The sequence below is a fragment of the Malurus melanocephalus genome, unplaced genomic scaffold (assembly GCF_030028575.1).
Source record: "Malurus melanocephalus ecotype Western Australia unplaced genomic scaffold, MMel_1.1 scaffold_460, whole genome shotgun sequence".
NCBI classification, from domain to species: domain Eukaryota; kingdom Metazoa; phylum Chordata; class Aves; order Passeriformes; family Maluridae; genus Malurus; species Malurus melanocephalus.
The window spans coordinates 214792-286403 of record NW_026623692.1 but is presented as its reverse complement, the minus strand read 5'-3'; the positions used below and the strand labels follow the sequence as shown (position 1 = coordinate 286403).

Genomic DNA, 71612 nt, shown 5'->3' with positions numbered 1-71612 from the left:
ATGTTGCTCAAAAAGAAATAAATAGCAAAGTCATTCAAGTGCCTTTGTCATGAGGATAAAAAGCAAATCCGTTTTGATTTTCAGGTTGGTTGAGAGATGCAGAACCTCACTGTGTTCTTAGTCCAATGTTGATTTATTATAGCTGAGTGTATCATGACAAGGACATAGTACCTGATACAAATAGCTGAAATAGATAGCAGTTATTGTAGTGAATGGGAATAAGACTTGAATAATAATAACTGTTCAACCATCTAATCTCCAAGCCATGTTCCAAACAGCCACATTTTTASCAGCTGGATTATAACAAAAATTTAAGATACCATATTCCTGTAAAATCTTTTGTTGCTCTGTGTTAAGTCTGAACACAAGTATGTGAAAATTATCTTGAAATATTTTTAATGTATGTGTTTGGGACTGCTGGTTTTTTGCCTGTCTCAGTCTTATTTTAATTTCACTGTCTGTACTATGATGTAGTAGCATAATTAATTTTTTTCCTCAAAACTTACCATGTCTCCCTTATAAAATTGGGAGTAAAATTTGGCACTTTTTTTCTCAGTTTTTCCATGAGGGACTTAATAACAGATGCTTGAGAACGGGGTTGTATCAATTTCTTCCTGCTACGGGTGAAGCTTGTTTTACACAAATGGRTTAAATATTTAGTAAAATGTGCATACATTATTGGATGGGAGACTGTGCTTCAGTACATGTTTCCCTCATAGTCAGTATGGAAATTTGGAAGTGCTGTGGGGTTTCTTTGGCTGTGAAAATCTTTAAGTATTCTTTTGAGATGGGCCATTTCAGAGAGCTGTCCTGAATGTGAAGCCCTACTTGGTAAGGCTTTCTCCTTGAGGAGAAGGGACAGGATTTGAGCCTCTGTTTTCCACTCTTCCCATGTTCAGTGTTTACAGCATTCAATCAATTTAAAGGAAGGAAGAAAAAAATGCATCATCCATGTTTTGGTAAGAGTTGGATCGAGTAAACCAACCTTGCCAGTTAAATCAAGTTCTCACAAGCAAGACTGTATTGCATGACCAGTATAATCTCCATACAGAAGTTCTGTTTCAGGATATCTCTGGTATAACCAGCATGATCATTATTAAATTCTTAGTATTCTGAAATAATAGTTTCAGGTTGTCTTCTTTCTTTTTCTTTGTGCTGCCCCAACCCAACTGCCACCATTCTGAAACAGTTATCTTATTTAACAGTAAATTTCATTTTCCRTGTGTACAGCAGCTGTTAATGTTTGTAGCTTGAAAACACAGGTTATATAATTKAAAGCATTGAAAGACCTGGAGAAAACCTTTAGCAATTATCTCAGCATTTGGGAATGGCTGGTATGTATTTATAAATAAAATCCTGAAAGTTTTGAAAGCTAAGTAGAGGCTTGATGTGAAAAACATCCACTACTCTGCCAAGTACAATGAGACCTGATRTCTCAGGATTGAATGCCATTCAAACACATTAAGGATAATGGAGCTGGATCTTTTGTGTGTTGATGCCAGAATTCCATTGAAGTTGATGGCTCTTCAGTTGGCCCTGACATTCTAAACAGTGAATTTCTTTCCCTTCTTTTTTACCAAGTAAATCTGTTTTRAACACTTCTGTGAAAGAGTCTTCTCGAAGTCTACCACTTCTTTGCATAACAGTCACTTAACACTGATGATAGTTTGAATTTCAAGCACTAGAGGGTCTCAGGATTTCAGAAAATAGGAAGCATTTGTGTAGTGAGTGACAATTCAGGGCAAACACAAGAGCCCTGAAGGCATATGGAGCTGTTAATAAAAGTTATGCCCAGTGAGCCCGTGCTTGGTAGCATCAGAAGCTTCAGGGAGGCTGAAATACAGTTCTGTTTTTGCTATTGATACATAGAGGCTTTTTGAGTAGATTTGAGCTTCTATTAATGGTGTTTCTTGGTTATAAAAAAAACCTTGTGGGTGTTTTGCTGTGGCCTCCAAGTCCCCAAAATGTGTGCCRTGTGCCTCAGAGCAGGTGTTTCTATTTCAGCCAACTGTGTCTAATGGCAAACATCCTTTTGCTTCCCATCTCTGGAAGTGCTAATGTCACTCCTTGTCCAGTTCAGTAGGATCAATCTGCATTAAGTTGTTTTTTTCCTTTTACTATCTTTTCAACAGCTACTTTTATAGCTTAAGTGTTCCTTTTTTATGTGTTTTTCTTCAAAGACAAATAGGGGGTTTGTTACTTGAGTAATAGGGTGATACTTSCTTGCTTCCTAAGCATACCCTGGAATGCTGAGACTTCAGTGGAGGAATAGTGCATTGCAGGGAAATTCCTATAAAGCAGTATAGTTCAAATGGACTTAAATAAAGTCTGGCCTTATTCAAACTGTAAGAAATAACCCATGGTGAAAGTTTGGAGGTTTTTTTTTTTTTCAGTTTTGTTTTGTGTTTGCTTGTTATTGGTTTTGCCCCAGCTTCAGCCCTCAGACTTGAACTCATTTCTTTAGTGAAACAGGRACTTAAACATTTCATTAAAAATTTTGCTTTTCTCTTTGTTATTTGTATCAGGAGTTCCTTCTAACTTAGTGAAGCAAAAATTTGAAACCAACTCTTTGGTTACATTCACCATTTGCCATATGCAGAGAAGGTAGGATTTGAGCTTGCTATTTGTTTTATCTCACAACAGGGTGAAGGACTCCAAATTGACAGAGTGAGTCTGGTGCCTGCACATTCTGCACCACGTTCTGTACTGGTTGTAGTGACAAACTGAGGAAGTTACTAAGATATTTATTGKCTGTGTTTCACAAGAGGTTTACTTTGAGCTTACTGAAGCCAAAGTGGAAGCAGGGGGAATTTTGTTTTATAAATTGCAGTTGATAAAACTTGTGAGGATTCTTGTCTTGTTCTTCCTGATGCCATGGAAAAATACATACCAGGTGAAAAACAGACATGCAGCCCAGTGCATCATTATCCCTTAAGTTCCTATTGTCCATTTTAAGATTTCATTCAAGTAACTTGAAACTGGGTTGCGTGGTATATGTTTATTCTGTTTAAGCCAGATTTGCATGCATTTTCGTCATGTTGCTGGTGCTGAATATGTGCTTGAAAGGTTCTTGATTTCCACCCTTCGCYGCTTGTTGTSTCCTTCCCTTTGTGGAGCCACAGRAAAAGTGATTTTTGGGCAACTAGARTTGWTAAGRTCWGKAGCAAATCARTTCCTTCTTGTAAGCTGAAGTGACTTTTAGCCAGGCAAAGTTTCCCTGTTCCTTATTCCCTTCAYGGTGGGTAGGATTAACTTTTCAGAGCTTCCTGTTTGTTTCCTTTCTGTCTTCTATGCTGCTTCAAGTGCCTGTACCATCTTAAAGCTTGACTGAAAATTGGATCAGATACTTCTTATGCTAATTTGAGTTTATGKATTATAGCTGAAGAAGGTATAAATAATGTTCAAGTAAGGAAAATAACCCTGGCTGTTGATGAAATGGCTGCAGAGCTGKTATTGAACTGTACTGAACTGRGTGTGAGGGAACTGTGGGAWTAYGKACAGAGAAAATTATCTTGGGGTCARAAAACAAGCAAATGAGAAGTAGATTGGGAAGGGCATTAAGGTAAGATTTTTTCCAGAATAATTTATACCACTTTCTAAGATGGTTGGGACTTAAGGATGAGTAATGGAGAATGACTAATATGTTAAGAATTGAATATGGGCTTTGGGAAGCTGTGAACAGCAATGAAACCTGATGTTGCGTAAATACAATAAAAATCTGTGCAACTTAGAAAATGCGGGCTGGAAATTGCATTTGGTTTGGACAGTGACACTAACATAATTTGTTAATCAGCAGCAAGGGAGACTTGGAGAAGGGAAGGATGATGAAGATGTTGAATTTTTCCTCTTATGCCTTTTCKGGGACTTGTCTATGTATCTCACTTGACAGGATGATGCATTAAGTGCCAAAGTTACAAATAGAGCAATATCTAAATGAGCTTAAGGAATGAATTTGCAACAGTAGAAAAGGTCAACTTTTAAATAGGTAACACACTCAGACCTTCATAAAACTGGAGAGTAATCTGTCAAAATGAAAAAATAACAAATGTCTCTGTAACTTAGCATGTTTGAAAACAGGTGATGAAAGACTTGGTCAAACRTGAAATAGGAGTAAGTGTCAGATTGACAGCAGAGCAAGTGAACATGTCCTTAGAAATCTTGGGTTTGCAGGTACAGACAACAAAGAATGGCTGTGAAATGCTGCATTTGACAAGTGGGTTAAATAGGCAACTTAACAGTTTAGATGTTACAATAAATCCAAGAATCTGTCCAAGTCTATTATTTTTTAATAATGGAGTCTAGTATTAATAGACTTCCTTATTATTGCAGGTGCCTTCACTTGCAAGATGGTGCCGTTTGTTCAGTCCACTGCTATTGTAACTGAAATCCTTACAATGACCTGCATTGCTGTGGAAAGACACCAGGGAATTGTGCATCCACTAAAAATGAAGTGGCAGTACACCAATAAAAGAGCTTTCACGATGCTTGGTAAGATTTTTAGCATCTCCAGTAATGGTGTATRTAAAGGAATAATTTTCAGTGAGGTTGGTATGACAGATCAGAAGGCATTTTTATGACCATGATTCAGAGGCAGGGTTAATTGACCTTTCTAAAAGAGCTCAAGGGCAGTGTCTGTAAGTAGAGTATATTTAGTAGCCAGAACTCTCAAAAGGGACTTAGCATCTAAAGCAAAAATGTACTTAACCAAGATCAACCTTTAGCAGCCRTTTCATCTTTTGTTTTTATTTTTAACAAAGGTTCAGAATGTACAAGTGCTGCTGAAGCAATGTCACAGTGAAATAGTCCTTCCACGGTTACAAAAGAGATGTACTTAATGCTCCTTAATGCAGATTAAGTGGCTTTTCCAGTGGAATATCAATAATTGGAGGTAGTTTGGGAGACAGAAAGCTGATGTCAAAAGAGTATGCTGTTATTGATGTGAGTGTTGACGTATGCCTCATAGAAAACTTAGTTCTTTATTACGATTTTCTGCCTTGCCTGACTTTTCAAAGCTGTTAAACTGTTCATACCAAAACCTGCTTGTTGGATTAAAGTATTAAAAGTATTAAAAAATGTATTTATTTACAGGCATAGTCTGGTTGCTGGCTCTTATTGTTGGGTCACCCATGTGGTACGTGCAACGGCTTGAGGTAGGTTAGGTGAAATGGGGATTTGCATCTTAAACTCAGTCCTTGCTGATGTTTCTGAACCTTTAGCAATCAAATTGAATCAACTCCTATGAAATTGGAGTGAGATAAGAGAGGTGAAGCTTTGATTCTGTGTGCTAGCCTGAGAAAGGCTAAGGATTAGAGCTTCCATGCAGTGGRGGAAGGAATACCAACAGGGACTAGTCCTGTCTACTCTCCCTAATTATGTCAAATAATTATATAATGATATATAATTATTATATAATTAAATTATTATATTTAATTATTAAATAATTATATTATGAGCAATAATTATATATGCGACCTCCACTGTAGCTTGATTTTGGTTTATAGGTGCTGYGGCACACAGCAATAGAGAACTTACTGATTTTTCAGTGTTCCCCAAGATCTACAAGAATTGTTTAGTTTAAAATTAATTAGCTGCTCATTATAGTTGATGAGTTGCCACATACGTTTGGAGGTTAAGAGGCTTGGCAGAATCTGCTTCTTTTGAGTCTGAATGTTAATAGTTTTTTTTTTAAGTGGCTAACGTGAAGCTTCTGTATATCCATCTTTACTTGCAAAATGTGTTGCCAAGGTCTGCTTTAAAGTGCAAATCAGAGCATTTCCTGACCTCTGTCAATTTGGATCGAACCCAGCACTTGATGGGGAAAAGTGCTTGAAAGTATTTTGTCACTTTGAAAAGTCTGATGTCTTTTGGTTGTTCCATTAAGAGCAAGGAATATCTGAATGTGCTTGGCTTTTACACTGGGGATAAATAGCCGAGTGCCTCATCTTCTTTGTATTTGTTGTTACAGGTTAAATATGACTTTCTGTATGAAAAAGTGTATGTCTCTTGCTTGGAAGAATGGRCCAGTCCAATTTATCAGAAGATCTATACGACCTTTATTCTTGTTATWCTCTTCCTTCTTCCCCTGATACTGATGCTTTTATTGTACACTAAAATTGGCTATGAACTCTGGATTAAGAAACGAGTGGGAGACGCTTCAGTTCTTCAAACCATTCATGGGAGCGAAATGTCTAAAATATCAAGGTTTGTAAGCAAAATATGCTTGAAACTTTGGCTTCTAGAAAGCTTTTTTCCCTGACTTTTTTATTCCTCTTGAATAGAGTTTAAATTGCCTTGCAAGACATGCTGATGTCATGGCTTCCTGCAGCYGTACAGTGCACTGCTGTCCCAAAAGAGAAATGAAAGATGTTAATTGATGGGCTAGATTTATATGAGGTTGCATTTTTTGTTTCCAAGGGAATTGTGTACTTCTGAGCRTTCCTTGAGGGTTTTATTTGCATCWGCAAGCATCAGAACASAGTCACAGATCTAATTTGAAGAGACATGAATCTGCCAGTCAGTTCCCAGTGATTCAGTGTGGAATGTCTTGGTGCAATTTCAGGAAGAAGAAGCGAGCAATTGTTATGATGGTGACAGTGGTGTTTCTCTTTGCAGTCTGTTGGGCCCCTTTCCACGTGATTCACATGATGATGGAATACAGTGAGTACCTGCCATATCTCATAGAATAAAATCTTTGGGTTTGGGTTTTGTTTTTTTTTTGTAATGGAGCTCCAGGTTGTGACAAGCTAATGCTGCTGCAGCATTCAGCTCTAGAATACATTCTGCTAGCAAAGATTAATGCTCTATTTATAAGAAAGACTTAAGAAAAAACAGGAATATTAGGGTGATGAGTGCATCTCTGTAGAGCCTTTTTCTTTGTCTGTTATGCTACCCTCATTTGCTGAAAGGTCAGAAGAACCTGGCTGGAAGCTAAAAGTTATTTCTGACCATAAAACCTCTTGAAGTTGTTAATTTAAGTGTAACTGTTTTGAGTTAAACTTATTATGAAACATTTATCCCTTTACTTCCCTGGGTTTTATTTCAGTGGGCATATTGGAAATATAAATACTGGACATCACAGTGATAATACCACACAGTGAAAGCAGCTGGAGTTTTTCATTGCTCTTTACTGCAAATTGGGTTGGAAATGCCCTCAATGCTTATTGTGTTGGCTCTTTGCTATTTGCCTTATTTTCTGGGGTCTTCCACTATGCATCTCCTACCCTCTCCATGCGTACTGGAGGAGACTGTGTATCAACAAGAGGAAGTTTTCCATAGTTGTACTCTACTTGCTAAAGGCAGGACCTGTTTCTTTGTCTCACAAGTAAGRTTGTAGCAGATAAATCAGTAGTTCACCCAGTCCGTTGTTTTGGCTCATGAATTGCCTCCTTCACCTGATTCTGTTACTACGTACATACAAAGTATGATTATGTGATAGAGCTTGATTTTATCTCGGTGATGAAACTATCGCTAATGTTAAGAGCTTCAATTATGGGTTTTTTGGTTGATTTTCTTCTAATGCCAAAGTGGATATTAATAGGCTACGTAGTAAGAATTTATGGCATTCTGTGCTTACAGCATATTTCTCTTCTCCTTTCCAGGTAATTTTGAGAAGGAGTATGATGATGTGACGATCAAAATGATTTTTGCAATTGTGCAGATCATAGGATTCTTCAATTCTATTTGCAAYCCTATCGTGTATGCTTTCATGAATGAGAACTTCAAGAAGAATTTTCTGTCTGCCCTCTGCTTCTGCATCATGAAAGACAACACATCCCCAACCAGGCACCTTGGGAACTCAGGAATTACCATGAGGAGGCAAAAGCCAAGCTCTTCTCAGAGAGATCCCATGGATTCAGACGAAGGAAGGAGGGAGGCTTTCAGTGATGGCAACATCGAGGTCAAGTTCTGTGATCAGCCAGCTTCCAAAAGGAATTTGAAAAGGCACCTGGTCCTGTTCAGCTCTGAGCTTACTGTGCACTCTGCAGTAGGAAATGGACAGTAACATCACAAGGGGGTTTGACAATGGAGAAATCATTCTCKTTAGGATAACTTTCAGTAAGCCATTAAAAGAGTTTTCTGCTTTGCATTCAGAAATGAGGAGAGAAAATGTTCTGTGGACTATAATAATGTTGGGATAGTGATTGAGAAAATGTATTATTTATTTTATAACGACGAGGAGTAAAACTTGGGAAAAGAACATTACCAACCATATGATTTCCAGGAGAAAAAAAGTGATTTCTTCCTAAGTTAATTTAGGGCTTGTTTGCCCTTGGCTTTAGGTAAACCARACAACTGCTGCTTGCTCCATTTATTCTGTCTGGACTGTACACAGTTGACTGCTAGAACACAGGAAGGAGGGAATGTGCACCTTTTTGGGACAACTTGAAAATCGAACATGAGCCTGACATTGCAAGATCTGCTCTCTGCAGATTTGGGTACAGAGTAGCTTTAAATCTGAGTTCAGGAAAGATGGAGACTGAGATGCAATTCTGTTTTAGAAAAAAAAAAGGAAATATGGAGGAGTCATCCAGAATATAACTCTGAAGAGATTAAGATTTAAACATTGCATGCATGTTGAGATTTTGTTAACTGGAAACATCTAAGTAATTAACAATGCATGCGTAATTACTGTGCTGTTTTTATAGGTTAATTCTCGGGTACCAATTCAAATGCCATTGTAGTGCCCTGTAAACTGCCTTGTTCTGCTGGAAAATGGAGAAGTTGAAAAAATGCTGTACAAGAGTGTGCACATGCAGAAGGTGTGGTCTGCAGAGTAAACACCAGGTTGAATTTCCAATCATGCTTGGGCATGTGGCTCTCAGGTTGCAAGTGTGGTGTTGCTGTTTTCTTTAGGGTTATAAGGGCATGATCCAGAGCCTRTTGGGACTTCACAGAAGACTTCCAATGGGATATCATGGTCTCTTGATCAGACACTTCTCTGAAGATGTACTCATATTTTTTGTCTGTCCATCATCTTCAAAGGGGATTAACTGCTGTCTGAGAACCAGGCCAGTGTTGTGGTTTTTTAGGCTTTACAGTAAATTGTGAGGTTGATATCCGTATAAATTCTAAATGCTTTTGCTTTCAGTGGGCCAAACAGCAAAATTACAAAGGTATGCTTGCAAGGGTGGGGCTGGGGGAGTAAGTGTGACCTAGGTTGGTACACTGGGATCTGATCCCGTAAATGAGGCCTTGAAATACAGAATTTGCCACTCTTGCTGAGGTTAGATCAGATCATTTAACAGCCCATGAAATGCCAGTGCTCTCTTCTGTCATCCCTTGCCTCACCTATGGCACCTTAGTGCTGCCTTGGCAGGCAATTTAAGATTCTTTTACATTGCTACTTTACACTTCATTGTAAATGAAAACTTAGGATAGAATATCTGTGTATAAATTGCAAATGATTTGATCCTTCTCCAACATCTACAGATTTCCATTGGTTTCTGACACACTTTATTTGCATATATATTTTTAATATTATATATAATATACTCCTGGGCAATGACACAAGGTTCCTGACTTGTCCTGAGGGCCAGGAATTAAGAACTYAATGGGATATTATCATAGTTTTCCTCAGCAGATGTAAAGCTTAATTGCCTGGTRGTTAGAGCTATGTGTTTGGATAGAGTCTGTGACTGATAACTAATTTATTTCAAGCCATTTATTTATTTGCTGCTAATTTCAGTGACAGATTTTAACAAGCATTTAGTCAAAACTTCCAAATATCTTATATTTTTGTTTTGTGTTACCTCCTTCTTCTGTTGTCTCATAAAATGTTATGTCAGTGAATTAACTGATGTAGTATTAATTTTATTTTCATTAAAGTTCTGTTTTGGGTTTGTTGSTGGTGGTATTTTGCACTAGGGGGTGATTGCTGTAAACTTCCCTCTGAGTTTCTCTTTGTTTAAAGGTTCATGTGAGCTCATGTGTGCTTCTTTAGTAATTAAATTCCAGTCCTGTTACAGGTRCCYRMTGTTACTGTAATCCYGAGSCTTGTGATTTACAGGACTTTACAGRATAAGGTGAGAAAGGGTAAAAAAAACTTCCAATCTCTGGGTAGGGTGATAAGTGTTTCAGCACAGATATATGTGGCTATGGTTAGATTAAATATAAACCCAAATGCAAGAGGCAGTTCTCATACTACTTTTAATGGTAATTGTATTATTTGTCCTTTTTTTTGACAGAGTAGTTTTCTGAAAGCCAGGTAATCTTGTCCTAGCTTCAGGGAACAAAAGATCCATTATTGACTTGAGAACAACCAGGATTTTGCCCATTTCTGCCAGAGTTTAAAAAAATCTGTCAGAGCTTCGGCTTTGATTTGGCCAACAAAACCAGTTGTTCTGCCCAAGTGGGTCAATGACTTGTACCCTGTTTGTGGCTGTAGCTGTGTGCTTCAAACCAAGAAAAGCCCTGCTGTCCCTCAAGCTGCCTGTGCTTATTTCCATCTTCCAATAACAGAATTGCACAGTCCAGCTGATCACAGAAAATTCCTGGCTAATGAATTTACCAGAGAATAGAAAAATTAACCATGCTCATTTCCCTAAAGTGAGAATGTTTATCAAAGCTGTTGTGTTCTTTGAGGAAAAATGTTTCCTCAAAGTTTTTTTGTTGTCTTAGCTATAAATAACCTACCATTACTCTGATAAAATTAAGAAGAAACTTCTTTCATTCTCAGCTGTAAGGGGCTAAGCCTTTCAGTTGCAGTGAGATGATGCCAGGAACTGACATGCTGATGAAGACAGGAGCCTGAAAGGACACGTTCCACTGAAAAGACTCTGGAAATTTGAATGGACAAAAAAAAAGTGTCAGATGTGTGAGCTTGTTCAACTGATACCAGAGAGTATTAACTAGGAAAACAGTGAGCAGAAGGAAGTGAACCCTCTCAGTTACTGTAACAGTAGCAATTAAAATATGCCCAATATCGATGYGTTCCAAGGAACACCAATTGCCAAYSATTGCCAAGCCAGCAGAGATGTGTKATGTGCCTCCATCCAGAGTAAGTACATGGATTGTCATCCTGGAGATGTGTTAGCCCTGCCTGTGTGCTGATTACAGGGTCAGCTGATGTTCAGTGGTTGTGTGTGCTGCTGGCAGAGCCTGAGAATGGCAGAAGCTGCTGAAAGAAGTGATSCAGCATRGGGGAAGGGACAYCTGAGAGATCAGACAAATGTACAAAGAGCAATGCAGAGGAGGACTAAATTATTACTCCCAGGAAAAAAAAAGAGGAGGAATAAGTGGGTGAAAGGATGTAGTAGAGCTGTTGTCTTGGGGGGATGGGATAGGGAAAAAAATGGTGGCGAGTTATGTTTTTATATGGATTAGGGATGATCTGAGTTACAAATTTGGGAAAGTTTAGGAACTGTGTTCCGAAAGTTTAATGAGCAGAACAGCATCTCAATGCACAGGGTAAAAGGCTGGGAAGAGTGATAAGTGCACTTTTGGTGCCTCTGCAGCTGGGAGCAGTGGAAGGAGCTGGAGCTTCACCAGCTTGAGGAGACAGGTAAATGTGGATTTAATGCGCATTGAAGAGATTCAATTGTGTGTATTCCTTCAGAACCCCATAACAATCCCTCTGTTTCTGTCTATACTTAAAGTTGTGCTTTGACACCTCAAAACTGTTTTCCGCAAGTATTGCTGGACATTGAAGCCATGAGTAGCTTCTGCTGTTGAAGCTCCTGTCAAASTGATGGATTATGAAGTTACTTTAAAGGCTCTGATGTGATTTGAGATGAAGGGTCACATTCTGGTTTAGTATGAGATTTTAATCCCACCTGGCTACAGCTACATCAGTACACCAAAACACGGTCAGTTAAAAGAGCAAAACCTGTTTCCTTTCATTGAAAAAAATACAGACTAACAGCTCTACAAGTTAGGCTCCACACAAGATTCGTGTTGCTGGGAAAGTGCTGTCCTATAAGCCAGGGTTCTTTTGGAGAAGGTCTAAGGGTATTTGCGTTCATAAAAGAAGAATTTTTGTAGAGATACAAACAAACTTGTACAAATTACATCCGTGCCCTGTAGGGTGCTTAAAATCCCAACCAWGACTTGAAAAGATGTCTCGCTGCCTGAAAAAGGTTGAAGTTTGTTTTTCGGCCTCCTGTGGAGTAATACAAAGCTTTCTATGAAAAGCTCTTATTTCCTTGTATTTTCCCTTTTTTTCACAAAGCAGAAACTTCTGGTTGTTTCCTATTCTTTGGAGAAATAATCATGAAACCTTTGCCCCAAACATATTGTGGAATATGGTCAGTTTATGAAAGGGACTTCATCCTAAATGACATAATAATGTGCTTGCATTGAAAAGCCTTTTTTACATTAGCGCTTCAGAGAGAAAAAAAGTCTTTTTGTTTCGTTGGTTTGTTTTTTTTAACATTTTGGGTTGAAATCTCTTTATGGCCTTCTAGTTTTTATTTGCTCTTTTCACTCCAATCACTCTTTTTCTAAATAATTTGCACCAAGGTTTCTCAGGATGGACTCACATGGGTTTACTGTTCCCTTGGACATGGTCCTTTCCCTCTCTATCTCTAACATTTTCTATGCTTTATTGAATTATGTAGTCTTACACCATCTTCTCCCATGCCCCTSAGCAAAGCCTTATTTAAATGATTTAAAATTTAAGGCAAGGTCTCCATAAATCTCCTGTGTCATGGAAATACATGAGAAAGCTTTCAGGCTTTTTCAGTGCTTTTGTGTCACCCATCCTAAATAGGCATCCTTTCTCCTTATGTTCATCCACCTTGATAAATACTGTAACAGATGGACGTATAACTGTTGTAGGATCAGRCATAGTTTTACTGTAGAATCACAGGTGCAATCTTTTAATTTGATTTTCTGCTTCATCCATTTGCTCAAGCAAAAATTACTCAGGGTTGAACTGTATTTTCCCATGTTGACAAATGAATGCTTGGCTGACTAAATAAAGCCGAAGTATATCGCCTTACAGATCCATCACACTGGAGGAGAAAAAGTTGTCAATTATTTTAGGAAAAAAAAAAATTCCTAAATAAAATTTCTACTTGTGAAAGAAGAAGGTTAGCATGTTTTAGGGTGTTTTAAAGTTTTCTTTTTAGTTACCTTTGTAGGTGTCTTTCCCTAGTGCCGMGATTGTGCTGTGCAGGGTGAGAAAGCTGCAATTCCCTCAGTGAAGAGGGTTCAGTTCTTATCAGGGCTGCTCTCTGTGCTTTGCTGGTTTCAGGGACATCCCTGGGAACCTTTTGTTTTCATAGTGTCACTGAACTCTTTGCTTAASATGCCTCTTTCCTAACAACAAACTTTGTTTACTGGGAAGTCAACCTTTGACTTCTGCTTTTACCTTGCTTCTTTTCTTTTTCTCCTCAGTTTTACTTTTGTAAAGTACAAAAGTACTTTACTTTTGTTTTACTTTTTCACTTAGTCTCTGTCCCTTTTTTTTTTCTCTTATTGCTTTCCCTGAAGCAACTCCTTGAGCTCCCTGTGACCTTATCTCTTTTATACAGATTAGAATAACCAAGCAATGTATTTTGATAATGAAGTGAAGCAGCTCTCTGGTTCAGAAAATTTATTCCATCAAGGCTGACTATCAGATTATGAACTGCATTTCCAGTCTTTATTTCAGGTGCCCTTGGAAAGACCTTGCCCATTCTAGTGGTTACAGTAGGCTTGCATGTGTAGATATTGTTTCTGAATTGACTTTATATATTAACATTTTATTTCTCATGCTGCTTACTGCCATATTTCTGTTTAGGTTTTTTTCTTTGACTTTACAAATTTCTAATTCTTAGGACGTGAGGCTTCTCAGTAATGTGGCAGCTGCACTGCAAGAGTTGATTTTTCTTGCTTCAAGTAACAAATGGAGATGTCAGTCTTTATTGTTCAGATGATGGCTMAACTATGGCTTATAAAAAGGTCCAGTAGCTTCCTTCTGGGAGTCTGTAAATTACACTGCGTAGTGTCTTCTGTGTGTGTGACAACAGAAATGTAATGTTCTTCTGCTTTTTGCCTCTAACATATGGTTTCCACAGATAYATCTGTTAAACACCCAATTGAGCTATTAGTGAGTTCAGTCCATAGCTGAAGAAGCTTCAAGACCGTGCAATCTGAGAATAAACTATTAGAAGCTATTTAGTGTCTCCATGGGTAAAGTATAAATAGCACATTAAATGTCATATTAAAATTTGTACTCCGGTAGACAAATTTTGGAAGAGCAGATGTGTGGCAAAAACACATCTGAAGAATCTCTTTGGCTCCAGCAGCCAAGGTTGTTGTGGGCTCGCTCGGGCTGTAGATGGCATCGTTGCTGCATGTGAAAAGCCGTTCGTTTCCAATCCCTCCGAAGGGAATTGTTATTCTACAGGCGTTTGGAAGCACGAATTTGATTGGTAGGATTTGGTAAGGGTTTGATAGAATCCTTCTTTCCCTAGGATTAGAGAGAAACATGGAGAGTGGTGTTGGTTTATTTTTTTTTTTCCTTTGTGAAATTGTGCGTAGGAAAGCAGTTGGACTTCGTGTGACCAATGGTATAAGCAACCCAGTCAAAATTGGTTTTATTGTTTTGTTTTTTTAAATTTAATTCATATCTTAGACGTTTAAKTTTTTATCTAGAAATCATCCCTTTTGCTGTGGAAAATTTGTTTTCTGAAACAAGCAAATAGCACTCTTAGGTCTGTCTTGTTTTTGAAGCTGAGCATTTGAAATACAAATCAGTGAATGAATCTGTGAAAAAATAATAGAGATCAAGGCTCTCAGAAGTCCTTCAGAAGGCATTTCCAGACTCCCCAGAGTGTACTAAAAAGCCTTTGGTTGTGGGCATCCCCCTTCCCAAATCTTGATATAGTAGAGRGAAGTCAAAGGGGAAGTGGAAAGGGGAGAGAATCAAGTGTTATTTATTAGCAATCAGGACAAATCTTAGTTCCTAAATGGTGAACTTAAAAATTTAAAGGGTCTCAAAAAGTAATCTGTTTTTGTTACAGTCTTCAGATACTCATTTAAAGATTTTATGCACACACACAAAAAAGCCTTTAAATTCTCAAAGGGAGTTAAAGAACTTTACTATTAAAGGTTTAAAAAAGCAAAAAATGCCCTTGTGCAAGGAAACAAATTTAGCAGCTTGTCAAGATCAGCTGTAAAATACAAGTCTTGCTTTAGTGATTTAAGCTAAGGCTCCACAAATACTAGGGCAAAGGAAGAAATTATTATTCGAACTTGTTACAAGTGTAAATGGAGGATAAGAATCYTGGCTAGCCAAGGTAATACAAACTATGAGAAAAAGTGGAAAGTCTCTGTCATAATTTGTTCATGAAATGGCAATATTTTTTCAATGCATTACTGATGCTAGTTCATAAAGTCTGAAGTAGAAATAAACCCACTTTACTAATTAGGGGGGAGAAGTACAGAAGGAAGTAGATGCAGAAGTGGTTAGTTTGTTTGCCAAGTACCTGAATAAGCAAAGGGACTTTCTGAAGTTACAGTAATCAGCTATTTTGAATGGAAATATTTGATAATCCTGTGAAAAACAAGGCAAACATTTTTTTTTTAAGGAACATATTAATGTTAGTTTTCTTAGCCTGTGGTATTTTCCTCTCCAAAGTAAACTTATAGAGTAGCCATGTTATTCCTTCCTGATGTTTTGATGTTTTGAATATATTTTAGAGATGCCAAATGCTCCTGGAACTTTGTTCCTAGAAGCTGCAGCTGTATGTCTGCCAGGCAACAGGAGAAGTAACTCCTTACACCTGGTGTAYGTGAGTGGTGTTGGAGCAGGTGAGTGCTGGGTCAGTGATGTGCCTCTGTTCACCTGTGAGTAATTATGGCATCTTCTAAGGCTGCAAATCCTTTAGAAATTAAGAGAAATTAGACACTGGAGTGTAATTTCTGCTTGAGAGGTGTGTCAAAGATGGTTTTGTAATGTTAAACAACCATTCTCTCAAGAGAGATCTGTTTTTTTTTATTCCAAGAAAGGAAAATAGATGAGGCAGTAGAAGGGGGGATATAGGGAATTCTTTATTTTTAAATCCAGCACAGTGGTTTTGAATTCATGCTGTGTTCAATAGAAAGGGCCTTAGCTATAAATGAGGATACAAGCACATCATTTTATCTGATAGCAGATATTTGCAAGACAGCTGTGGAGCTTTTGGGGACAGGTGTGAAAGATGGGCATGAAACTGTGAACTATAAAACCAAAATGAGACAAAACATCTCTTCTGGCACTAGTGTGGAACTGAGGCAGAGCTGATGATTGATTTTGTTTCTTTTTCTGTGTTAGGGTCAATTTTTGGAGGTGGTTCATGAACAGCTGATGCCTGAAGTTGTTCACATTTCCCATTGATCTGTGTGCACTCGGCTCATTTACTGTTTAAATCATTGCCTTGCTGCTTACAGAGCATGGCTCAAAGGCCTGYGCTGCACCAGGACGCTCCTGCTCAGGCGTTAACGCTTTCTGATCCTGTTCCAAAGCTGGCTGGAGCATTTTTCCTAGGAAGGCAAATCATGGATAGGAAAGGGCGTTTGAGGAGTATTTTGGCTGATGCATCTCTAGTGACACCTTGTGGGATGTTTCACAGAATCACCTACAACTTTTTKGGGGAAAGATATAAACTGAAAGGCTTGGTGTGCAAAACAAGTTGCCCAAATTCTCCACATGGGATACACTTAAACCTCTGCGTTCACCTATAATTAAAAATAAACTAGAGAAATTAACTTTAAGTTTTAAGAAATAAAGATATTCATATTCACTTTAGGGTAAAACATTCAGAAATGAGAACGTTGTGAATCAATTGCAGCTGGCATGATTTAAATGGACTCAGGACATAGCTCATTGTTCTGCCTGGTAAAGATTTGATGTTCTGAGGAAAAACTGGTCAAGTTTCAAACTCTTTCAAAATACTGTTGAAAAATGAGTATTTAGAGAACTTGAATCATTATCTCATTGTCCAATGATTAATTCTGAGAACCTTCTGGTGATTTTCACCTAATTGTAGGGATCTTTTCTCCTATTAAGTGATACTGGAGTAACTATTTTGGCTAGATGTGTTGGAAGATTTGTTTTGTGTTGCTTGCTCATTTTGTGGAAATGACCAAGTCTGGGAGTAACCAAAATCCCCTAAAGGGCACGTGAAAATCGATCTCTTTTATGTCCTTAAAGTTCTATGCTGGTTGCAGCTTCACCTGTCTGGCATCTCAGCCTCATGCTTTGCCCTGGACAGCAGATGAATACCATCTAACCCTGAGGGAACAGAGCAGTTTTTTTTCAATCAGACCAGTTTTTCAGAATTTTTTTTATCCAGTTGTGTTGCTGGGCCTATGGGTAGGGAGATTATAATGGGGGAGGAGATGTAACAAGATATATTGCCACATAAAGACTATTTGGAACAGAGGCCTGAACAGAGATTTGGAAGAGATTTACTGGGTTTTGTTGCTCAGAAGAATATTCTGCCTATGCATGAGTGCAAATTTAGCTTGATCCTTTATTGGCTGAGAAGGAGGAATTGGAGACTTCAAGGAAATGCTGTGGATTGTCCTGCAGCATAGCCCAACTCTATTGATTTTAATTTTTTGTCTAAACACACAGCCTTTCCTTCCCTTCCATGTCTTGTGCCTCTGATTTTCCACCCCTAACTTAGCCATTGCAGGCTTCTGTGGAGTTGTGGGATTAATCCTTTAATTGATACCCTTGATTTTATTGATAGTATTCATTGTTTCCATCTCTTTTCCCTACACGCAAGCACTGGGCCAGCTGAGGCTGAGAGAAGTAAAAAGGGTCCCTAATAACTGAATCTTGAAGTCAGATTATTAAAATATTRTATGTTCTATTAAAATATATCGGGTTTATTAGAAGAATTTCTACAAAGCTCAGCTGTGAAAGAATAATACTTTTACAAAGGGGTGAGTTTGATTTCTAATTTATGTAGTCATCAATAATACACAAACAAATTGGTTAAGTGTTGCCCAGGTTGTCTTCTATAGCTCCTGTGGAGAAATGAAGCTGTTTTACAGCCTTTGTATTGCTTTCCTTTTAATTCACATATATTGCTACTGCCTGCTTAGGTCTTGCTTTCTATGCCTGGCCTTTGCAAGTGATATTTGAATTGTTGCTTGTTTTGTGATTTTGTTTTAGTGTTGATAGCACAGATAAAGGGCAGAGGCAGAACATAGACTGACTTGCTGGTTTTGCCTCCTGTTCCCATCTCTGCAGTGAAGAATTAGAACTTCTGTAGGCAAACTCAGTGCAAAAGTGATACCTAAAGCAGCTTGATCAGCAGTGCTTGGGGGCTGAGTGCAGGAGAGCTGTGAAGATGTGTAGTTTTCATTCTCCCCTGGACAGAAGCAGACAAATTGTGATTTGGTGAGGTAGCACTGTGCTTCAGTGGCAGAACAACTCTTAGGTTCAGGCTCTGCCTGCTGATCTGTCCCCAAAAATGTGATGCTGCTGCAAACTTAACTGGTGTGCCCATGCTCTGAGAGCCTCACCCACGGAGTAAACACCCAGTTACTAAAAATCCTAATTGCTGGCATTTGTATTCAAGGCAGGAGGTGGGCCCTTCCTGTGTACTACCTACGTGTGAAACARCCCACGTAGTTTGCAGCCACCCTCCTGCCTTCACTGTGCGGAGGAGTTTATCTTTACTAGAAACAGTAACTAGAAAGGTGAACTTTCTACTTACCAAAAGCAGCAGACGCTTGGCTCTGACTCATGGAAGGAGCCCAGGTATCAGGGAATGGCTGTTCCACATTTCCCTCTACTGCCTTATTCAGCAGCTGAGCCAAAGCCTAGTTTTGTTCAGGTACCACATTGGAGAGGATGTGTACAGTGGTTCTGTCCCTGCCAGAATCCAGAAGGAATCCAAAACTCCAAACCTGCTGCTGGCTGCTGTGTCGGCCCAGCTCTGAAATGTCACTCTGCGTTTCAGAGTGAAGCCTCACACTTTGGTGTGTGTGTGTAGTTTCAGTTTTAGAGTAACAAATTCAGTTTGGATCATGAGCCTCCAGCTGAAATAAAAGCCATTACTTTTTTTTTTTGTGGTTGTATCACCTCCCTAAGGAATCCTTGGTTTCCCTCTTTACTGTGATCTTCACTGATTTTTGCCTTCTGTGATGTTCATTGGTGCTTTACTTCAGTAGGAAATCCCCTTTTTTGAAATGCCTTGTGATGAGTCACTGCTGCTGTTTGCTTCGAACTGAAGGGGATTCCAACCATGAAATTGTATTATTGCTAAAATAGAATCCTGTTCCATTGCGTAGGTTGCAGTTGAAAGCAGAGAAAGGTCTGGGGGAGTTGTAGGGTAAGCAAGCAGTGTTGCTGCTAGTTTATTTACCGGGAGGTTAATAGCAGTTCCAGTAACAATTAAGCAGCTTAGAAATTTAGTAAACCCAAACCCATCTCTAGCTSAAAAGCAGTTCTGTATATGTGAAACTGTCCTTAAAGAACCAAAATCATCCCCAAACCGTAATAGTTTGTGTGTTTCCAGCAGTGAATAKTAAGATCAGTTCAGCAAGAAGCATAGTTTGGTTTGGGCTTTTTTTGTGTGTGTCTGTATATTCATTATGAACTCAAAATTGAATTGCTTTAAAAATTTTTTTTTTTAGACATGGAAGATTGCTTTCAATTTTCTTCTTTCATTATACATTTGACTATCCACATATCTCTATTACTTTTGGTTTAGCTCTTGTGCTTCAAGCTGCAATCTTCTGAAACCATCGTCTATCACCTTCTTCTGCAGTAACTGCTGCAATTTCTCTGTTGTGCTGGAGTTTTGACTGATTTCCAAATCCAYGTGTGTCCATACAGAAGTTGGAAATCACAATTTGAAGTAGCCTTTGGTCATGCCTTCTCATGTCTGCAGGGGAATGCAGGCAATCCAGATCTATCCGGATCTGTCCTCTGAACACTGTCCTTGCACCCTTTTTCAACTCTGGATCTCCTTCCTCATTTTCAGAGTTTACCTGAGAGCTTCTACAGGCTACAGTGAAACAAACCACAAAACGTACCATTTAAAGGCATTTTGTATCAATATGTTCAGTATTAACATCTTGAAGGTTATCTATTGAGATGTGGTGGTTATTGAGCATTGAAAAGAACCACGAGTCTGCTGAAAGCACCACAGTAACACTCGAGTTAAAAAAGAACCTCATAACTGGTTTTACGGTATATTGCTGTAAAGGAAATAAATTAATAAAAACCACAAAGATAGGCCATTTCCCATAGCCTTTGACTGGTGCTGTAAAAAAAAGAGCAGTTAAAAAAAACACTCTTAGCTGAAGGTGGGGGGATTTCCTTAGGAAGAATGCTTGGAAAGGGCCTTGYTCTGAGCCAGGTTGGGACACAGTCGCTTCCTAACTTCCTGACAGGAGTGCCTGTGCTGAATGCCCCAAAATACCTGATTTTCTGAGCTACAATCCTCTCAGGTAACAGGACCAAAGGAGCTAGGCTGACCTGCAAACACTCTCACTCTCATTGGTGTCTGTGGTCTGGTTTGGATTTAACYCTGGGTTAAATGTGGCTGCTGGGAGCTGACTGGCTGAGTGCATTCTTGACAATTCCATAGAGTATTTAKGTACACAGCGTGCAGTCTGGCTGGTTTGGAAAATTTGGATCTGAATGCCTTTCTTATTTCTGAAAAGGGAAAAGATTCCATGCATCCCATAGAAACTTGGAAAATAGTACAGCATTTCTCTTCTTCTCCTCTTCTTCTTCTTCTCTTCTTCTCCTGAGGTAGAGTCTCATCCAAATAATCCTCTCATATGTATTGAGTTGCTTTGCAATGTCCATCTTCACATTCCAGATGCTGAATATCCTGTTTTAGGAGTTTAGGTTGAACTAAACTTGAATGCTTGCAAACACTTGCAAGATTTACAGGGAGTAATTTATCAGACTCACTGGCATTCTGCTGTGGTTTAAAGCTCCCTTCAAAGTAGGATGCACAGAGAACTATGGCAGAAGCTTCGAGTAAGGTAATGATTAAGAGGTGGATAAGTATCCCTGCATGATAAAATAATCTTCAGTGTTTAATATTTTTTCTAGGATGTAATTGCTGGAGAAGTACATAAGGGAAGTAAAATTTTGCTACAACATTCAAGTGCTCCAAGAACTTGTCTTTTTTCTTTTGTTTCTTTTAAACTGAAAAAAAGAAAAAAGGAGCTTATCTCCACTACAGCAAATGGGTTTTCCTTACATCGCTTATAAAAATGATTTTAACAACTTTTTTCTTCACTGTTCAAAGAAGTTTTACATTTTTCTTGATTGTTCCCCAATGCCTATACACTGCCTCTGTCTATGTTTTATGAGTCAAATCTAAATAACACAAGGGTACAGTTTCCATAAAATTAAGGTCATACGAGGTGGAAATAGCAGCCTAAGATCAGGAGTTCCTTTATTTTTATAGTCCTTTCTTTTGGTAACAGGAAACAGCTCTAAGGCAGTTTGCTTGTAGGATATATAAGAGTGTTTGCCTTTATAGATRTGTGTGTGTGTGTCTGCATGCTTATGTGATGGAGAGCTGCCTTAGGAATATTTGGATCTGGCTTCTAACAGCCAGAGAGCTCTCTCTAGTGCAGTTATTAGCTTTACCACACACTTGGACAACAATATTGCAGAGTTGTAAGCAGATATTGTTCTTGATTTCATAAAAAGGGAAAATTAGTTTCATATGCTTTGTGGGGAAGGTGGAGTAAGCAACTTCTCCTTCAGTGTTGTGGTGATTGCTGGTGGTTGTGGAAAGGTCATCAGATCCTCCAGAGGAGCTGGGAAACACTACAATTCTCATCAGAAATGTAGTGGATGTGTCACTTCTCACCACCTTCCTCTCCTCCAAAGCACCTTTCCTCCTGTCTACCAACAGCCAGGATACCTCCTGTGAGATAACCTCACTTCCCTTTGCCTGTGGTCAGCTGCAAACCCAGTGGAGGCATCTTCCTCTGTTCAGCCTCCTGTACTGATGGCAAACAGCACCTCTCACTGGATACATCCGAATTCCTTCCTTTCTTCCTTTTTTTTACATTGCTTCCATTTCCTTTCACTTTTAACCCAGGCTCATATAGTTGTTGTTTATCACCTTAATCCATTCCTAGCCCTTTCTGTAGACTCTGTGTCTGATTTTATTTTTGCAGCCCAGCCAAGAAATAGCAAAAGGCAGGGGAGTGTCTGCAACTTGCAGGTCTTGGCAGTCCCTGAATCTGGGTGAAAATGCTTTGCTTCCTGCAAAAATACCATGTCTCCATGAGGTAAAGGTCACTTTTCTGCCAAACCACTAAATGATGCTTTAAAATTTCATTGACGTAGAGAGTAGTAAATTTAGTACAGMTTCAGGGTTGACTATTCTCTCTTGTTAACTGGCAAGCAGGTGAAAGTGTGTATGGATAGGAAAGAAATTTCTCTGAAGTGGGTGCAGAAAGAGAAAATATGTTCTTGGAGGATTTAGACCCTGCTTAAAATTAAACTTAATTCCAGTTTGGACCAGAATTTAAACACTGTGGTAACTCAGTAAATAATGTAGTGGTAGAGAGCAGTGGGTGGGCAACCAGTAGGAGATCAAGGTGGCCTTATTGCCAAGAAAATTWGTAATCAAACTTTCCTGACGCTAAGAAGTGTACATAAAGTTTGTGGGATTGACAAATGTGATGGAAAGGGTATTCTATTGGAGCCTGCTACTGGCCTGATGTAAAACCTGTTTTCATACTTGCTGTTAGATGAATTTCATGAACATCTTCTGGAAAGTCCAGTGAAATAGAATAATATATTAGAGTAAAAGTAAAGAATTCATAGAATCACCATCTAAGACCTCATAAATGAGCTGTGGCATTCAAATTTTTTCATAAGGAAGGGAGAATTTGTTGTGGGTGGTCTGTTCACAGCTAAGCAGTAAAGCCACACAGGGAGCAGGAACAAAATGGGTGGCAAGTCCCTTGATTTTTACTGCATCTCAGGCAAAACCTGCTTTAGTCAAAGTAGTTCACTAAAGTTTAGGGTAGAGTTGGGCAGCAGCATCTCCTTCCCTCAGAAACACTTTTGTGAGCACAAAAATATATTTTTATGGTGTATGAAGTGGGGATAAGAGGTAATCTCACCTTTAAGTGTTAGTTTACCTGAAAAACCTGACATCTGTGTCTCACTGCTCCTTCTTGATCTGGGGCATGTGAACCTGTTTAAGAGGTGTATWACTAAAAGAGGGCAAGTCAACCTACTTGTGAGTGAAGCAGAAATATTTTAGCTTGAGAAAACCCTGAGGGCGTGGGAACAGTTCTCATTCAGAGAGAAGAGGAGGACAGCTGTGGACAGCTAGGGAGTAAGACTTGTGTGGAGAGCAGCAGGCTCKCTCCTTTCAGCAGAACAAATTCCTAATGCCCTAAGTGTGGTATCAAAGTGTCAACTTAAAAAACACAATCTCCGAAAATTCCTGGACTGCAGATCTAGCTTCATCTTCCTCTCCAGAATGCTGGAGTCCCAAACTGCTTTGAGAACTTTTGGAATTGTTTTTCCCCCCCAGTCTTCTTTCTTCCTTATAGTGGTCTTTTCTCTCCTGAATTATACTTACATGGCAATTAAGCCCTTTACAAGTCACCAAGGATCTGGTACTTGAAGTTGTTGTCTTTGCATTATATTAAATTTTCTCTAACTCATTTCCTTATTTTTCCCCTGTGGAAAGACCCTAAACAAGCAGTTCTTCAGTGGATAATGAAATAATTTGAATGGCAGCCATCCAACCTGGCCTTTTTCTAGATAAGTGGCTTGGGTATGCTTAAGGAGCAATGAAATTTTTATTATTCAGTTATGTGTAGTGTAGCCAAAGGGATTTTCTTCTGAATGGGGGCAGTGGGAAAGTCAGGTAAAAAGGTGATTTCTGCTGTACCTTCACAATTTTCCACTGGAGGTTAAAACAAAGGGTTCCCYCTTCAGTTTTTCCATTGAATGCTTTTCTCTGCCTCCACAAAACACTTTGTTGTGCCTGCTTTGGTGTGCTGAAAATGTCAGTGCTTTCATATCATCAATGTTGACAAGAGGTCAAAAAGAAAACCCTTTAATTGAGTCACAAGGGCTGTGAAGCKGCTGTTAACAGGAAAGGAAGGACCCACGTGTTCATGTCCCCTTCTCGGGAAGCAGGAACGATGCTGTTCCTTGTTGACCTCTGCTGCACAGACAAAGCATCATATCCCTGCCTGTGCCCACCTTGGGCATGGCTGATGCTTGGAGTGGCCCAGCAGAACAGGAAATGTCCAGGCTCAGAAGAACTCCACTTAAAATATTTGAAGGTGTTTTGCATTTTATWTGGGGAATACTTCCCAGAATCACTTGTTGTCTTTGATCACTTCTCTTAACCCATGGGAAGGCATAAGAAGGTGCCTGACCTTAAAGGCTGACGCGTCCTGGCTTTGCCTTGTTCTTCGTGAGGAGAAAACTGGCTTTTCCTGGCCTTCCTGACAGAAACCACAGCAGTTCCAGTGGATGGGTGGTGGATAATAAACCCTGGAGCTGCACACAGGCAAAGTTTTAGTGAAGCCCCATCATTGCTGAGCTGACAGATGATGACACAATGACAACAACCACCCCCTGAGCTATCTCCAGTGCCATAGCAGTTGAGCATGTTGGTCAGTCCAAAGCTGAAAGCTGTGTTTGAGTGCAGTGAAAGCCAAAACTGTACAAGGCTAAATTSACTGTGTTCTGTGTGAATGCATTGCTCAGTTGTATTTAATGCTATTCTCATTCAGTCATCCAGTGGGAAAAGCATTTCCCCTCAGAGGATTATCTCTTGGCTTTGATTTCTTGTGCTGCTCCAAAGGATTTGTGTGTCACTCACGTCCCAAGACATTGCTCCAGAACTTTGCTACTGAGCCTTTGCTGGTGAGTTGCTTTCAAATGTCCCCTGATGAGGCTGTGCAGCTTTTTATAAATGTTTATATAAAATTAAACAAGGGATCAGGGTAAGAAAAAGTGACCGATGTGGAACTGAGTGAACAGGATGCTATTCTGAGGAGTGGAAGATGTCAGTGCTGTTGCAATTAAAAAAAAATTATTTTAAGCAGGCAGCCAGTAAATCTGAACTCTYGTTGGTAAATGTGCAAACCATCAAACAGAAGTCATTAACATATTGTCTGAATGACAGTAAATTGTTCATCTTTAGTGGAACACTATTATTGCAAAAGATTGGAGAAAACACCCTGCATCTCCAGCAGTTCAGACATTTATCCAGGAGGTACAAACACAGTTAAACTCCCTTCAGGGAAAGGAACGGGAAAGAGCTGCACCTTGGTCTCCCACACCTTGACCCTGGCCTGTTGTTTCCTCTGTTATAATTGCAAATGCCTCCAGAGGAGTTGTGTTTGAACAAACCTGCAGTGAATTGAATATGAATTTGAAATGATTGCTCTCAGTGTGGATGTGAGAAGCTGAGTGTAAGTGCTTTGACACAAAAAGCTCCATCCTGCTCTCCTGAGCAGCTGTGATATATCTGCTAGGAAGATGGGAGTGYTCTCAGGGCAGTTAGATCATGAATGTTATAAAAGCAATCTCCTAAAATCTCAGCATGGTTTTTAGTTCTCAATGCAAAACAGCCCAGCTTTTGTTGTTATCAAAACCGAAACTGATACAAGAACCAGACTTAGAGATGAATGTTTTCCTGAACTTACCTGTCATGAATCTTTCACTTTTAGGAGACAGCATGATAATGTTAATTTTTATCATTTGTGAAACCTGATTAATCAAATCCTGTGTGCAGTGGGCTATAGCCTGAAATGATTAGTTTATTCTTGAAAATGCTGTATCACTTCTTGTCTGCTGAAGGGGAGACATTTCTGCAGCTGTCATCTCTATGTGCTCTCTTCCTCAGAATGGAAATCAGATATGATGGGGTGTTGTTTCTGGTCAGGGGCAGAGCTGAATGTCACTGCTGCTGGTCAAACTGAGCGCTGATTCTGTAAGGAAAAACCTTTAGAATAAATTCTAACTAAAAATGTATTCCTAGAAATGGCTTCCTGACCTATTTGTCCCTTACAGTAAATTATTCTGCTTCTAGATTGATATTTGTGTTCTGTTCACTTGGAGTTGATGCAGCTTTTCCACCATGCTAGGCCACCACTTTTCCCACAGTGCAGCTCTCRCTGCTGCGTGGGCGAAGGTTTGTGTCACTGTTCCATGCTAATCTGAAGAACGAGAGGGAATCCTCTGTGGTCTCTTAGTGCTTTCAAGTAGATCTGTGTGGGCTGTGTTTGTTTGAGAGAGATGAATATGCTCTCAATGGTAGAATGACTTGAAGAAAGGGGTTTCCCTAAGCCGGGGTGTAGGTTAAACCTTGAGATATATATACACAGATACACTTTTGCGTCCAAACCACTTACTTCTCATTTGATTCAGAGAGCCTTTATGTGAGGCTGGTATGCCCTAACCTGGCAGTAGGGAGACAGACACCTTCCCTAAATATGGTGAGTAACATCTGCATTTCTTTGAAATTTGTACTGGTGGATCTCTTCCTAGTCTCAGAACAAAGTCATGTGTCTCTTTTCCCTTCTCATSTTCTAAAAAGATCTCAAATTCCAAACCTGATACTGTATGGTTTGTTTATTCCCCTATTAAATTTCTTCATACTGTTTATATGGAATAACTATTGGAATGCTTTTTTATTTATTTTTCGTGCATAAAGTAGAACAATGAAGGGTAGAGCAGTAGTTAAGGATTATTGCTATATAGAGTATTGTAATTATTATTTTGGGGTAAACCTAGTGATACAAAGTTTCTGTGCACCTGTGCTGAGTTTGACCAAAATCCCTCTTTTTGGATAATGTTTCTGCTGACAGCTTTGGAAGTTTTATCTGTTCTGTGGAGTTTGGGATGTTCCCTGTGTTACTGACTCTGCTCGGAACAGGCACAGGATTCCCTTAGCCGGTTCTGTCATTCGGATCTCTGCAACAAATGGTTTTCTATAATCCTTCTAGTATGTGAGGGTGGGCTAGGTGACACTTTCCTTGCTTTGTGACTGTAGACTGCCATTAAAGCTGCATCTTGGAAGAAGTTTTGATGCATTCTAACCTTGAATCAGGAATACTTGGAACTGCAGCATTCCAACCTCATTTTTTGAGGGCTGGTGTTGTTTCCTGCTGGAGGGCACATGCCCATAGTCCTGGGGCAGCTGTAGTAGTTCTAGACTGCTCTACCTCTTTCCCAAATGAAGCAAAAATTGTCAGCTTCCCGTGGCTTTCTTCTGGATCCTTAGGACACCATGATATGCTGCTGGCAGAATCCTGATTCCTGGCAGCAGCAGTGCCATGTTTCCAGAGGTGTGTGAGTGCTGGAATGTGTGGCAAGCAGCTTTTCTGAGATCTTTAGGATGGTGTTCCTGTCAGCCAAGCACTGCCAATGTTTTTTTTACAACTGGCTGGTTGGATTGTTTCTGTCTTTCTATGAGCTGCTTTTCTTTTTTTCTCTTGTCCTGGGATTTCAAAGCTTGTTTGGAGGGCAAGAATCTTAAATAGAACAGAGCTTCATTCCTCTTCTAAATCAACCCTTCTTATCTTCTTGCTGTTAAACGTCACTTATTTTGGGTGCCCAACTTTTTGTAGTAAGGTTTGCCTATGCCCTTTTTCACGGCCACGTGGCCCCTGTACTTGGAGCAGTCTTCTTCTTAAAACTCATATTCTACCTCTTTATACTGCAGAAACAATTCCAAAATCATGGATTTGATACATCCTACCTTCTAGCTCTTGGTTTGGATTGTACAAGAAAGTTTTGTCCTTTCCTGTCACAACATCACAGTTTCACTGCAGTGACATCTCCGTTAAAAATGGTTTAACAAAAAMCAAAACAATTTGGGCACTACCAATGAATATCATAGTTGTTAATCTTGCTTTTATCCTGCAGCATTTTTCCTTTTGTATTTTATCTTTTGGAAAGCTTCCTATCCCTTTTTTGGCAGTRAATAATATTGAAGAATTTTTTTWTTTTTTTKTTACTGCATAATTTAGAGTTGACATTTAACAAATAACTAAGTACTTCTTTCCCATCTTGCCCACCTCCAAATAATTTGTTGAGCTAATTAAAATTGGACAGATAATGAGGAAATAAAATTGAAAAGATAGGAATTCTTGAGAGCTTTGTTTTATCAACATATTTCATACTTCTAAAAAAAATAATTTGTATTCTATGAACAATTTGCTTCCACAGAAATGGTGTACAATAAGCATGCTCAAAACATCRTGGGCTTTGCACCCAGACCTGGGTGCACTAATTGGCTTTAGATGAACTGAACACGTGCCCATGAAGAAAAGATTTCTTCTAAATGTATTAAAAATGAGGAGTCTCCTTTTTTTGACAAGAGAAGTACTGAGGGTGTTTTGAGGTAGGCTGTGTGTGACTTTGATGGCTTGGTGAGATGATATTTGCAACTTCCTCTGGTCACTTCTTATGTGACTCTTTTGCATGTTGGAAGTGTGGTCGTGATATTTTTGGCACTGAGTTCGTGTTTCATGGCCTTTCAAATGAGTTTGTGTGCTTTAAACTCCCTTGTGCAGATGCCTGTGTAGAGTGGCTGACATGGTAAGCCCAAATGTAAAATATGTGGCAAGCAAGCCTGAGCATGACTGTGGTGGCTTTTTGGTGACATTTAGGCCACTGATTTCTGCTTGAAGAAGGGATTTATACTCTTTGGGGAATAATTTTCTCACTTTTAGGTGTTCTTGATATCTTCAATCCAAAATGTTGAGAAATTTGCAGATTAGCAAGGAGAAATATGCTTGTAAATTGGTTTTGTCTCAGTTCAATTCAAGAAAAAAGTATTGTATTGCTTTTGAATGAAGTCCTGTCGTTGAAAGCAGGGTTTTGTACTCACCACTGACACTCATTTGTGTGTGTGAGCAGGAGTATTTTCACACACCCAGTATGGGGGAGCAGCACTCACAGACCAGACTGTTTATTGGGGTGTGGATATCACAGCTCTGTGGGAGGGCATCTGGGAATTTTAAGTTCTTTGTGGTCTCTGCTGCTCAAAATCTAGTGTTACCCCAGCCAAGAGGAATTTTACTTAATATTGAGATTAATTTAAAGTATTCAGCATTAAATCTTCCTGCATCACACRGGGCAGGTACCAGTTTCATTTTATYCAAACCAAAYTAGGCAAGACAGATCTGCAGAACCTAACTAACTCTTTATTTTTGGCAAAAATCAAGCCTCAGATTAAAAATTTTGGTTAGAAACTGTCTTACATTGAAGTTTCAGCACTTCATCAGGAAATAACAGGGGGAGGAGACAACAGACAGATCTTGCTGTGCTTGTGGCTTTTTCTRGGCAGCRTTTGTGTGTCTGGAGCTGCATTTTYAGCAAAGGGCAGACAGACATGCAGTGTAATAATTGGTTCCAAGTGCTACTCTGAGAACCAAAACTGGCAATATCTAGGTAGGGGGACATGGCAGAAATGTTGTATGTTCATTTTCTTTGGACCAAGAAAGTCTTGAAGGCTTTATTCCTGTTTTAGTTTAGTTTCAGTGAGTGTTGCTCAGTCTCTCTTCCATCAATTGCTCTAATTTCTCCAGTTGTTCTTCCATTTTGATCACATTTACTGTAATAATGCATTTCTCCCTCCCACTCCTCCTACACAACAGCCACACACAAATAATGTGTAACTGGCTGGCTTGTTTATCAAGAGCATTGATGATGGTGTTTGTTCCACTTTGTTTTGGAGCTATTTTGCAACATGGGTAATACTTGAATGAGGTAAATCTACTCAGCCTGACTGTGACAGGCCCTGCATCTTTCAGAATAGAAACATGAGTATTACTGGAAAGGTAACTTCTGAATGGATTTATTCCTTAGGTGTAATTTGCTAGCATGTACTTTATTTATCATACACACTATCTGTTTCCTGTTCTCTCCACTGGGACAATATGTCAGCTTATGGTGGTGCTCTGTAAAATCGAATCATTGAGTTGATGTGGGCAGGAGAATCAAAGCAGACCAAAAACCTCCTTTTCCCTTTTCTGCATCTTTTAGTCTGGCTCATTTCTGGCATTTATTTTGGGCTGCATTTCCACAAAACATTGCCTTGGTGCAAATGAAATACAAGTGAATTACTGAGCAGGTCTGGGGAAAATGAGCAATGGTTTAGAAACATCAGACACTCTTGAAGTAGAACTAGACTTGGAGAAAGAAAAAGAGAATGGGGCAAGAGCAGTGCAGGGTTTAACAATATTTACAATAGGGATGTTTGTGAAATGCATTTTGGAAAACATTTTGAAACATCAGTGTGACGAGTGCCTCTCTGGTTATGATCAATTTTACAGTTAAGATTTCATTAAAATTAGTGAGTCTCATTGTCTTTCCTGAACAATGTATTTTTTTTTCTTTCCAATTGTGTTTTTTCTAAGTGGAAAACTTGTTTTTAATGAAAATTAATACTCCAGCCAAAAGAAAAAATGGGTTTTTTTGACCTAGTTTGGATGAATCTAGGAAATACTTAGGGCTTGGAGCCCTGATAAATTTTGTGGGTGAGCACCAAGGAAACTACACGATTTTTAACAAACATTTCCAATTATTGCAAAACCCTATAAATCTGTGAGCAAATCTGTTTTACTTCAGGGTGTTCCTGCTCTTAAAAGCCTTGACAGAAAGCAGAAAATTTATGCAATTCTGAGCAATCCTTTACATGACCATTACAATCCTCTCTTTTAATTCTTTGAAGTAGCTGAATTTTATCCATCTTGGCTTCAGTTTGCCAGACCTAATAAAAACCTGCAGCATTACATTGCATATTATAGCTGTAAAAACTTACGATTGTTCTAATAACAAACACTTGCACGAGGCACAACAACTGGGTCGCATCTCTTTCGTTCGGGTTCACAAGTGGAGATTTGGATTTTTCGCTGCAAAATCTGCATATGACTAAGAGTCAGGAGACGTGCACAWGGTCCCCCACCCCAGCAGTGTGAGCAGCAGGGCTTCTGGAGAACTGTGTGTTTACACTGCCCCGTGTGCACCTGGGCCCTGCAGGGCTTTGTCAGCCTGAGCAGCAACTTTCTGTGCCTTTCCCTGGCCTGCCASAGCAGGGACATGGAAAATTTTTAGCACTCGCTCTGCAGCCCAGAGAGCTCCCCAGCAGYGAGCAGATATTCCATCCTGTGAGGTGAATTGGAGCTGGAGTAGCAGTCTGATTTAATTCTATGGTGTTCTGGGTTGGGTTTGATTTTTTTTTTTTAAATTCTGATTTCCTTTAGAAAAGGAAATCTTTCCTTTTCCAATTTTTTTTTTGTTGTTGCTTCAGTGGCAGTAGACAGTGTTCATTCCAAGTCAATATTTTCCAAATTTCTTGTTTTTAAGTCAGACACCTGCAGGCCAAGTTTAGGCACTGTAATATAAGGTTTAATCCTCATTAGTCCCTAGTGTCTGCAGCCCCCACTGAAATCAATTGAATACAGCTTTCCATACTTCAATGTGTTGTGTTATGATTAAACAGACACTCATAAAACTCAGACAAGCTGGAATCAAGTTTCACATGAATYGACTTTTTTTCTTAATAGGATCCTTGTAATTAGTGATTACCAGMTGCACTTAGAATGTGTGAATGCCTGCAGGAATTGGAATTAAGAAGGGGGAGGGATGCCAAACACCTCAGATCTTCTGCTGGCAACCTTTCATTTTAAATTTCTGCCCTGCACATAGATGAAGCAGCATGGTTTCTATAAAGTGTTCASCTGTGGTTTCGCATTAAGTTGATACTCTTTTGACTTGTAATTGAAAACTTATTTGCTTATAAATAGCAGGTTTAGCTCTTCATGGCTCCCCACTTTATTTCAGTGGTCACCTTGCTGTCCTTCAGATGGGTCTTATGAAACCTGTCAGTTTTCAGTTCTAGCAACTATCGTAATGATATTGTTTTATCTGAAGAGAAGAATAAGGCTTCTGGGCTCCTTTTCYGGTAAACTGGAGGTGTCTGAGGAGCATAACCCGGGGTTGTCATCAGCAGCACAGGAGCACAATGACTCCTGTGGATGAGGTGGTGTTGGCACACTCTTCTTTATGTGGACTGCTTACTGTTCCCTTTTCTCTGGGAGGGTGGTTTGGTTCTTTTAATTTCTCTCCCTTCTCTTTAGAGATGCAGTGCTCGACAGTAAGTGGTTTGACCATAAGAAGCTTGTTAGGAGCTTGTAGAGTCCTTGAACAATACACTTGTCCTCAATAACTTACACAGGACTCCTTTTCTTTCCAAGTGATTTAGATCAGAGTCATAACTCAAATGCTCTTAATTTTGGAGCAGCACTTTTACTCCACACTTCCATGAAGCACATGAACTTTTCACACAGTGAGGAAGTGCTTGAATTCTAGACTGAGGAAGATAATTGATTCTTTCAGGACGAATACTAAAAGGCCGTTTTGCAACACTTGTAACGTTCCTGTGACTGCTGACAGCTTTGTTCCTTGGGCAGATTTTTGTCACTGCAGCCAGAGGTTGTTGTTGCTCCTGCCTCTGTAAAACTGTTCGTGACACAATGGTGGACTTGAGGGTGGTGCTCGGAATGAGGAGTTAGATTCCTGGCTTGCTTGTTAACCATTTATAGTTTATGAAGAATAAAATAGGAATACAGACAAGACACTGTTATCTCATTGTAATTGGATACTTAACTTGCTCTTAGATTGTTCATCTTATTTCCCCTTAAATTCTCCTTTTTCTTATCCTTGTTCCTAATAGATTCACTGTGAGGAGCTCAAAATRAAGAAGAAAGATGCAGAGGACTGCATGGACCCTTACCCTCTTCAGTGTGTTGAGATGGAAAGGTACTGACTGTCTTAATGTTACATGGAAACACTTTTTTTAAAATTTTAACTTTTTTGGCACCTGCTGTTTCACAGGCCAGTATTAGTTCTGCTGATAATACTGAGAGTATGTATTAAGTAAAGTGCAGTGAGTGTCCTCTCAGCCTTTCAGCTGWGGCTGCCTGGCAGCTGCCACAGGCAAGGAGTTGGCCTGACTTCAGACACCTGGTTGTCCCCTGTCAGCTACTGTGTGTTACATTTCCTGGCTGCATTTCCAAATGGTTTTCATCTGTCTGTTCTGCTTGTTGCTGTTGGTAGATCACTGAAAATACCTCAGCTCTGTGTGGGAGACAGGGATTCAAATGAATCATGGCCTTGTTTTTCTCCAAAGGTTCAGCCCAGCTGTGAGCCCAGGTCAGCAAGGCATTGGTGAAGCATCCCTATCCTRGCTCGGGCTGAAGTAGGAGGCACAATGGGATGTTTGTGGTGATGCCTGATTCAGAAAGAAAGACTAGTGGTGTCAAGGATCAGTTAAAMATGTCAGCTGTGCAGTTGTATTGTGTCAGAGTCACAGCATTCTAGAGGAGCAAACACGTGTAAGATGGGAACAGRCTCGTGGGGCTCCAGCTGTGTCTGYAGGGCAAGSAGCCAGTCCAGAAAGGRCTGTRGGRGGAGCWYCTTTCCAAAAAGGCACATACTGAGGCCAGGAAAGTGCCCTGAAAGGGGYACCAGCTTTTCTAGACGTTGATCTTCACAGAGAAAGAGCAAGCACTTGCAAACATCTACATTTGTTTCCTTTCTTGTCTTTTTAACTCTTAGCTTTCAGTTCTTTGAACACTTTGCTGCCACCTCCCCACGGTTTTCTGCGTGTGTGCGTTCAGTGGGGGAATTCATCCACCCAGAAAGCACATGCTGCTCCGTGGCTCTGCTTGGCCAAGCTTTCCAGCTGATAGATTTTCATGGCAAAATCCAATTCCCTTTCCCCTGGTGATCCACAGGCAGCTGTGTGAGGCCTGGGGGATGAGTCTGGGTGACAGTGCCCCGTTTGCTCCCTTTCCAGAGAGACAGTTGTCTGCAACTCACTCAYGGCTCATTTGAAGCCTGAGAGACTTGGTGGAAATAATTTAATTGGCTTTCCTGAGGTTTGAACTCAGCCCAAATTCTGTCCATCAGGAAGACATTCAATGTCTTGGTAGTATAATTAGGCAGAAGATCCAAGTGACAGGGAAATGATGCTCTTTTCRTGATGTACAAGCTGTATAGGGTGCAGGAGTGAGGCAGCAGCATGGAAACCCAGTCCCGAAGGACAGGAACATCCAGGCACAGAGGGGAGCAGCACTGTGTGATAAATGACATGGCATTTAATGCAAACCACCTAGTCATGGTCTTCTTGCATGTTGCAAATTTCCTGAGGGGAGTAGTCAGGCATTGAGAGACACTGGATGCCTGCACATCAGTACCTTTCCTTCTCCTCCCTGGGCTGGGATGGATTATAGGTGCAGCTTCACTTAATCACTGGGACCTTTTTTTTTTTTTTTCTGGTTTATTTTCAGAGAAACCAGATGTGTTTCCATTAAGAACACGCACCTCTTTTGTTGTCATTTGTGTAATTCTTAGAATTAGGCAAAAGTATTAAAGAATAATTGTTTCTGCTCACATTAACAGCACACAGCTTCTCCAGATGTGGCATTTGACAGCCCAACAGCTGCTGGCTATTAAATGTGCCTTAAAAGCTCCATTCCTTTGTCGTAAAGGGAACAGAAGTGTAGGGACGTTTATGGGRTGAGAGGCAGATGTTTTGGCTACATCAGATTTGAGGGAAAGTTTAAGTGGTTTCTCTTCTATGCTCACAGTGCATGTTTTAACCCCTATGGTACACCTTAGGGAGCTCTCTTTTCGGGACTGGGATGAGATTATTCCTAATCCCACACTGACCTGTGGCACATCTCTCTCTGAAGACAGTGCAGTTCTGCCAGTTGCTGCTTAGCTAGTTTTCCAGCTATGCCCTTGAAATGCTGGGTGAATTTTTTTGGGTGAAACTTAGGTTAAAATAATTAAGTTRCAAATAATTTGAAATAATGTGTTGCTTTCTTTTTCCCCTAAACTTTCTCTTTAAGTATCTACTCATAATCATCAAAGGCAGGTGTTCTTTTTGTGTTTGTACCAGCACAGTATGCTTTATGCCCAATAAACTATTTTTTATGGTGGTACACGCGAGGTGGAACGTGGAACCAGTGGAGCTCAATTTCAAGAGTTCTGGCTCAAATTCCCAAGCCTCAATTTGAGTGGTGTGCTGAGTACTGAAATTACACCACTGGTCCTCAGGGAGCTGCACCACCTTGTAACTCTTCTCTATCAGCTCAGAGTCTGCTAAACTTGTAAGGGCTTAGGAGGCTGTGAAAATTTTTTCTGTAACCGAAGTCTTTTTGTCATCTTAGCAAAAATTGATTCTTCCTATTATTGGACTGGAAATTCTTTGTTACTATTTAATTTTAACTCGATAAGATTTTAATATAAAAATCCCAATGTATCTGCATAAAGAAAAAGATAAAAATTCTACAAAACTAAATTAAAAGAGAGAAAAAATCCTGTAAAATCACATGGAACTTAAGAGAATGGGCTCGCTCTACAGATAAGATGTCATTTTTAAGAATTATATCCCTAATTTTATTCCTATTTGAAGTCTATTTCTAGTACAAGTGAGATTAAATATTCTATAGTTCAATCTGTTTCTCTCCCTTTTTTTTGCAGACCTTTTTCTGAAATGAATTCTTTTACCACAAATAGCGGAAATATTAGCTGAAACAATTTGTCCTGAAATTTGCTACATTTTTAATTTATCTGACCAGTTCATCCTCCATAATTGAAATGCAGAAATTTCTTTCTTTCCATTAATCTGTACCTTAGTCTTAGCCAAGCAAGAATCCTACATCCMAAATGCCCACCCAAGGGGATGAAGCATGTGTTTTGCCATTAAACTCTGGAATTCATTTCCCATCAAAATATGACTCCATGGTGCTGGCGTCTGGCTGTAAATCCTTGCTTAAACCCTTTTTTCACCATTGTTTATGGTGTGTATTTGTGCTTTCAGCAATCACAAGGCAATGACCCTGGCACACCAGCCTTGAAATTAATATTTCCAATAGAATTAAATGGCTTTGGTGTTCATATTGTGCAATAAATGCCTTGGGACATGATGTAGGTATGTCCATTGTTGCCATGAGTAAGGAATAATACCAGTTACCAGTGAAAACCAGGGAGAGCCAAAAGATGCAAAACTGGGACTCTTATGGGACATGTACCTGCTTATTTGAGAAACTTCTCTTTCTCAGCCTTCAGTCTATGCTCCTCAGCCCTGAAATACGTGGCTCATCATGCTCTGGCTCTCAGCTTAAAAATGGAATTGCTGTAAAAATATGCAACTGTTTATAAACAATAATCATTATTTAGAGCATTATACATATTACAGTATTATAAATAATATCAATACTTAAAAATAGATAGGCCAGTTGAGCCTAGAAATTGAAGTGGTGCAAAGATGTACCACGGAACAAAAAGGAAAACCATTTTAAGGCAGCTACTTGAATATGTGAGAGAAGTGAAAACACCTTTATTGGGGTGCACAGTGAAGTTTGGCATGGGTGTGACAACTTGCAAAGGGAACAGGGCTAATTTCTTATTCTTGGAGGACATGGCTTTTCAGATATGACATGGAAATTGTGAGGAGGGTTGGGCTCTCTTCTTTCCCTACAAGCTGTTAAAGCTTGTGCTGGGAGATCAGCTTCCCTCATTACATCTCTATTCTGTTTCTGTGTAAAATGCCTTGANTCCCCTGGGTTTAGAATAACTCCATGAACAAAAGCCTCTCTGGCAATGCAGACCAGATGTTTCCTCATCCTCTGCACCCAGCTTTTTAGAAGACAACGAACCACAGAGCACATTTCAGGGTGAGAACTGGTCGTTTTTATTGAATGGACCAAAATCCATTTCCATCAAGGAAAAAAACAAAACAGAAAAAGAAGGAAATTTTGCACCTAACTCATACTTTACAAAGAGGAGTTAATATTCTAATCTCTTATTGTCTTCTACAGTAGTCACAGCTTGTTATGTGTAGTTTTTATATCTTTACCTGCTTTAGCACATAGAAGGGATATATTTTTATATATGTGGTATGCTCCTGTATGACCACAGAAAAATGTTTCTTTAAAGTTTTAATGGTACAGAGGTGTACCTGTGAACTCCAGAAAACCAAAAGCAGTTTTGAAAATCGTTCTGTGCAGAATCTGAAGGGTGTGTGCCCTCTAGAGCTCTCTGYGGGAAGCTCTGGTAATCAGCTTGCCTCGGTCTTGGGGCAGCTCCTAATCATGAGTCCCTTGATATATTCAAGCACTCAGAGCATCTTTGTACCCTGAAAGTCCAGATTCTAAATCAGATCTACCCACCAGATATGATTAATGTTTTACCTCCCTATAAATGTATCCTTCTGGTTATCGAAGTGGCTGATAACAARATGCAGATAAATGGAGTAACAGTTTCTCAGTCTAGAAATGAAATAGATTTCTGACTTTGATGAMAATCTTGAAACACATGGGTATCACAGAGCAGCAATTGGTTTGCASGGATGTGAGCCTTTTGTGGTTCTCTTTCTTTTACCCAGGCAGAGCCAAGTCCTGCTTTTACCCAGGTAAGTTCAGAAGGAGAATGCAGACAGACAGAGTGGGAGCATGCAGAGATGAACATTATTTACAGCTACAACATCAMACTGTGGGGAGCAGAGTGCAGCAATGAAAGCTTCCTGGCTGAAAAGAAATATTAAAAGCCAAGCCCCAATGTTTTTAGGGTATTTCTCAGCTTGGTTCATATGCTGACCTCAGGAGGTTGTGGTCACACATCTCCACTTGCTGTGGCTGAAGCAGCAGCAGAGCTGAGTGCAGCCTGCCCAAACACTTGCTGCAGTGCTCCTGCCACATTGCTGCTCATCTTTGACTGTCCCTGCTGTGCCTCGACATTGCTCCTTTATTCTGAGTATTTTTTCCTCAGGCTAAGCTGCTTTATTTGGCTTAAAAAACTTGAAGAAGCACCGGCTGCTTTGCCCAAGCCGTGTGAGTGGGTTGTGCTGGCAGCTGGGGGTGATAAATTGCAGCAGCGAGTGGCTGCTTCCGTGCTGTGGCTTTTTGGTTCTTCTGAGCAGCCTGAGAAGCAGCGAGGGCTCTGCACAGTGTATGTGCTCCTCTGTTACACGAGACAATCTGTTTGGGTCAGGAATTGGAGTCCAAATGGGCTGGAGATGCTGTTTGCCAGGGAAGTGCMCTTGAGAGTGCAGAGCGCTTGGTTTGGCTGCTGTCTGAGCTCTGGGWACCTCAGCACAGCAGTGCTGAGATAAAGTGCCACTTGCTCTGGCTTATCCTGAGTTTTGCAACATTTAGCGAGGCAGAGAAGGGCTGGATTTCGTACACGAGGTTGGCTGCTTTCTTTCTGTCGTTTTGTCCCTGAGCTGCCACGTGGTGCCACTGCTGGGGCTCACCTGCCACCCACTCACAACCACCGGCCCTCCTGCCCCACCATGGTCATGAAAATGTGCCTTGGGAAGGTCTTTGTTTTAATCCTCACGGCCTTGAAACTACAGCTTGTCCAACTATCATGCAGCAAATCAGGAAAAAAAGCTCTAGAGTTTTACTAGTCCTTATTTGCTACTGTTGGTATTTTATTTCCTCGCAGAAATGATTTTGTGTCCATRTATAATGAAAATACATTTCTGTTACAGTCAATGTGTTTTAAATATGGAGCATTTAATAAATCATTCTGTACTGTCAGCACAAAATTCACCACACTTATTTGCCGTTATGATTAAGATAGATGAGTTTTTTATTGGGTAATTTTATCAATTTTGCTTCAAGAGTTTCCTCATAACTTGCAGTGCAATCCCTGAGGACTGCCTGTCTAAACTTCAAGAAGTATAATGGATAAACTCCTACTGCTTTCAGTTTTTCTGGTGGTTCAAATGAAGGCTTTATATTTTCTGCCCAAATCAAGAAGTAATCTTGCCATAACAGGTTGGGAATATTTTTGAGCCTTGCAGTTTGCTTTCTGGACACGCATTACTTATATTTAGAGTTTGTTAAAATCGATTAGGCAATGAAAGTCTGAGCTTGCAAAAGAGATTAATCTTGCTTGATAACTTCGATTGGACATTTAGGGGGCTGTGTTAATTATGTCTCAGTTAATTAGCTGTAAGTTACATTCCACCATTATGGTGTATCAAGTGAATCAGCCCTAGTTGCTAGTTAGTTCTGTGAATTTAGGACAAGTCCTTATGTGCACCTAAGTCCTACATGTCCTTAGCAGAGAGACTGAAAAGAATTTTCCCACCAAACAAATAGAATTTTAAATGCTCACAACAGACCAATTTTTTACAAGATAGAAATGTTTTTAAAAGGAACTTTTAAAWAARMMMAAAAAMAAAAAAAWCCCTTGAAAATGCAYGTCAGGTGTCTGTTACAATGTTAGAGACAACAAAATGTGCCATCAAAAGACTTCGTGAACCAAGCACTGAGTTTTGCAGTTCTAAACYTGTTCAACAATTTTGATTGCCTTTTTGCTAAAGCTGAATCTAAAACTCCTGTAACACCATGTGAGTGGGTGAGGTTGAGGGCACATGGCGGTCTTCATATAATCCCCAAAAGGATCAATTTGGATTTTGTAGTAAAATTCATAAAGACTGCTTGTGTAAGTGTTTTAAATGATTTTCTGCCACCAAGTGCTTAAAGGCTGTGTCCCTGCTCTCGCTTGTGTTACCAGGAAAGGAGCAGGAGCCTGGTGCAGGACCAGCTSTGCTATCTGCATTCTCACATTCCAAAGTTTTGGTGCAAAGTTTAACCTTGACTTTTCTTCCTAAGCAGGTGTGAAAGTAAAGAGCTGGATGTTGAAATAAGGAACCTGATAGGGAAGAGCAACATTTATGATTCGTGCAAGGACCCCAAACCTCTTGCCCAAGAGAGGCTGAGCCCTCAGAGAACTTCGTGTTCCCTTAAGGTAAACACAATGTGCTTTTGCAATGTTTATCTGCCAGGAAAGAATGTTCAGGGGATGTTCTCTGGGAGACTTGATTATGCAKGAAACTTTAGAATTTCTGAAATGATGCAATGAACTTGCTACACTTTTTTTTTTCCTGATGWAGCCRTTTTCTGTTCTGAGGAAGAGTGACTGAGAAAGTACATTTTATAGTGCTTTAAAAGGTCAGCTAAACCTGATTATCCTAAGTGTCAAACCTTGTAGCCAGATATGCCTGTTGGAACACAGACCCTTGGAACTATGTAACCCCCAAACCACTGTCATTTTTGTTACTTTTGGTAGTCCTGATTTAACTGGGAATGAGCAGAGGTGTGGSACACAAGAGCTGTGGAAGTGTCAGAAAGGTTTTAGATTAATAGGAAGAGAGGAGAAGGATGATGATTCAAACCCACACTTCTGTGGTATTGCAAACAGAAAATCGTAAGCCACCTGCTAAGGCGGTTGTCTTTGCCTCCAGTGAAGCAGTGGTTAACAAGCCTGACAGAAAGTTGTTCTAGGTTTCCCTCTCAGTTTCACTCCTCTCCCCTGACACAGCGAGAACAGAAGGAATTTCCCTCTTTTCCACAAACTGGGAACACCAGGAGGGAGAGGAGTGGTTTAAGCCGTGGTGAGTGCAATCCACCTGTAAGTGAAGCCACACCCGTGTGACTCCAGCACGGGATGGGAAAAGGAAAACTCTGAAGGCTGTGCCCCGAGGCACGGTGCAGGAAATTGGTGAGGAGGTAAAAGGGAGATGACTCTCTTCTATGAAATCCGAAATTACACACAGCTCCTTTCACATGTAAACCGCCATCTCCAGAATGACTCATGACCTCGGGGCATGAAGCTGAGCCCAGCCTAARGAGACAGCCCAGGGTCAGACCAGTGGGATTAGAAACGGTGAGAGAGGAGCCACAGGGAGGGATGGGGATTCCCGGGTGCGGGGGAGAAATAGGAGTGCTGAAACAGAAGACAGTGCTGAGCCAAGCTCTGAAATTACAACCCACAAATGATCCATGAGAACCCTRGTTCCTCATGTTAGCCTCCCTCCAGCAGAAGGAGACACAGGAAAGGATTTGGGAGATGTGGGGAGGAAAGAGAAAGGAAGTGCTTGCCTCGACCTGTGGGGTGCTGCGGTGCTTCACACGGGATACCGTGGCAGTGTTTGATCTGTGGTGCTTTTATGCCCTTTGCATTTGTAGCCCTTCTTGCCCTGAAAGCTGTGTGTGGTTTTCATAGCTTGGAGAGGGACACTTCGTGATATTTCTGCACTAGACACATTTTGGCTGTTTTTTATTGATACTTTGAAGTCAAGCAACTTCTCACTTGGCTGGTTATTGAGCTGGGCTTCAAGTGAGTGACAGCTTGACAGTCGTGATGAGCTTCAACAGCCTGACTATAAGGGGCTATATGTATATGCCAGGGRCTGTATGTATATGCCATATGTATATATATGGCAATACATATCTTAGATTGTTTGTTTTGGGAAAGGAGGTTGTCTTTTTAGCACCTAAGTGGACTTTGTGAAGGTCATGAAATAGTACTTAAAGAAACAAAACACACCAGAGAATATCTGTTTATGAAATGGTGCTGATTTAGATTTAAAGTGAGGGGAAAATTATATATTTAGGAGTGAAGAAAAAGTTAATAATGAAATAAAAATGTATCCTTGCCTATAGTGTCAGTCATTCATCAGGAAGTTTCGTGTTAGAGCCAGCAACTCATTTTCATTCTGTARCTTTATTCTGGAATGAAGAGTACAAATTGTACTCTGCAGAATGGCATTTCTATCTGACCTTAAATCCCTTTCAAGACTAATTTGTAAATGTCTGTAAGCAAATTYTTTTTCACCAGGATTTTTTTCCATACAAATTTATAATGTTAGTGTGATTTTAAATGCAAATATCAGAGAGAAAACTCAGTTCTGCAAAATGAACTCATTCGCAGCACATCCTTCAGCCTATGATTCCTKCATGTGTAATCCTTCAGTTGCTGCTTGTCCTGATGCTGCATTCTTCATTCCAGGAAAATGAATAGATTTGCATATTTTAGACTTTTAGATTTACAAGTTATCCTCCAGTTATTTTCACAGGAAACTTGGATTTTCATAATCAGGCCTGAGTTTGCAAATGCTTACATACTTGGAAGGCCATGCCCTTATGGTTAGTGGGGATAAAGGAAATCCTGAAGCAGGAGCCTGTGCTGTTTGACTTACTCTGAAACTACATCTTGCTCTAATTCGTCTGGTTCCCACATATTAAGATATAAATTTGCATCTGCACCTATTTTTCTGTCAGAGGGAGTACATAACTGGGCAGCACAAAAGGCTGAAGCTGACACATTTATGGCAGGGAATATCCCTTTCTAGCCTCACCTCTCTGGTGAGGCACGGGGGCCAGGTTGAGGCAAGAAGAGGCAGATTCTTCTTCTGCTTCAAGAGCCAACTTTATTCTTCAGCTAAAACCTCTCATTTTTGCCATCTCACCATGTGCAGTGGAATGGGAAAAGGGGCTGCAATGGATATTGTGGCAAGCACTGCTGTCCTGACAACAGCTTCAGCAATAAAGCCTAAACAAACTGAAGGCTCCCCAAAAGCCACCAAATTTTAACCCAGGTAATTTCAGAGTTAATCTACCTTCTACAAGTCTACAACTGAACACTACATTTAAAAAAAAACAAAAAAAAACAACCAAACTCAACAAACCTCACAGCAAATGCATGGTCAGCTAGGAAAAGAACAGAAAAAAGATGATTTTGTCATTTTGTGCCATTTTGGTATCATCACATTTGCCTGCATCAAGCCTTTTAGTGGTTCTTTGTTTCACTGAAGTTACTGAACAGACAGAATTTTCAGAAGTGAGAAATGGTTTTCATTATTTGAATTTATGAATGTTATTTTGTAATACTGTGATGCAAGTTGTTCCCAGAATTAAGATCCAGCACTCTGAAAATGAGAACTTTTATCTTCTTGTGGTGCCAAAGCTTGTGAGAGGATTCAGGGCTGGCCACAGCTCCAAAACTTGGATTTTTCTCCCGCTGCAAGCTTCCTAAAGATGCCTAAAAGGCTTTTATGCTCAGGAAGCTCAGGTCTTTCTAGAATACAAACTAAAACTTTCCTTATTTTTAAACAGGACATAAAGAAAATCCCAGAGCTGCTGCTGCTGCTAGAAATGACAGAATATCATAGAAATAAAATAGAAATTAATCAAGGTCTTTGAAGYTGTTGTATGCTGCCAGTTGGGAATTAACTTAGGGAGATTCCCAAATCCTCCCATTTGCATCCTGGCAAGCTTTTTCCCTACCTGGCAGATTTTTAGGTTTGTGATTGTGTTTGCAATCTGGTTGTCAACTGCAATTTTCCGTGCAGTTTAAAAGTGTGTATTGGGTTCAAAAGCTTCAGATCAAGTATAAATGCCTTAAAATATTTTGCATTTTTTTGATTTCTGAAGCCTGATAGTTCTCAAAGAGACGTTCTTTTAAGAATTTCTCAGGTTTTCTGAGTATATCTCAGGTTTCTGATGTACTGTTGCACAACTGAGTTATTCTTGATTGTAGCCATAAACAAATGTAGTGTCTTTTTTTCTGCCATGTCAACAAAAATGAATATTATCTCCTTGTCTTTCTTTTCACTGTTATTAACTGTTTCCACAAAGATTGAAGCAGTGATTTTGCTTCAATCTCTCCCAATTTTTGCTGCAAGAAAACCACCACCTCTGAAGAGCTTGCGTTTTTGTTCCATGTTGACTGGCATTTCTGCTATTCATACAAATTTCAGAAACACACTTCTCTCCAGTCTGTTCTTACATGGTAGTTATGCATATGAATGCTAAGCTTCATGAGACAGACACTGAACTGTACTTTAGTCTTACTTCTATTCTGTCATATTTTATATAAAATCCTTCACTTTCAGTAGTCATGAAGAAATTATCACCAAAGGACTTGGTGTCCTGATGTCCACATAGCTTTCCAGGAAACTGCTCAGCTCTCCAGGAAACTGCTGTGACCTCATTTACAGTAGCCACCAAGGTCTCAGCCTCATCCTCTCTTCAAAGCAATTTGAGCATTGATATTTTTCAAGTGGGAGCTGTGATTCATGAGTAGGGCTGTGCCCTGGGTTTGTCCTTCTGTCCCCACTTTGGGGACCCCTCGGCACCTCCCTCACCACATCCCAGTGTGTTCTTGTGAGGAAATCAGAAGCTGGGGCTGCTTTACCTTTGCAGGCCAGACCATAAAATGCAGCTGTTCCACCTGAGATTTYTCCCAGAGCTTAGGTGCTGCTGGAACAGGGTTGAGACTGATGAGTGGGAGCTGGGGCAGGGACATTGTCTGGGCTTGAGAGAAATCCCCCTCAAGAGCAGATGTGCAATGTGGAAGGTTTGTGATGGTATTTTTATTAATCACACACTCTGTGTTGGTGCTTTAGATTCTATTGGCATGAATTTATAGTCTTCAATGCTGCATCTGATATGCTCAAAGACTAGTTTCAATATTCTATGATGAAATTCTTCCAATTTTTGATGTGTTGGATGACTCCAGTGGGGAATCTGAAATTGTCTTCATTAAAATGACCTTTGTTTTCTAACCTCTYTCTTTATACCCCACAAGTTTTCCAGCTGCTCCGTAAACCAGGAAAAAAAAAAAAAAAGAGCATCAGAGTAGCAGGATGTATTCAATATGTAAATACTGTAAAATAGTAGCTTTCTTCCAAATTGGGRTTTGTGTCTTGCAGAAGAGGAGTTGCTTAGTCACACATTGTGAACCAGAGATCTGGAATGTGGCTGTGAAATTCCAGCATTTCACAGGGTTGCTTTACTTTGTCTAAATCCCTTTTTGGAAATTGAAAGGATTCCTATTATTTTATGTCAAATTTCACGGGCTAGCTTTCATTTTGTTCCTTGAAAGTGAAATAAGGAACTTCTGCTGCCACTACAAAAAACCATAGACCCAGAGATCATTTCACAGTAAGGTGCGTGATTTTTCCTTCATGCTTACTTCTGAAACCATTTTTATTCAGAATTCCAGACCTGAAGGTGAGAACACTACACTCTGCTATTTCCTCTATTTCTATTTGTATATGAAGTCTGTGGAAGCCTTTTCTTGGTTAATYTTTCCTGTGAGTTTAACTTGGTAAGGTCAACCTCTTTCTCCAAATRGGAACCTGAGGCTCAAGTTTGGAGTGTTGGGCACTTTTAATAASTCAAGTCTTGAGTAATCAAAGCTTGAAGCTAGGTCCATGTTTAGGTAAGGCAAGTTGCAGAARTGCAAATATAACACATGTCATTATTTGTCTTTGTGCAGCTTTTCTTTGGGGAAACAAATCAATTTTCCAATTATGGTTTTCCCCTAAACATCTTGGGGTTTTTGTATGGAGGTGCTCTGCCTCGTAGCTGTTAACAGACTTTGTTATTGTTCCTTTATAAGCATGACTCACTCATTTTTCTGTTCTGATAGTTCACTCTTAGTGTCACTAAATAATTGCATTTACATAAGTCCTTTTTTATAACTGGAAGCACGGACAGAAAAGCCTGTCCTCTTATTTACTGAAAAGGCAAATAGCCTTCCTTCCCTTCCACATGCAACTTCCTCTCTGGGGTGAACTGGCCAGTCARTTGTGATTTCCATGCACATAGAGCTGCCTTGCCTGGCACATTAGTCATAGGCACTGTGCTTCATCCTTTCTGGGAAGCCCCAGCCAGGAAGGAGGAAAAGGTTAAAATCAGAATTCCACCACCTCTTTCTGGACCTTGGCTGCTTCCACAGGCAGCACTCGTGKATCTTCTGGGCCTTAAAGCAGTTCTCCTGCTCCTTCAGTCAACATAAAATCTGTTTCACTGCTCTTCTTCTTCCAAAGACTCCCAGTGAAGGAAACWCTCAAGGCCGTCTTGGGCGCACGTGGGCAGGTGAGAGTGACATGGAAGCACCAGCAGAACCACTGGAAGTRAGTGACTGTTTTGTTCTCTGAAGTGTTTTCTGGTTAACAGGGACTGCTGTGGGTCACATTCTAGCCCCAGTTGTGGGCTTATCTTTGTGTTCTGATAGCTTTTTTCTTACTTATTTAAACTGTGTAAGAGTGAAAGGAAATGTTAGARGTATCTTTGCAGATGGTGTTCTTAGAAAGATACCCTTTCCTAATGTTGGGTTTGTTGGTTTTTTTTTTTTTACCACCCAAAAGTTAAAAAAAAAGGGATATGAAGTTCGTTGTAGTGACCCAAAAACTTGTGTGAGCAGTATTTGGGCCAGTTGGTGCCAAGTGCATATATGGTAGTTAGATTTGTGAGTTGTGCTGTTCACATTTATGGGACATAATATTTAATACTCTTAAATATGCACTTCAATACATGCCTAAGGCCCAGATGCTGAAAGCAATTCAAYATGTGAATAGCTCCATTAGCTGCCAGGTATTGCTTCAGATGCTCTAAATTAAACATGTCTGTGAACTACAAGAAGAAGGATTGAGTGTTTTCTGGCTTGGAAGTCAAGGGCTCCACATCAGAGTTCAGCAGAACTGGCCATGGGGYAAATATGTGGTTGGAATTTTTGCTTTTGAAAAGACACAGCAWAACTGTTCTTTGATCTTCATTGGCATTCAGCATTAAATTCTCTATCTAAAGAAAATTTATTAAAGATTTCAGAAGTGCTCAGACTATTATTCTCGTTCTTCATATATTGGTTGACAAYTTAGGGAGGGAAACAAAAATCCCTGAGCAAGTATCTGAAGATAGTATGTTCTATTTTTATGAGAGAATCTCTTTTTTTTCCAGTACAGTTCTCTCTCTCTAATAGATCACATGTTTCTATTCATGACAATTCGTAAGAAACTTCTTGGAAATTATGATATAMAACACTGCCATTGTGAAAATGAGGTTCTAGCTGCTGCTGTCCTGCATGGGTGAAACTCCACGCTTTCAAAAAATCGAACCATTGCAGACTGATTTTCTGATTTCTCCAAACAGCCTATTTGTTTTTTCTGAATTGTTTTGAGCCCTTTGTGCTAAAGTTTATTACCTTGGGTCTGCAGGCACTTAGCAGGGGCAATCCTACTAATTATTCTGGTTCTTGTAAATGAAGGGAATTACTTATATCCACTTCAAGTCACGCTCAACTTTTGTGGCTTGTACCACTTGTTTGTATCACCATCTGTAGAGATAATTAAAATCCTATTTTGTGTTCTCTGTCTCAGATGGTACAAATAGATATAATTTTGGTTATTTCAGTGGCTATTTGCATAATGCTTCAATTAAAACATAGCCTGAGCAGGGTAAAAGCAGATGTACGCATCAGAATCAGCTGAAGTGTAGCAGGTGTGAAGGTACTCAGATACAAATTCAGTGTAAGAAAAGGTTTCAATTTCTTTATGTGCACCTATCAGGGTGGATGGGAGCTTTGCATGACAATATTGAAGAGAGCAGGCCAGAAACATTAATTATTGAACATTCCCTTTCTCCAGTCAAGGCACACATTACTGACCAAAAAGAAACCTTCATCATCCAGTTCCCTGGAGCAACAGATCCTCTCACTGGAAAGACAGAGACGAGAGGTAATCTCAAGTATACCCTTAACCACATCATGACTGATGATACCATGCCTATGACTGTGGAAGGGCAGAAGTTTATTTAGTACAAAGGGCAAATTTTTAAAATGATCACTATTGTAAAGCTCAAGGAATAACAAGCAAGGTTTGCATCCAGTTATACTCCAGTCAGTAGGAGTTTTCTATTAATTTGTTGGAAGTCAAAGACCTTCTAATTGGAAATATGTTCGTGGAATTTGTAGCAAACTAGCAGGGAAGTCCTTGGCCTTTGAGGAGCTGCAGCTTGGGATTTGTGCAGGATTGCAGATGATCCACCTGTAGYTATTGTGTATTTGCATATTTCCTGAGTGTTGCTTCCTGAACGTTCATGTGCTGTAACTGAAATACCCAAGCACTGGCAGATGGGCTGTSAAGCTTGCCAAACTTTAAACTTGCTTCTTCTGAAATGAACTGGCCAAATGAGGWGGAGATTGGGAACACTCATTGACAAAGGATTAGAATGCCAGTCTGTTTTTGATTTACTGAAAATGTTGAAATAGGGGTCATTTACTCTGCCTTCCTGGTAATTACAGCTTCTGGAGGTGAACAAGCAATGGGATCATCAATTTAGAAGTATGAAACAGCTTTATGAAAAGCAGGTAACAATGTTGATGACTTCTATTGGAATATGTGTGCCAGCTGCTAACAGTTAAGACTGTGTTTAAATACCAGCCAGACATAGCTAATTTATCTTTAGCTCATAAATTAAAAAGGCTTAATCACATAACAGTGAAGCCCATGTGTGTGTCTTCAGTAGGACAAACTAAGCAGAGAAGCCAGGTGTCCCTAAAATAGCAGGAACCAGTGTGGACATGACAGCAAATATCTTCATGCTCTCTATAGAGTAGGAAAAATTGCACGTAATTGATAGCACAGTTAACTGAAAATCAGCCTGGTGTGCCCAGCCCCTGATCCACATCATCACATATCTGTTGGTTCTTGTCCCATCTCTTGTGGCTGGCTTGTGAAGCCTGGGAGCTCCCTGGTAAATTCTCCATTAAAGTTGCTCTCTGTAAGCAGAGACTTTCAAAATGAATTGTGAATAATTTTTTTTWTTTCCTTTTTGTTTTTCCCTCAAGATCCAATTGATATAACATTTGTTCCATGCTTATGGCTGTAAGTGTCATTGCTGTGGACATAATCATTAGCTGCCTGCCATGCTTACAATTTTGCCTGGTATTCCAAAACTCAAATTGGTTCATTGACTGACACTTCTCATCTACTATTTCCTGCTATGAAAAGGAAGCTTATAGAATGACTTGATGTGCTTATCAGGAAAATTTTCACTCTAATATTTTCCAGAAAGCTTTACTGAGATCTGGATCACTCATTTTCTTTTTCCGCCAAGGATATTAGGAATCCAAATGGCTCTTCCTCCTTTAATCTGGAATTGTTTTATGCCTCTGGCTAGACACCTTGGAGATGCTGTGTCTTTCAGAATCCCCAGTCAGCCCAGCATGGTCTATTTGATTTTCAGCTGACAGAGATGAAGGCAAAGCTGGATGTGTCAGAGAGGAGAGTGAGCGAGCTGGAGCAGGAGCAACATCGGCAGCATCCCGAGGAGCAGAGGTGGCGAGCACTGGGCAGAGAGAGGCTGCTGCAGGAAAAGGTAGGAGGRTGCACTCTGTCACCCCTTTTGTGCTGGAGTGAACACTCCCTCAGTTTTCATCTTTCTGCCCTTGTGTGAAGCAGAGCGTGGGCTGTCACACAGCCCAGAGATGAGGCTGCGGTGTGGGGCACCCCTCAGTACTGCACCCAAGGCAGCGATGCTGCTCTGCCTCATCACAGAACTGTGTACAGAGAGTCATTTCAATAGGAACTGGCAGACAGCACAGCATTAGTGTGTGTGTGGGAGTAAAGAGCAGGCTGCTATCTAYGCTGCACAGATTTCCCTCCTCACAGTTCAGCTCAGGGTGAGCTGCTTTGTGAGCCAAAATGCTGCAGTTATTTCAAAGGGAAGAGGAGCACCACTGCATTTGTTACACAAAGTACTTGGCAAGAAATATTTAAAGGAATGAATGCAGCTCTGGTCACTCTGATTTTGGTACTGATAATACAGGCTCTTAGAGATGTGCTCTCTCAGCTCCCTGCAAATATTAGCAACAGTCAGTGCASTTTTCAGGGCTGGAAGTGTCCGGGCTGATCAGCTGCTACAGAGTGGTGTTCACCTCACCCTCAGAGTGCTTGTGCTGCTCTCTCAAGTCTACTKGGGCACTTGGGGCAGGCTTTTGCATCTAATTTAGATCCCTGAGCTGACTTCCCACCTCAGTAAAGCCACCAGCCTGAACGATGGGCACACACACAAAACTTTGTGCTGTGTTTTACAAGCGCTTCCTGTTCTCATTCTGCTTCAGGGTATCGTGTACTGCATGACCTTTTGTGAGAGTTTCTGGATGGTGATGATATGTGATGAATGAAGCTTGGCTTCTCTTTTCATGTGGTAACCTGACACAAGTGGCAATTGCATTGCTTCCAGGCTCAGATAAGATGTGAGTTAGGTGCTGCAGGAAAAGAAATGCAACCCCCTTAGTTTGTATCTGCATAAGCAGAACATTCATCTGACTTACTTATCCATTAGTCTTAATACCTRATTTCCAACCCATAGCACAATTCACATGTTTTAAATCAAGCTATCTTGTTATGTACTTGCTGAATCACTGCTCAGATTTGCTCTGAGTGTGGATTCAGTGTGAGACAGTCCATTTTCCTGTTCATATCACTGCCTGCCTTTCAATAAATGATACCTGGGAAGAATAGCCCTAGACAGCTTTTTGTGAAGATAAAGATGAGTGGTACACTCTCCTAAACTTTTTTACTGCATGTATGAATAATGAACTAAATGACAATATAATCAAAAAAATTTTTATGGGGACAAGTTAACCAGCATGGAACTTTAGTCTTAAATCAGCAATTTCTTTAAAAATTACACACTCAGYCAKTAAGGGCTTGTCAGCTTGAGCTAGSTYCTAGATGAGTTCCTATACTTATTGCAGTAATACCCTGCTAATCTCGCCCGTTTTTTGGAGAAAATAAAATGTTCCAGCTAACTTAGAACAAAGAAGAATAAAGCTGCCTCATGTGTAAGCAACAGTTAATGAGGGTGGTTTTTACTGGCGCAGTTAGTACACAGTGATGAGCTTCTAATGARCCCAAATTGTGACTGGCTGCACAGAAATGTGCCTCTTACACAGAAAAATACTCATTCATATGGTGTCCTGTGCCTGTGGTTGTTGGATCTCACTTTTTTATTCACTTAAAGCAGCTGCAGATGAATATTTGAAATACTTTCTTTTTATTTTTTCTGGTTTTGTTCTGTTTCATATGTCTAAACAGCTTTGTTCCAAGACCAGTCTGGCAAAAATGGCATAGTAAGGAATGTTTTATCCTGTGAAGGAAGTTTACRGAATGCCATTTGCTTCAGGGTCTGATGTGAATCCCACCTCCCTTCWCTGTAAATTGAAAATAGCCACACTGAAAGCAATAGAATAAGAGAGTCAAATTTACAGCTAAGCAAATCTGCCCGAGTAATTCTTACAATGCCATCCTGGAAAGAAGATTAAGGTGTAAATCCTGTTGCAGTAGGGACATCCTCCTGGTAGTTTGCTGTGGAGGAACTGTATGCATATGCACTAGGAATGATCAAGGTAAAGTCAATAACAACTGTGATAGAGTAAAAAAAAGAAGAGGATTTTTAAGCCTTGATTAAGTCCTTGGTGATTCTGGAGCAGGCCAAGAGCTGTCTTAGTCTCTTGTGTAGTGGATAATGTCCTAAGACTATGTGACACGATCTGCTTTTGTCTTTAATGTTGTGTGGCCCTGGAAATGGCTGGGACTCCCCCAGCATTCAGCCCTGGCCTTATTCTCTGAGTACATAAGAGAAATGCAGGGCTGGAGTGATTGTCTATGGGMTTTTGATCTGCTTGGCCTGCCAGCCTTCTCACGCCTTCGTGCAACTGCGGAGAGCAGGGGTTTAGTCTGGTATGTTGTCTCTGTCACATCATATGGTGAGTGGTCAAAACAATTTCAGCAGACTTTATCATATCTGGGTTTCCTAATGATCTSCCTTCCTGTTGCCTCCCTTCCCAGCTGTGTTTGGGACAACAAAAATGCAGCACATCTGTCAGACAGAAGAGGATTCTGAAAAGTGTTCTTGAAAAATGTTTCCATCTGCATTTCAGCAGCATCTCTCTGTGTTTTTGCATCCCAGAAAGATACAGAGGTCCTTAGTGAAGCTCTCCATGAAATGAGGGAAGAGAACAGGCTCCTGAAGCAGAAAAACGCCTCAATGACCAGAAAGAAAGAGCACTATGAGRGTGAAATAAGTCGTCTCAACAAGGTAGGAGCAGGAGTGAGCTGCTGACCAGGAGCTGTTCCTTTAATTCTGAGATCTCTCTTGTCAAGGAGTGACACTACCAGATCCCATATTTTCAGTCCTGGTTGAACAGCCTGGTAGCAAACTCATCATCACCATTTGGGAGCTGGGGAAACAAGCAAGARCTCACTTCAGCTCATACCTGTGCATGCTGCTCTTGGCAGGTAGTAGGGCTGCATTGTAAAGAGAAAAATTCAGAGATTTTTTAGATGCTCCTGTCAAACCTCTCCACGTATCATAATCTAAACCCTTTCCATGTCCTTCCTCAGAGTAAGAGGGGAATAAATGGCACAAAGATGCTTCTATGTGCACTTAGTGAAACAYTGTGGTTGAAAAGAAAGGTCACACCGTTTAATAACCATTGTTTTACATATATTCTATGTTTGAGAGTGATGGCTTCTCTTCACACGACATGGTCCTGTCCTGCTGTTCATATCCATACACATGTATTCATACATATAACATTATGTGTATAAGTGTTCCACTGASAAAATTGTCATTAAATAGATAAATGGGATTTTTTTTTTATCTGAGGGCAAGTAATAAATGTAATTTTGTTTAATCAAAAGATCACATAAAGCAGTGGGTGTTTTCGAACAATTTTGTATTTCATGGTGAACCACAAACACTTCCTGAGGAAATGCACTGCACTAGCATTGCTGTGTAACTTTAATAAGTGCTTTAATAAGCTGAAGGACCATGACATGCAAAAGTCAAACCAAAAACCCTAAAATTGCCATCAGAAAAAATCTGACAGAACCCATGATCTCTAGCYCTTTCTGAAATGCATTGACACAACTTGCTCAAAGCCTCAGTCTAACTTTAATTTAAGGCCTTGTTTGTTAAACAACTTCTTTCAACGTTTTACTTTGCTGTCTTATGATGTGGCTATAACAAGACAGATGGTTATATAGACCATTCTTTTAAATGAAGCAGCAATTTCATATAATACACTTTTCCAAAAGTGTTTACTGATTTTTCTCTGCATTTGCATCCTTCAAATCTCACGTCATGAGTGCCCATAAGACTTCAAGGGACCCTCTGTGCCYTTTCAGGTCTAGTCCCCTAGCTTGCAGGTTCAGCCACTTGAATTATTACAAATTGTCTGAAATCAAACACATTTTTCTTCTTTTTGTGTGAAATGATAAACCAGGGTCTCACAGTATTTCGAAGTKTCCAAATGCAGTTCAAAAAGAATCTTTACCTTATCAATAACTTTTTGAAGATTTAATTTTCTGGGTTTTTTTTTCCTGCTTCTGAATTCTGAGTTGTAGAACCTCTTCAAAAAAGGTATTAAAAGGGAGCTCAAAGGGGCAAAAGAAGGAGTAATCAGAGTATCTGTATCTTCATCCTGCCAGTATAAGTTCAGCCTTATTTATGTACTGGCATGGAAAACAAACATTGCCACTATTGTAAGAGTTTTACTTCTGCACAATTCTTAGGTACAGCAGCTCATCAGATAAAAAGCCTTCCTTTTCTGTGCTTTCCTTGGTTTTTATTGACCCTTTGATAATTAATGCTAATCCTTGGATTAGTTTGGGCASTGATTATCCTGCTTGGCCACTTCTTCCCCCTTTGTCTCTTCCCCCTCCAAATTATCTTCTCTCCTTCCCACATGTGTGGGATGTGTGTGCAGTAAGGGAGAGCTGAGGATCATCAGCATGAATTCAGCTTTTATGAGGGGTGAAGTTGGAGATTCATATCATAAGTGAGAGAATTTGAAACACACTGAATGGTATTTATGCTAGAGTAAAGAAAATAATACATAAATATAATGTGTGGCTATAGACAGATGTAAGAGTGATTTAAAGATTATTCCAATCCAAGGGACAGCTGTGTAATACCGTTAAAAAGATGGCAAAATCTGCCAAGAGATGTGGCAGAATTTCACTTCGAAACAGAGGAAGAGTGRTACCAGTGTTGTGTGTATTCGTAACTCCCTCTAGTGACAATTTACCGAGACTACACAACTTCCTCTCAAACGGGAGSGTTTCCTTTGTGCCACATGAAGAAATTTCTACTTTTAGTGCAAAAAAATATTTCAGTCAGAAACATTACTGTAGTACAGTGGGTTTGTATCCAGTGTATAGAACTGAAGCAACTACAAGTGAAGGGAAAACCTCTTCCTAGTTATTTAAAAGGGTATTTTTTCTATTTCATGTAGTGAATCTCAGTAATTTTGTCATTTGACATTGCAGGCCCTCCTGGATGTGATGAAAAAGCAGCACCCCCCTGTTGTTGGGGCTCCTCCAGGAAAGGGGGACAGGAACAGCATTGAGGAGATGAGAACCCAACTTGAAGTTCTTAAACAGCAGGTAGGAAGAKCTCMASTAAGCCTGGATGGATTTCACACAGMACAATTTTGCCTTCTCTCYCAGSAAYTGTGCCTGGTTGACTTGCTGTGTAGAGCTTTTGGAAGGAAGGGCCARTTTAGCCACAGCCCATTGGAATGATGTTTCCCCAAATGCTGTCATCACTGCACGGTCCACAAAGTGAAACTGAGTCCTGCCAAAGGACTGGAGCAAGGTCATGTGGAGGACTCAAAGCAGCAGAATGGCTCTCCTGACTCTTGGAGGTGTCCTGCCAGCTCACTGAATTTCATCCAGAGGGAATGCTGAACTTCAGGAGTTACTGATTGTGTCTTCTGCTCCTTTTGTCTTAGAAACTGACAGTTCAGTGAATTATCCAGGGATCCTAGTCTTGGAAAACTACAGCACTGGCACTGCATTTTTTCTAAGTGTGAGGCAAACCATTGGCATCCATAATCTGCATCCCAGCACTACAGAGATGTGTTTATTTATTTTTTAATCTTCATTCTGAGCAATTCGAGTGTTTTGTGCTTTTTTTTTTTTTTACCATATGAAAGAATCTGTTTGAAAATATCATAGTTTTCAGATAATTTTACACTTCAAGTCTGTTGTCCTGGATAGTGTTAGGGTAAAYGTTATTGACACACAAATGGATGTGATCAGAATGGGAATTTTATTCAGTGGGAATAAAATACTTGTTTCTGTCACGTTTGACAGCAGAGCCAGATTTTGCTCTCTAATGTAATGCTTGCCACATGCTGGAGAACAAAATGCTGCATTTGATTGTACAGTTATGAGTTATTTCATTCTACACAATAAAATAGAGTAAACCATTTTTTTTTCTAAAATTCTCATGGGGTATCCATTTTATGAATGTGTTTTCCTAGTTGTATAAATCAGTACAGTGAGTCCAGATTTCCTTCTACACAAAACAGAGCAGAAGGCTCTAACTGGATGAAGGAGGGACTCTTGGGACAAACAGTGACGTGACAGGGTCCCAGCAGAGCTTGGCTGTCATCAGCCCATCCCTGGTCACGGCAGAGGAGATGAAGGCATTCATTCCTTAGGAGGTGTCCTTCTCTTTCTCAGGGCAGCAGAATACAGAGCAAAACTCTGCCAAAGTGGTTCCCTTGCAGCTCCAGCAGATTGTACAGCTGGGGAGTGGGAGGGAGGTGGGACAGCAGAGGAGGAATTGGGGGAGAAGAAATGAGGAAATGCTGAGGAGAGAAGTGTGTTGATGGACAAGGGATACAGGGATTTCTGCAAGTGACAGCTTTGTCTCTGCTTCGGAGGGTCAGGAAAAGAATTCATAGAGCCCTGTGTTGACCTTTTCCTTCCCTGAGGTATTAACATTTTCCTAGTCCTTCTGTGAAGTCACAGCRCTGCTTCCAGCAAAAAGAAAACTGGATCTGTCCAATGGGCAGGGCATGAACCACAGCAAGCAAGATTTTTGGGAAGAGAYTGTCAGCAGGCTTTAGTGAGCAACCAAAAGGACATGAAAGGGGTTCTGAAGGTTGTGCTGGTGGTTCCCACCCAAACATGCCTTTGCTGTTATTTGTCAGTAGAAGTGCCACCAGCCTGCAGCTTCTCACCAGGTGGATGCCTGCCCATTAGCTGAAGAATTAAGCCASTCAGCTGAACACCAAATAATTTATGGATTTGGGTGTTGTTCCTGAATCTTGCTGCCTCTGTCTGGGGTGGTCAGATATTTTTTGATGGGATGAAGCTCTGTGATTCCTGGCAACATAAAAAGAACTAAGCCACTGCATCCTTCAGTATTTGCAAGGCAGCTTATTTTCTAGGAACAGGGTCAAACATCTGTATTTCCATTGGGAATTGTGTACATTACATTCTCATCTGCCTTTACACTGGGGTGAGGAGGTCCTTTGCTAACTCCTTGCACCTGAGATAGAGGAGGGAGTTTAAAGTGCCCATAATTGAAGAGAAAACTGGAAAAAAATGTTGGTAAAGTGTTTGTTCTGCTCCTGTAAATCACTTACAAAGATCATTATTAGTATTTGCTATCTTGATTATAATATTTAAAACTGGTATTTGCCAGTCAGCCTTTTAAATTACAAAGCTACGCAAATGCTGGAACTGGGGCTGTTTCAGCTGATGTGTGCCACTGGAGAATGGCCATTGCTTTGTCACTTTGTATTGGTCATCAAAAAAGACCAGGGAAACTTYTGTGTGCAGGATTGCACAGAGCAGGGATCCCTCTGGAATGTGCCCTTCTGGCTGGGCAGTGTTTAGAAAGCAACAGTAGAGTAGATGAAGTGGCTTTGCTGGAGTTCACACACTGTTCATAATGATTGCAGGTCCAAATATATGAGGAAGACTTCAGGAAGGAGAGATCTGACCGAGAGAGGCTTAATGAGGAGAAAGAAGCATTGCAGAAAATTAATGAGAGATTGCAATCTCAACTGAGTAAACTCAACTCGCAGGTATGAGTCAAAGGAAAGCTCCCATTGCCAGCACATGTGGTTGGTTTTTTTTTTTCTCACTTTCCACACAACTCAAGGTTTTCTGGCTTCCATTAATTGACATTGGATTTTATATGAGGTCACCACCTGGGATGAAATCATTCTGAAGTAATGCAGTAAGAAGATGAGAAACGATTAGAGGAGACTTCCAAAATAAGTAGATGAAGGGAGTATTTATTGCGAAAACTTTTCAAACGTATCTGAAAAYGGAGGAGGAGGAGGGGGGACACAACCAAAAACAAATCCAGAAGACTTTGATTGTTTCACTGGCACTTGATATAAGAGTTGTTACATCAAACCAACTTTTGAAATGAAGAGCTTCTGTAGTTAATCCTGACCTCCACAACTGAATTACAGAGTGATGTTAATATCACTGAGGAAAAAAATGGTCTCCATACAAATTAGCTGCGCAGCCTCTGCAATAATTTTTGCTTGCAACATCCTTTTTATCTCTTCAAAGTAGTGTCAGTAGGAAGCCATAGTAAAATCATGGCATGCAAAACTCTGAGCTTTCTCAATCCCCATTTAAAAATGACGAAATTTCGAGGTTTCCTGTCTTGACAAAATTGTGCAATGCTTTAAAAGAACGGCTGATTACCAAAATGTTCTGTGATGATTAATTGTCCTTCCCACCATTGCTGTGACCCAGAAACTTCAGAAACTGAATCTGTCTTATTCTCAACCAAGCTGTGCATCAGTGCTGGTAGGGACTTGCTAAAGTGTCAGAGGCCACGTGCTGTCCCATGCTCCCCACTCTTATGGTCTGCAGTGATCCTGTATTTCACTGTCCCTGCAGGGCACCCACAGTTCATACTGGAGATCTTCCTGTTTGTCTCCTCCTGCCTCGGGATTTGGTCAAACAGAGCTTGTGGAGGATTTTGAAGAAGAGAGCAAGCAGATAAAATATTTATTAGTTTGTTTTCTTAGGTCAGATTATTTAGTTGTGACTCATAGAATCACAGAATATTAATCATCTTTTACCCCTCCTTGCTCTGTCCTTAGGCAAATTCCCGTTGACTCTACAGGAATGTAGAGAGCCTAATACTGGGCAGACCCAAATCTGAGGCCATCACCTTTGGTCTTAAACCAAAATTTTTTACTTTCCTTGTCATGCAACTAACTGTCTGTGTAGTTCTGATTCAAACTATTGAAAGCTACTGTGTGTAATGAAAATAAAGAATTGTGTTTGAGTATAAAAGACACCCAGAAATGTGCTTGTCCTGTCTTGAAACAATATTTTCCTYATTTAAAATACACCAAGACTCTGTGGCACAAATTAGTTCTCTGAAAGGATTTTTTTAATGATAAATAGTCTGAGAGAWCTGAATGAGCACCATTGTAGCCCGTTTGTACCTGAATGTTCTGTTGGTTGTATTCCACTGCTAATGCATTTCTTCTTCATGTTCTTATTTTCTTGACAGACAAAAGAGCTCCCAGTACAACCTGAGAGGTCCAGTTGCCCCCCTCCCCTCTTCCTGTCCCCATGTGTCAGTTGTGGGATGGTTCTTCGCTATCCAAATCCTCGGGTGCATCCAGTGCCTCACAGGGCACATGAGCAGCAGCAGCAGCAGCAGCGCTTGGTAAGGTTCCCACCATCTCCTGTGTCACAAGGACACTGATTTTGTCACACCGTGGTGATCACAGGTGCCATCACAGTGCCATCCTCAGCAGSAACTGAATCTGTGCTTTCCTAGTTTGTTGTTGGGTAGAGATCAAGATCAAATTTACTTTGGCAAATACTCTTTGTCTATAATACCATTAAGAAGAAAAACAGGATTCTTATACATTTGTTTGTTAATTRAAAAAATAAGGTAGTTTGATTGGAGTCTGGCTGATTTCTTAGATTAATTTGCTTCCATGACACGCATTCAGAGCCCTTTCTAGCTGTATAATTACCCCATTTCAGAAGTAGGGATCTGCTCTGAGCCTTCAACATAAAATAATAAAAACAAATCAGCAGAAGTGCAAGTCATATCTGAGTGTGTCTAACACAATGGGAAATGTGCCTTTTTTCCTGGAACACAACAGGGTCCTGCCTTCCTCAGCAGGAAGAAGAATAGCTTTGCACTGGGGCAGGTTCTGTGAGTGGGAGTTATCTATTCCAAGGAAAATACTGCTTCAAAGAATATTTTTTAAGTGCTTTGGGTTATCTAAGTGKGCTGGCTTGTTCCAGTCTAGTGAGAATGCACTTAAACATGGTGAATGTCATTTTAAACACACAATATCTGTTTCTGGCTATAAAACTGTCACATAGGGAGAGATGCTCATTATTTGAGAAATTATAGCTGAATTTTTGCAAAATGCATGTAAGGCTTTYGGAGTGTAGAAATCCAATGGAAAAGCTGCGGTCAGGCAAGTAATTTCTGTGCTTCAGGAGTGTGCTTATCTGCCTATTTATCAAAGTTGGAAGTATTGCAGAATGTTTTTCCCTGCAATTTGGACACTGGCCCAGATTATTTTGGCTTTTCTCCCTGAACTTTCATCATCTGTGTTTCTAATTCTGTGAGGGATCACTGGGTTTACAACTTTGCCGTTCCTGCCGGAGCGCCGGGGTCAGTCTGACTGGTTGCTTTGGAACTCCCAGTTTCATTCTGACCCTTTTTTTTTTTTTTTTAATTCTGTGCCTGTGTGAGTTGCTGCTCTGAGCTTTGGGTACCTCACTGAGCAATTTGTTAGCAATGAAGAAAGGCGTTAGAATTTAATGGGTGTCCTGATACGTAATCCTGCTTGTTTAGGCTGTGCTTTTGCTTTTTCCTTCTTTTTCTGTCTTGAACATTTTTGTTTCTTTTTATGCTGCTAGAAGAAACGTTTTGGCTCATCTAATGTGAAATGCACCTCTTGTTCCTAAAGTTCATTTAAGTTTGTGGGGTATGAAAGAGAAGAATTGATCAGAGAACACAAAATTCACCAGAAACTCAAAAAAGCAACGCAGATGAGTGTGATTTGAGCCATTGGTGAAAARCTACCTGTGCTTAAAGCAGTGCAGCCTTGCTTTGTATCAAAGCCTATTTTGTTTGCCCACAAGCGCAGAATTAGTTAATAATTCCTGTGACTGGTACGATTGATGTTAAAATACAATAGCTTCTTTTTTTCCTGACAGTGTATGAGAGTGATTGCTGCTGTACAAGCACGAATGACAGCAAAACATAAAAGTTAAATCTGTTTTCTGTATCTACAGCTTCATCATGCCATCTTAATTCAGGCAAAACTTCTTTAAGAGCCTATGAAATTTGTTCTCTGCAAATTGAAATCTGCAGGATTCCCCATGGGACTACTCAATGATTTTGTCAGAGTAATTTCTGCAAAACAGARATTGTCTTTGCAGGGTAACTAATCTGAAGCAGCAGTTAAGTAGAATTTGACAAGCTTGCATGGACTACTTATTCCAGCCAGACAGTCTAACACAACTTCAGCTGAAATGGCTGGTCCAAAGTTGTTTTCTACAGTGGGAATTTGCTACTCGTTTACCACGGTGGGTGGTATAAACTATAGTGAACTATTTCTTCCAGGATTTCCCTGGATAAAACTATGTCTGCACAGACATAACCYTCTCAATATTTMCTCTTAAAGAAAGATGGGAATTTTTTCTATCCCACGGTATTTTCRGTTAGTTCCTTGATAATAGCTAATATTATAGTAACACCAGGGCTAAGCTGTGAGCAAAGAGAAGAGGAGAGAGAACTTAATTAATTTTTTTCACACTGGACCATTTTACAGATGTTACAGATGTGTTTAAACTGGAACAGCTTCACCTGTTTCTCTGGGGTTCTTTGGTAGAGAGAGATGCCTGCTYGTATCTTCTCTTGCCCTTTATTCCTTAACTCTTTAAAAAAATGTTTTACACCAATTTCTCTAATGGGTGCAGCATCTAAACCATGGGCCATAGGAAAGGAAACAAGCTGGAGGACTGGATCAGTGGAAATACAAACCTGAAATATAAGATGGTTTTGTAAACTTCTTTTGTATGGCTAATGAACAGCCTCATAGYACAATGATGTTTTTATCATGTCACTATTGTTTTGTTTGAAGTGCCTGTGCAGTCCATATTGCTGCAATAATGTCTTGTTGTTCTGTGCAGCCAGACTATCAGTGGTATGTTCCTGACCAGCTTCCGCCAGATGTGCAGCACAAGGCAAATGGTAAGGCAACAGCTGTACAGAACATGTATTAAATGGATTTTTTTTTTCAAATGGGGGACTTTGAGGGATGTAGAATAAACGTTCCTGTCTGTTGAGTGCTTATGTGACAGCTTTGCTGCTGAGAGTCAGGGCTGGTGTATGTACAACACAGGTGAGGGTTCTGATGTCATACAGTCTACAGCTTTCAGCTTCTTGCAATTCACAAAAATGTCTCCATTGCACATTATAGGATCACATGTTTGCCTCATTAAACACCTAGTAATAGTCCTAAAGAAAAGATACCTTCAGAATTCTCCTTTGAGCTTCTGTTGTTCCAGCTAAGACAAAATTTAATGATGTGCCARAACTAGCATGAGGCAGGTTTAGGACTCCTTGGTAACCAACTACASGYTTTAGGATGCWGTTTCACCTTAAAGGTGGAATGCCYATTGCTGTTCTTGATCTGTTCTGGTAGTTCAGGGTGCCAGGGCTGATTAGAGAGCCATGTAAATGACCARAGTTAAATATTTGCCAAAGTGTTGRTACAAACTCTGTTTTGGAAAGCAGGRGGAATATTTAATATTTGTATGAGGATTTGAACTCACTGTTGGATGTTCTAAGTACTTCTTTCAGCCCACTGCAAAGATGGATTCCACCAGGAATCTCTTCCAAGTGGGAATCAGCCACTCTGTGGTGCGAGTGGGTACCATGTGGGGTTGCAGGGAAGCTGTTTTGTAACATCTGGGAGAGCAAGATGGCTATGGGGAGAGCTATTCCATGATTTGTTACCCACKTTTGCTCAKAAGAGAGGGCAGGGTGGGAATGTAYTCACCAAAATGGCTGATGAGCTCCCCATAATTCCATGGCAGCTCTTTGGAGGGTTCTGATGTGGTCGCAGAGAAAGCAGTGCTGTGACTGCACAAGAGAACAGGAGATTAATTTTGCTATTCCTCCCACTTCAACTCCAAGTGATTTACTGTGCCACAGGATACAGGGAGGATGTTTATAGCAGGGAATGAAACAAGTCCTGCCACCAACTGCAGCTGTGGTCTGGGGCAGTGCACTTGGGGGTTCTGAGGAAAGAGAGTTCTTCCACCCTGCTTGACTGTGTGACTTCCTAAAAGAAACTTCTAGAAGATCTGTGCTCTTTCTATTTCTGTTCCTTGCCCAGAACATCCAAACACCTCCTCAATGGGACATTGATTAGGATATTTGGAAACGAAATTTCCCTCCTTTTTTGCTTCAGTCCCTGTAAAGAKGATTTCTTAACAGTCCCATCACAGTGTGTAGGATGTCTGCTTTAACATATCCTGGGCTCTTCTTTTCATCTCGGCTGATAAAACAAAGATGATTTTGTTATCCACTGATCACACACAGGTCAAACTTCCACACTGAGTTAAAAGTCTCTAGCCTGGGTTTATGTATTATATATGATTGTCTGTATTAAATCTGCATGTAAGTATTTCGAGAAAGCTTTCTAAGATAGAAACTCCAAGAATATGTGATGAGCAAGAGTTCTTGATGTTCCCATTTCTTTGCTCTATTTTGTACAAGTGCTAATTACAATGGTGGGTCTGAATGAGCAGTATGTGCAGCAGCATTGCTGATTCTCATTCCTCATCCTTCATTTTCTYGGTAGATGAGAAACGGGCCAATAAATCTTATCTCTGCTGAGCTGGGTCTTCATTAGAGAAAACAAATCAGCACTGCAGCAACTTTCAGGCATGAAACAGTTTCCTTTAGGAATGCAATTTCAGTAGGCTGGTGTTTCTGGGGAAAACCCTTAAGTTTTCCTTAATCAATTTTCCTTTGACATTGGGCTTTTTCTCTTAAGTAACAATTAYAAAATACAGGTCACCTGTTGTAACTTTAGAGCTGAATACAATGAACTGGGAAACTGGTATTTTTGATAATATTCCATTAAAAAGCCTGGTTTAGACATATCTGAAAGGTGTGAGAGTATCATAATGTCATTGTGACTTTAAAGGTATGGGTCACTATTTTATTCTGCAGTATTGTATAGAGGCACCTACATGGTGTTTCCCTCCCTCTCTTGTGAGGGAGGAAGGTGTTTGCATCCAGTTTCTTTGGCATTTGACTTGGGTTTTTCAGGTCCTTCTGTAACCAGCTGTAATCTCAGGTTTTTTGCTTCTCCTGTACTTTTCCTACTGGCACCATTTTCCTTAGCTGTCCCCATGCTTCACTTCTACCTGCGTGAAACCCGGTTTGTCTTCCTATTTTAAGAAACATTTTTTGCATGCATCTATAGAAATCAGGTAATCTCTGAAGTATTTTTTGCATTAAAAAAACACAAACACTTTGCTACAGAAATTTGATGAACACTATTTGATTCTGTTTTCTAAAGTTTGTTCTCCAGGCTGTTCCCAGAAATGTGTTTTGGTAGTGGGTAGAAGTTCATTCATGTGTCCAGCACTGAACTGTCATGGCAGTATCATGATTTGGATCTGGCACTTTTGGATTTGAGCCCTTTCTAATAATCTGGGAATAAATTAATGAGAAAACAAGAAAAGATGGGAGAAATAGGGTGGGAAACATGAGAGGAAAAAAAAACCCAACCCTCAAAAAACTGCTTAAAACCTCATGTTACTCATATCAGAGTTCAGTTCGTCTTCCAAAAAAAGTGAAGGTGTTTCCTTCAAAGTCACAATGAAGAGGGAAAGGCAAAATGGAAATGTTAAGTGATAGGAGACAGGAAGAGATTAAGGAAGAAGATGATGAGATGTTTTTTCACTGCACTGGCATTGTATTTCCAACGTAATAACTCTTCTTCCCCAGCTCTGGACTGGTCCCTCCACAGGTCCTTTGCTGTGCAGGAAGTCTTGTCCTAAACTGTGCTTCAATTCTTCCAGCTTAGCCTTGTCAGACCAGCAGTGTTGCCTTAGGAAGGACTTAAGCTCCTAAATCTCTCTATGCTCTGTCACACTCCTGATATCAGTTTCTGACCTTTTTGTTCTTGGTTGTGTGGTTWTKTTTKTTTTTTTTTTTTGTGGTCAATTTGGGGGCTTTTTTTTTTTTAAATTTTCAAGGAGCAAGGCAGTAAGATTTTCAGCAAATGTATTTTATGTCACTTTATCTGGCAAGCAGTGTTGACTTCCTTCCTTATCCAACTGTGCAAAATTGAAAAGACTGTTGTAAAAAAGAGCTTGATCTTGGAGATTTTCCCTGAAGTAGATTTTTAATGCAAAATTCTCTGGAAAAAAGGTTTATTGCTCAAAAACCCACTCAGAGCAAGAACCCTTTTGCATGCCACAACAGAATTAGTYCTCCTGCATTTGTTTCCTTGGCAGAAGGATTCCCAGTACATGCATTTAAGGACCCCAGTTGCCCCTTCAGAACATCAGATAGAACTTAAGGGATTTCTCCGGCCTGAGCTGGGTGTTTTTATGTTGGATCCAGTTATGCCAGGCACAGAGARAAGCCAAAATGAAGCTTTTGCTTCCCTCTCCCAGGGGCAGTTCTGGAGGCTGGTGGGAGAGGTGGGAGCAGCTGGTCACCTCCTCATCTTGGCACACTCAGGGAAAACAGAACTCAACCTGCAAAGCCCTGAGGATGCCCAGATGAGCACATGGATGTGCCCGCTTACTTCCATTATAATATCATCTCCTCTTCCTTTCCACACTCTGCTGCTCTCCAGATTTTTGCCCTTGAGGTATCTAATTTGCTGCTAATGTTKTTATAATTACAGCTAATTGGAAGAAGAGGAGGGAGAAGTGTGGGGTTTTGCCACTGAAAATAGTGACATCTGTAGGGAGAGGGGGGAAAAAATGAAAAACTGAAAAAAAATGGATTTGTGGAGGTCTTCAATAAAAACCAGACAGAATAAAAGTCAATTAATTGACATCTTAATTTTCCTGGAAAAAATCCCAGACCCTTAACATTTTTGGTATTAGCCTGTCCTCAGTGCATACATTACATGAGAAATTATCAGTGCTTCTAAGCAGTCAAGACAGATTTAATTAGCAGCTTGCCATCCCTATTGGGAACGAAAATATGATTATTTTCAGGATTTTTTTCTGGTAGCACTTGATTTCTGCTACTGCAAAACRGCCATTAGCACACTTTTGATTTTAACTCCAGAACATGTGAAGTTAAAGTGCTTTTAAAAGTCAACTTGAGCTAAAGATCACAGACGGTGTTGTAGTTCTTCTGAGTACCAAGCAGAAAAGTCTCATGGGAAGAGGAACAGGATATGTGATTTAAACAGCTGCAGGATTTGATAGTTTTATTTCTTTGAACCAATAGATGAGGATTCATGATTCCTAATGTTTCTCTTGTTAGTGAAATGCTGCGTGCACTTGTGAAGCCAGAGATCTCCATTTCTCTTGTGCTTCTTTGCTCTCACTGCMGCTTGTAATGGCTTGGTTACAGTCTTGTAATGAAGTACAGTGTTGGCTTTGGATGTGTGTGTGTAAGTGTTACAAAATAGAGGAAAATTACTCATAAGTGAGTTGTATTTCTCAATGTCACCATAATTCCTATTGATTTGCTTTTGCAGATTCCTCCCCAGAGAAGAGAGCCCATCGCTGACAGCCTCCGGCCTGGAGAAGTGTAAACCAAAGGCTGCAAGGGAGTCTTGCCACTTGATTATTCTGTTTTCTTCTGGGKTTTTTTTTGCCCCTAGCTCCTTATCTCTTCAGTGCATGTGATTTATGTCTGGTGAAATCCCAGCGAGGACAATGGAAAAGCAGATCATGTGGGCTGGTGATCCTCAGGATCCAGTTAAACTCTGCTGGGAAGCGTTACTGCCCTTTGTTCTGAAGATGCTGTTTGTGCTGCCTTATGAGAATCTCTTAAAAAGCCTGATGAGAAAAGATGCAGCTCTTGCTGGGGATTCAGAGTGTCACATCTGGTTTGAATTCAAGAGCTTACAAGCCCAATAGTGGTGTGATTTTGTTYTGCTGTTGTTTGAGAATTATGGGGAGTTTGATTTGTTKGTCTATCACWTTGAATTCTGTTTTCTCCTTCTTGGTTGGCAAAAGGGACATCTGCTTCACTGTTTAAACATATTTTGTGTAATTGTAATCGGGGTCCCACCAATGCCAGGCCAGGTAAAAGGTGSCCACTTTCCCTTTTTGAGTGCAAGTCAGATCTCCTTTTGTTTAGGCTCTAGAATTATATGTAAAAAAGTAACCACTGGGTTTGATTTGTTTGTTTTTTGATTTTTTTTTCTGTGTGTATTAATTTGTATTGAAAGAATTTTAGTAGAAGTATTGAATGGGTTTAACCTCTCAGTGAATATGGCTTTTTATTTCCAAATTATTCTTATAAAGAATCTGAATGTCATTGTGTAATCTCGAACCCAAGAATAAAACCTTGCTTTTTAAGTGAAGTATTTAGACAATTACATTTTTTYCAGAAAATTCTGGTGGATGGGTGTCCAGCAAGCATTACTTGATAATCTACTTGCAAGATTTGTCTCTTCCCTTCAGGGTTTTAAGAAGGCAGCTGCTTGAGGGACAGGTACTCAAACCTACTGGAACCCCATCTGAAAGAAGAACCAGATTTTTGCAGGACGTGAGACATCCTGCCTGCTTTCCTGGTAGCTCAGGAGTATTTAATGTGGRTTTAAATTCTCACACAAACAATTTTTCGAGGTGTGCAAAGACAAGAGTCATTGGCTACAGGACTGCCTGCATTTCTGCTTYTAGAACAGGTATTTCCATTCCCTTCCATATACAAAGGCCTGTGCATTGAAATAATAACCTTACAGGATTAAACATGTCCAGCATTTGATTTTGGGCTCAATGGGGAGCAGTCCATGGGAAAGGATTTCTCTACTCTTACATTGTAGACCATTGCTGCTTTTGCCAACGGGGATGAAAGAAATGACATTGCTGACTTATAGTATGGACTCAGGAAGAGCAGGAGCAAAGCAGCCTCTGGAGGGAAGTTGCTGTTTGGGGAACTATTGAAAATTAGAGTTTGACTTCAACATTAGCTCCACAATGGAGTCCCGAGTCTCTGCTAGGGAGAAGGGAGTTTTTATCTCTGCATGAATTTGGAGCTGGCTTCCAGACASTGCAGCAGCAGATAATGTAACCGGCACACAATATAACCGCGCTCCTCCTGATTAGTGATTTGGCTAATAAGGGTGAGATCATGGAAAATGCTAATGCACTGCCTTCGGAAAATCCAATTAGAATGTAACCTCATTCAATGGGAGCTCCCAGCAGGTGACCAGGGCTGCGGGCAGAGCACCCCGCGCTCAAAGCCGCCAGGAATCCCCCGAACAGACGAGCTCTGTGTGCTCGGTGTGGGGGCAGCCACCCCGCTTCATTCACTTCCACTGTTTCCCCCAACCATCCGCGAAGGTTTTCGCCGGCCATTTGTGGTGCTTAACTCATTATCTGACAGCATTAGCTGGCCCAAAAGGACGATTCAACGCGAGCTATTCACAGGGAGAAAATGGTGTTTGCAGGGCTATCCTTTCTCCCTCTGTTTAGTCACAGGCTTTTAATGTTTGTSAGGCTTGGGCACAAGACTGTAAACTTTGGCTCACACAAATCCTAATCATGCCAAGAGYGGGGTATTCCTGGTATTGTATGATTGAGAATTTGTATCTTTTAAAATGCACATAAAATGCCTCTGAGTTGCTTTTCCTGGAATGATGTATGTTCCCCCAATGCAGGTGCTGTCATCTATCTGAATTAGCCTTGTCAGGCTCTRACACCCCCAAAGGAAACGCTTTCTGCAGTGACCCAGACTACTCTGAGGGGGTGAGTTATTTTAGTTAAAATCAACCTTAGTGCTCTTACGAGGGATTTTTTCCTTCCCCAAGCTGTGCCAAAAATGGTTATCAACACCCCCTGTTCTCCCTTAAAAGCTTGGAGTCGCTGGGGAATTTTTGTCCCTTTTTTTAAATTTTTTTTTTCTGGGGGGCTGAGTGTTTTGGTGTYATGCATAGTCTTCATGAATTATAGCAAGAACATGCCATCAATGAAAATATTTCCTTCTGAAGTGAATTGTATGAACAGTAGAAGTAAAAATGCATGGTGAGTGCTTTGAAGGAGAGGATGCACTGTAGTACCCTTTGGCTTGAGGTCCCCACACCCAAAGATTCTCCCTTCATTATCTTCACATCATCCTCCCAGCCTCCTTCCAGTCATTGCTCAGTCGTGGCAACAATTTCTGGGTGATCAGGATTSTGGGGTGCCCAATGTTTCTGGTCTTCCTCACCCTCTTTCTGTGTCTAGAAGGGATGAGAAAAAGCAGGTGGTGTATGACCAAACCTCAGCTTCTCCAGCTCCCTCTGTTCTTCCCACTATGATGGTCTGAGAATGTAGCCTTGGAAATTCCTGCCCATAGCACCCTGTTCTGAGCTGAGAGACTATTTCTAATCAGTTTTAACTTCTCTCTCTTATTAAAAAAGAAAAAACCCTGAAGTCTAGAAATGGTTTCTATATTTTAACTGTTGTGAAAATAAGAGAAGAATTTCTCTGATTTGTGCAGATGCAAGTTTAAAGGTCTGTGAGACACCACAGGGTGGAAAACATTTTTTTTTTGATTGCTAAAACACTTTCACCCCAGGAGCTAGGATGCTGGTTAACGCTGTGTTTTCACTTAGAGCAGCAGCAGCCCCGCTTCCACCTGCCCCATAAAAGGGCAGCACCCAGGTGCTTCCTGTGCAAGGRCTGCTTTTGTGAGAGCCCAAGGTGCTCACTGGCCATGGGCTGGTGCTGCTCAGAGCAGGGTGAGGCAGCCAGGGCAGGGAGGGCACCTGGGGATTCCTCACAATTCCTTGTTCAGTGCAGGAGTTATGGTCTCACAAGAGCGAGACTGTAGATTGCAACTTTGGTCTAATAGGAGATATCAGACCAAGGGGGTCTGAGGCACTTCCCATGGCTGAGGGAAAGGATTTGGAGAAGGGAATTCTGGTGGAAAGCAGGATATGTGCTGCTAATGTTTGTAGCACATGAGCTGATTGAGAAAAGTGACAGCTCTGGCAAATGGCAAAGCTCCTTTGTTGGCCTTCTTGTCATCTGGGTGGTTCCTTTCATCAAGTTATTTGGTTTAACAGGGAGAAGAGAGGGAGATGTTTTCATTTTCTTGGAGGAAGTTTTCATGTTGTGCCTTCCTGTGTTCAGGCATCCTGTGTGTCATGTTAATCCCACGTTAATCCTTTTAAGACAGCAGCATTATCCTGCAGGGCTGGCTCATGCATGGATTCTGTGCAAGTTATTCACCAAACCAGCTCTCTCTTTGATGAAATACAGCAGTCACTTAAAACTGTTACTTAAGGTTAGGCACAAAGCACCAGCCAATTTCCTTGTGCTGAAAGTTAGGAAAATCTGCACTTTTTTGAAGATTAAAATAAGAGCTGGTCTTTCTGCAATTTCTATTCCTTTCCCCTTCTTTSTCCTCTGTGCCAAATTTGCAGCCTGTCCTTTATAGCCATGGCCCAGCATGGAATCTGTAGAAATAATGTCAGAAGAAATAATCCCAGTTATGGAATGGAGGGGATTAGCAATGATCCCAGGAAAACATCATCATCAAYACCAGGATATTTCAAAGAAAATTCTTTCTGTGTAAGTGATCTGTTCAAACACCAAAACAGCTTTGGAGGGGCAGTCAACCTCCCCATATTTTCAGCTTTCTTTTAGGAAAGAGRAGCTTCACAGGAGAAAAGCTGATCTTTTATGAGCTGGAATAACAATARTCTCTTATGCTGGCAGTAGCAAGAGAGGGATTACTTTATTCCCTGTTAAAATTCCCCTGTGGTCAAGAGTTAAATGAGGCTGGGGATGCCAAACAGGGGACTCTTGGAGCCTCCAGTGATGTACTTGCCTCAGAAGGGAAGGGAACTCGCTAAAATCAGGTTTGAGGCATGAATATTGCATTAYAGTTAACTAAAAGCAGGCTTGAGTCTGGCTCAGTAATGCCCACAAAATTGGTTGCTCACAGGGATTGTTCCTAATCCTTAATAGTAATAATTAAAATTCAAAGTGTGTGTGTGATGTTGTTATCTCACTGCCCACGACTTCTGAAGAGACATCTGACTTCCCTGAGGATTTGGGTGGGGTTGGGTCGGAGCATTGGAGCTGCTTTTCTACTGCTGGGTGTTAAATTAATAACACAGGACTTGGAAACACAGCTAAAGAGAAAGAGCTGCAAAACCAGAAAACCTCCCCACCAAATAAATCCACTGCATTACGAGATACCTGTTGGGCAACTGAAAAAAAAAAAAAAACCTCAGAAAAGAAAAAAAGGCAATTAATCTGAATGTGCTGTTAATTTAATGGTATTCCCATGTGGAATTTTAGTGTTACTGTCACAAGCTGACCATAACTTCCAACTGTTCCACAGATGCTTGTGACAGGCTCTGCTTTTCATGCTCATTTCTTTGCAGCTCTTTCCTTTGGAATCACAGCAAACCATCTATTAGTAAATTTTTTTTGAGTCAAATGAGGTTTGCAGAAAGTAAAATGCCCATTGGARAAGAACTTAGAAAGGTGGTACTGTGCTGCCAGGAAACTTTTTCCAAATAATTGAATTCTTATTAATAGGCATTCTCACTTTGATGACTGCAAACATTCAAGCTGTGGCATGCTGTGTGGCTTTCTGTATCTGGAAGCACAGATAAGAGATGTGGGAAATGCAAACAAAAAACCTGAGCTGTACCAGGGWGAGGGATGGTATTAACAAGGAAGGAATATCCCTTATGAGTTCCGTGTTTGTTTGTATTCATTCAGCCTATTCTGTCCAAATTTGTCTAGTTTCTGAATGTAAACATCACTACTGTTTATGAGCATTTCATTTTGTTTTGGAACAGCTTTATCTTATGAAGGCTGTCAGCCTTTCTTCATCTGAGARGAAAATGATGCAGGGCATTGCACCTTGATTTATGTGTGCCGGGAGGGTGTGACACTGGCAGCATGTTCTGTGACTACTGGGCAGATGCCATTCATCTCAGTCAACTGTTCTCAAAAATATTACATTTCAGTTGCAGGCATCTAAATCCCCATTAAATTCTTCAGGCTGCTTTAAGCTTTGACATATTAGCCCCTGAAATTGTGCAGAGATTGTGCCTCTGAATCCCCAGAGGTAGGGCTCTGCAGAGCCCAGACAGAGTCTGGCTTTCCTAAACTGTACACATTTTCCTTGCTCTGCAGCAAAAACGTGTGTTGAAAACTCAGGCTCTTCCAGGTGGTCTAGGGCCTGTATTTGCAGGTGATGATGTTGGTGCTCCTGTGTTTATTTGCTTATTTCTATCTCTATTAAACACCTAGAAAACAAGTGTTCAGTTAAGAAGGTTTGGGTGTAARAGCTAAATACATAAATCTTTGTGCTCTTCCCTCTAGGAAAGAAATCGAGCAAGGTTGCTGAAACTTTTAACCTGTCCACATAACAAGAGTCAGTGTCCCCAGGGAAGGGTGTTGTAGTGAGAGAGAATGAAGGCTTCTCTTCAACCTGGAGTCCCAACTTCCCCAGGGTCTAATTTGTGAAGTCCCCAGGCTGAGCAGCTTTGCCTGGGTCAGTTGTTTGCTGTGTTTCACTTGGGGCTGGTAGAGCCCCTTCCCTGCCACACTGCTTGTTTTCCCAGGCTTTATGTTCATCTGCAGGGGGAAAAGTTTCCATTAGTTTTTATTCACTCTTTTAGACCACTCCTAGTTTACTGGAAGAGTTTAATTGGTCTGTCCTGCTCTCAAAAGTGCCCTGTTCTTCTGCTTCTGTTTTCCCTCTGRTGATGGGGGGCCTCTGGAGCTAAAGCACCATCTCCTCCCTGCCCACAGGCTCGTGGTCATCTCTGGGAATGTCACTGGAAAGGGAATGGTGATGGACACCTTTCCTTGGCTCAGCCTCCTCCACATGGCAGCATGTGCCCTTTCAGCAGGRAGGAGAAGGGCAGTGCCTCCCCAGCAGAGCTGTGCTCAGAGCTAAGAGTAAGGATTTGGCCAAAATGGCATGATTTTAGACCAGCCTGAAGAACCATTCCTGGCAATTTGAACAGTTCTCTTTTGTAGTTTTGCCTGGTTTCCCACAGAGCAGTGTTCGTG

The 71612-nt window shown here is 40.4% G+C and overlaps 2 protein-coding genes across 2 annotated transcripts in view; both read left to right on the top strand.

The window, feature by feature from the left end:
- QRFPR (pyroglutamylated RFamide peptide receptor) overlaps nucleotides 1-9842 on the top strand; it is a 15080-nt gene extending 5238 nt beyond the window's left edge. The window contains exons 2-6 of the mRNA XM_057380573.1: nucleotides 4330-4488; nucleotides 5089-5150; nucleotides 5966-6201; nucleotides 6560-6657; nucleotides 7599-9842. Of these exons, the coding sequence (XP_057236556.1) occupies nucleotides 4330-4488; nucleotides 5089-5150; nucleotides 5966-6201; nucleotides 6560-6657; nucleotides 7599-8002 (959 nt within the window). The 3' untranslated portion in view covers nucleotides 8003-9842. The remainder of the gene's footprint in view (nucleotides 1-4329; nucleotides 4489-5088; nucleotides 5151-5965; nucleotides 6202-6559; nucleotides 6658-7598) is intronic.
- Nucleotides 9843-32036: 22194 nt separating this feature from the next.
- TNIP3 (TNFAIP3 interacting protein 3) lies at nucleotides 32037-60650 on the top strand. Its single transcript, XM_057380572.1, has 12 exons — nucleotides 32037-32051; nucleotides 32631-32716; nucleotides 39595-39727; nucleotides 45597-45683; nucleotides 47193-47282; nucleotides 47849-47914; nucleotides 48793-48924; nucleotides 51523-51651; nucleotides 53886-54002; nucleotides 56315-56440; nucleotides 57901-58059; nucleotides 60558-60650. The coding sequence occupies exons 1-12, from the start codon at nucleotides 32037-32039 to the stop codon at nucleotides 60648-60650; spliced, it is 1233 nt and encodes a 410-aa protein (XP_057236555.1).
- The last annotated feature ends 10962 nt before the right edge of the window (nucleotides 60651-71612 follow it).